Below are 72,089 nucleotides of genomic sequence, written 5' to 3'. Positions count from 1 at the left end.
ATTTTTCATAATGAAATTCCGACTTACCATTCAAAGGTTATAGAGCTGATTCGTTTTCCTGACTTTTCGTATTTTATGACTAGTGTTTTAGAAAATTCCTTTAAGATGTTAATTAAATACAAGTCATTTGTGAGAGTCCGATACCGACTACCACGTCTAATCACGTCTCTTTTTCTGAAATTTAGCAAATTCGAAATTTATTGCATTAACACTGACTTGATATATCAGGATTTTTACAGTCATCTCCGTTTCAGTCACAGGCACTGAGATTCTGCTAACATCGTTAATACGTAAGTATTGCACATATATATATATATATATTTTTAAAATCTGGAAAACATCCTCTCCACAAGTATATCACTTGAAATTTAACAAGGAAATTGACCTTTTTACTCCGCATCAAAACTATGATTTTTTTAAGTTGCAATTCTTTTAGGTCCGAAAAGGCAATCCATAGGCCTAAAAATAAATATAAAATGATATTTCTTAGATCAAAACATTTCTTCGATTCTCGTATATTAGTTAAAAACCTCAGATTTGAGCTACAAAAAAAAAAATTTTTTTTTTTGCCTCAAAAAGTGGGAAAAATTGCTAAATGAATGCGTGTAAGCGCTATTAAGCATCACCTCCTACATCAAAAAGCCACCACACGGTCTTTTACAGGTAGTCCGCGCAGACTATTTAAAATTTGAACCAGTGGTGCGCATGAACCCAAAACCTTGTATAAAAGTTCGTTCGTTCGTTGTAGTGGAACTGGGCGTCTGAGGCCTTACGGCCCTTTTCCCATTCATCTTGAAGTTAAACTTAGAAACATACATGACAAAATTAAAGTTTGGGGAGCAAATGGAGTTCTTGAGAAAAGAAAAATGGCACTTTACCATTATTAGGCAATGACAAAATTATAAGTAATAAAAATGTACATGAAAAAGGCTAGAAAAGGCTTTATTCTGTTATACAGTATACGTTCTAGAATTTTACCAAAAATACACAGTAGGCTGATTGGTCTAAAGCTCTCGGGTAAGGTTAGGTTTTTATTTGCTTTGGAAATCAGAATAATGGTTGCATTCTTCCAGTTTGGGGGAAAATAATTTAAGTGCAGACAGGCATTGTAAATATCTGTTAAGGTGGAGATGTAAGTATCTGGTAAAAGTTTAACCATTTTATTCTTAATATTGTCATCACCTGGTGCCTTCTCTGATTTTAGTTTCTTGATAATATTTTGTACTTCATAATTATTGGTGGGTTCAATAGGGGTGACTAGGGAGTTAGAGACTAGGAAGTCCGAGACAGTGGTATTGACAATATTATGTGTGCCGATATCATAGTCATCATTAACCCCTTGGGGACGGGTGATTCAGAAAAGCATTCGTACAAAATCAGAATCAAGTTGTAATTAAATAAAAAGCGGTAACTTAAATGTAGTCGTTGCTAATTTGACAGACTTACTTTGCTTTTTCTTTAATTATTGTTAGTTTAATCATATATGTAATCAATGTTAATTCAAAGTACAACTAAATAGTTTTATTTTGAACAAAGTAATGGTGAATTAAATAAATCAAACAATTATAACTCCGCCCACAAATAAACTGCTAAAGAATTACTTTGATTACCAGTTTCATGCTGTCACGTATTTGTGACAGTCGGCGCGAAAGGGTTAAAGGAGAATTGTTTAGCCATATGTGTGGCAAAAGCTTCTGCCTTGTCAGTGTTAGTACATGCAAAGCCATTATCTGTCTTAATTGGTTTGCTAATTACTTTTTATAAAAGTAATTGAGAGAAATTTATCTTATATATTTGAGATAGTGGTTGACAAGTGAATAAGGCAAACCAATAATATTCATAAATAAAACAAATTTTTAGTCATATAATTGTAACCACTTTCTTAATTTAACTAGATTTTGTATTAAATGACTCGTTGTGAAAGTGGATATCTTTCATAGTGATCTGATCGAATTAATAAAAAACCGTGTGGAAGCTTGCAGTTAAAAGAGGCGTTGTATTAAGCAGTGCTACCACTTTCTTAATTTAACTAGATTTTGCATTAAATGCATGGGTGAAAGCGAGACGGAAAAGAGGAAAAGCTGGTATTGATGCTGGTCGATTTTCCCAATGTTTTGAACTTTCGATTGCAAAAGGTTATGTCATGAAAAAGCGATGCGGCGAGACATCATGATGACAATGCGGTCAACTGGTTTTTGACGTCATCAACATTTGATTGAAAATTTCCGGACGGAACGGTGACGTTGCCCGAGGTGTCGAAGAGGAAGTGGATGTCTTGATTTTGCTGACTGCATTTGACCATTTTTCCTTCGAGTGAGTCGTACCTATTTCATTCTCTTGCAATTATGTCTGATTTTACTAATTCTGAATTGATTTGAGAGTTTGAGTAGTTGCAAATTATGTAAAGGTTTCTGCCTGCAAATTGTAGTCATCAATTTACGCAACCATACCGATTAAGCTGATAATTCAACTACACTACAATGGCTACTTATCATCATCATGGACGTGGCGGTAAACGGCTGACTGAAAGACATGCACGTGACTCAACGACGGATGAGGAATGCACGGATTTTGAAACCAAAATGGCTAAAGAGTTTGCAGACTTGGAAAGGAGAATTAAAGAAGATGAAATGAAAAATAAAGAACTACTTGAGAAATTAAATAAGTTGGAGCAGTCTCTCATGCCTGTGCCAAATAGGCCTGAAATGCCGATTGCAACAGTTGATGTCACTGCCATGGAAATTTATGAAGGCGGCCAACTTTTGGAACAGACGGGGAAAGCGTCAACCATTGATTCAGAAAGCTCAACCAAAAATAACACAGAACCCCCTCCGAAAAAACGAAAAAAGAAGAAGAAAACGCAAACCAACGTCAAAAAAACGGAAGATAATCTAATCATGACTACAACAAGCTGCCATTCTTCACCGACAGATACCGCCACTTTCTCACCACTACCAGATTCTTGCTTAACTCCACCCATGGAGGATTCAAATGAAGCTGCAGCTCCACCCACAACTCCAGTAAAAGTGCTAACAACCAAGCATATTAAAGTCTTAATTCGTGGACTCCCAGCTGAACTAAACACAGAAGATATCTCTCATGAATTGGGGAAAGCAGGCATCTCAATCCAAAAAGTAATACAGTTTAAGAGAAAAGTGGGCGAGGCCTATCGGCCCCTCCCACTTTTTCTCACAATTCTTATAGAAACAGAAAATAACCAACAAATCTTCTCCGTCACCAGCATATGTGATGTCCCGGTCAAAATTGAAAGGTTCCGCGGCGGGAGAGGCCCTATTCAGTGCTTTAACTGCCAAAATTTTGGCCACACTCAAAAAATATGTAATTCACCTCCAAGATGTGTTAAATGTGCCGCAGAACATCGATCTTACGAGTGCCACAAGGACATCAACACTCCACCTATGTGCTGCAATTGCGGGGAAACCCACACTGCCAACTACACGGGGTGTAAAGCCCGTCCCCCCAGGAGGGGCCCTCGTGCCATTCCATTCACAACTACAGGACAAGCTCACAGATTGGTAACGATCATCAAAGAACTTCATGATCTTTTAAAAAACAAAGAAGTGTTCCAGCTATTACAATCGATCATGAGGGAGACCACTCCTGGTGATATCTCTTGCCTTAGTTAGAACTCTTATTTTAATCACAGAACTCTAATTTCGTATTTCCACACTGCTTATTTAACAAATATAGAATGTTTTCAGTTTATTCAATTTCGAGTTGCATACATCAGATGGTGCCACTAAAGTTTGGCAAAACCAAAGATTTATACAGCTCGACTTATGCTTTTATCCATGTATCATCTCGTTCAATAACTTTCAATTGCCTAATTTCCATTTCACCTTTCATCTTTCTATGCATAATATTCATATCAAGCTGCATTTAATTACTATTACACACTTCTCAAATTTGGTTGAATTCATGTTTCTTTTGCAAATAATGATTAACGTATCTATCTCCAATAATGTTTGTAAATAAATACCAACGTATATTTTTCAAATCATGCCTGTATATAATTATCATATTTCTTTGTAATACAAAATGTTTTTAATTTATCAAGCAAAGAGCTTGACTTTTTTTTAAAAAGCTAGCATAAAAAAGTTACACTGCATTTTCAAATCAAGCTATTGCACATTTCACTAATTATGTTTGAATACAATGTTTCTTTTTCATTGATCAAGGTTGCAAATAATGATTAATGTATCTATCTCCAATTATGTCTGTAAATAAGTACCTATGTATATTTTCAAATCATGCCTGTATATAATAACCATCCTTAAATTGATAGTAGTACAAAATGTTTTGATTTATCAAGCAAAACGCTTGACTTTTAGAAATAGCTACCATACTGTTGCTAAAATCAAAATGTCTTTAAATCAATGTATATAATATTTCATGATGTATGGGATAGGGGCCGCTGCGCGGTCCAGGTGCCCAGTTTTTGCGAAATAAATAAAGAAAGAAAAGCTGGTATTAAACCCATTTCAGTTTCAACATGTTTTCGAGAGGGGTTAAACTATTCTTTTTTTCAATTATTCAGCCATATCTACTTTTCTATAAAGAAAGAAGCTGTTTTTTATATTTTACTAAAATTGTAAAAAAATTATGGTAGTTGCAGAAATTTAATGTTTCTTGAAAAAAATGCTACAATGAAATGCCATTCGTACCAGTTTTTGCTCTTTTCCGTCTCGCTATATATTGGCTTTCAGCCCTCATTAAATGACTCGCTGTGAAAGTGGATATCCATCATAGTGATCTGATCGAACTACTTATAAAAAAACAGTGTGGAAGCTTGCAATTATAGGAGGCGTTGTATTAAGCATTGCTACCACTTTCTTAATTTAACTAGATTTTGTATTAAATGACTCGTTGAGACGGTCGATATCCTTCATAGTGGGCTGATCGGACTACCTATAAAAAACCGTGTGGAAGCTTTCAGTTATGGGAGGCGTTGAATTAAGCATATGTACGAATAACTCACTTGCGAGTAATTATAGTTGATTTCATTATTACTTAGGTTTTAAGCTTAGATGATACGATTTTCAAGTTATAACTATTATTACATCTCAGAGTGGTATTAACAGGTGAGAGAAGCTTTAAAGGTGTCATTTTTGTTCGTGGAATGGAATCATTCAATTTTTTTATAAATCAAGTGAAAGATGCAGTGGAGAAATTTTTTTTAAAATATGTAATTTTTTTGCAAATTGTTTTCCCATAGCATACATATTAATTTCAATTATTTCATTCGAAATTGAAAGTTTATTGAAAAATGAATGCTTTATCATATTTTCAGAAATGTTTCAGCTCAAAATTTTGATCAAGTTAAGAGTTTTTCCTTTTTACAGCAGTCGCAAAAAATTTTTTTTTGTTGTGACATGTGAATGTTATAGAATGGAATCTAATTTATTTGTGACTTCTCAAAACCAATTTTTTATTTTTATTTTTTAAAAAATCATATCATAAATTTATTATTCAGCTGATCATATTATAACATATTATTCAGCTAAAGTTTTTCGAATCGAAAATAGTACCAGTTTTTAAGATTTTAACAACTTACAGTTGGTACATTTTGTTAAACGGACGCTTTTCCGTGGGATAACCATTTCCTAACCAATATTCCTCATGATTAATTTCAAATTATAAAAAATTTAACGAAAGAAAAAGCTACCGTTTCACTGTGCTTTAAGCACAAGAGTAACTTCAGATAGTAGGCGTTTCATTCTTTCTTTTTTTATTTCTTTATCTATTATCTGTGACGGTTAAAGCAATGACGCTATCATATCAATAGATTCATACCACGTAAAGCATGTATGAACATTTAAAATTTACAGTAATATAGTAAATTAATTACCTGTAGTAAAGTAAATTGTATCATCATAGTATATGATTTTAAAAAAAATGAATTATGCCTATTTATATATTAAATAAACTAAAATTCCAAATTATGTTTGAGACTTCACATTCCTAGGAGGAAAATAAACCTAAATTGCTATCTATGACACTTTTAATAAAAGTTAGGATTCCGGTGAATAGCATAGTAGTTATAAAAACAACAAGTGTTCCTTAATCTCGCCAAAGGATGAGTAAAAGCATCGTAACAATATTTGCTTTAAAGTATATCCATCTCACCACTAATTATATAAAATAAATTTTTATATATAACAGAAATTCCTAGATGGTGATGTTGAAATCTCCAGCTTGTTTCGGTATCTAGCAATATCGCGAACCAAGAAATTATTAATAATATTTTGGACAGCGATGTGTTTGAGACTTGAGTTGAGTGCCTTATTGCTTAGTTTATCTATCACTAGTTTCCGCAGAGTTAAGTACCTAATTCATACCCTCCAACTGCTACGGAATTTCCGTAGTTTCAGAAATCTTCTTTTCAGACGGTAGCAAAATTAATGTCTTAATATTTTAAAAGAATTAATTTGAGCGTAACTTGTCCACTATTACTTATAAAAGTGCAGGCCATATGGCTAGATTCTTAAGTTCTGATAAAAGTTTTATGAGAGATCCATTTGCTTTAAAAATTTATACTTTGGTTCGCTACCACTAGAAAGAATTATTTTCAAAATCCTCATAAGTTGGAGGGTATGTACCTTGTTAAATTGTTAGAGGTACAAATACTGTTGGCAAACTAGAACGATCTATCCAAAATCGCAATTCGTTGCGCAGTAATTCGAATATATATATATATATAAAGTCCAAATTGTAAAAAAAACGTGGGAAAAATTACAGAACAATATAAAACAAAAATTAATAATAATAAATATCCGAAATAAAGGAGAAAAAAATAATAAAAATCCGGAAAATAAAAGATATAATCTATTCATCACCTCAGACGATTATATCAGTGTGAGCTGATGAAAAGATTATTTCCTTTATTTTCCGGATTGTTACAAATTTTTTTTCCTTTTTTTATTGTTCGGTAATTTTTTTCATGTTTTCTCAACATTTTGAACTTATTTTATGAGTTATATTTACTTGTAGCTTATGCGCATATATATATATATATATATATATATATATATATAAGTGAACGCTCACTTATGCACCAGTGTAAGGGGCCAATTATTGCTCATACTATGATATTATGAGCGTTTTGAGCCAACTAGAAAAGTTCCACTGTGATAATCACCCAATTTAATGTTTCATTATTCATTTGTTGAACACTCTTCAAAAGAATACCTTTGAGATTTTATTCTGCTGAGTACCGATTTATGTTGGAATTCCGAGGAATGAACTTGCTGACTCAGATGCACGATCTGCCTCATTTGCCTTAACACTGTCTGTAGCTTTCTCTGATATGAAACTACATATTCGAAGATTTGCGACATCATAAAGGCGACAACTATGGGACCTCAAAGTTTTCAATAAATTGCATAGCATTAAATCTGATTAAGGCAATTTGCCAGTGCTGGCGTAAAACTAACCCGCCTCCAAATCGGCCACACCTGGTTCCCTCTAAACTGTCCTTACATCTGTAGTATCGCTAAGATATTTTGAGCCCGCTGATTGGATTTCTCGGCATTGTCTTCTGTTATGTCTTTTTGCAGCTCTTCCCCAACATCATTTTTTCGTAGTCTGTTCACAAAATGTAAATCAATCATAAATCAGTTCCAGTGTATTTCCCATACTAATTTAAAGACAAATGTTTAAGTTTTGTACAGAATGTGAAATCAATGGTTTTTTTAAAAATATTACATTCCGTTAAATCAAATTTGCTTTAAATTTTTTTCTTATATTTTTCTTTATTTGTTTAAAACATTTTTATATACGTTCCATTATAATATTTTTTAATGTTTATGTTCTGGATTTCAGGTAACTAAATGCAAGGTAAACAACCATGTTTTGGTAAAACATCAAATTAGTACAATAATATTTATTAAGCATAAATTAAAGCCTTATTAGCTAGCTTTTATATAATAAATATAAGGAATGATTAAGGATATAAGGAATGACCACATTTAGCCCTCAAAACTGCTAGCACCCGCCGTGGCATTGATTCCACAAGGTGCTGATAGGTAGTCTGAGGTATCTGGTACCAAGAGCTCACCAACTGATCCTGCAATTCCCCCACAATAGCGTGGCAACACGAATTTGGTTTTCCAAGAAGGACCACAAATGCTCTATTGATTAAGGTCAGGTGAATTTTGGGACCAAGACATGACTTGAAAGTCACTTGAATGTTCCTCGAACCAATCCATGACGATTCGACCCTTATGACATGGTGCATTATCCTGTTGGTAAGCACCATCCCCCGCAGGAAAAACTGTTGCCATGAATGGGTGAACCTGGTCTGCAATTATGTTCAAGTAGCTCACAGACGTCAGGGATTGTTCTATGAGTATTATGGGTCCTAATGTGCCCCATGAAAACATTGTTCCTGGGCGAGAAACCATGAAAACCTGGACGAGCCCATTGTTATAGATGGAGGTTGGTCATAATGTAATGGCTCTTCGGTGTATATTGTTGTTTAATGTTTAACGTTATGGATATTGTTGCTTGACAATTGGAATTTTTTGAAAATTTTCGTATGCATTTCTCCAGTAGCCCTTTCATACGTACTGTGGTGAACAAATAATTTCCAGCAATTAAATAATAAAAAAATTATTTGCAATCCAATAGAAATCTACTAGAATTAAAAGATAGAATTTTTTGTTAATTTATTCTTTAATTACTCATGGTATTAATTCAAAGAAAAACTCATAATCATTCTCTTTGATTTTGATGGGAATTATGCATCAAAAATTAATAAAATAAACATCTTAAAAGACAAATGTTTTAATAGTGGATATAAGAATTGAGCAAGGCAATTAAACTTCGATTTCAATGTTATTCAATAAATTAGAGTGATATTGCTTTGTATGTTTTATACTGCACTCATATGTTTTCATCTGGTTTTATTCACTTACTATCACAGTAATATCAGTTATAATTGTCCTGCAATTAAAATTTTGAATGCAATTAGACTTTAAACTGTTTTACCGTATTGTTTGGAGCAGCCTGTCCTCATTTGGATCTTGCGCAACGAAACCTTACACTCAATCAATCAATATAGTATAACTAGACATTAAGTAAAAGAAGGTGAGACATTAAAATATGAGAAAAGAAAAAATGATCTTTATAATATTTTTTTTCCAACTATATTTATTAATATTTATTTTGTAATAAAGTTCAATCTTCTTGTAAGTAGTATTACATGTGTCTGGCCACTACCATATCAGAAGGTTCATCAAATATACACCGAAGAGCCATTACATTATGACCACCCTCCATCTTTAACAATGGGCTCACCCAGGTTTTCATGGTTTCTCGCCCAGGAACAATGTTTTCATGGGGCACATTAGGACCCATAATACTCATACAACAATCCCTGACGTCTGTAAGCTACTTGAACATAGTTGCTGACCAGGTTCACCCATTCATGGCAACAGTTTTTCCTGCGGGGGATGGTGTTTACCAACAGGATAATGCACCATGTCATAAGGGTCGAATCGTCATGGATTGCTTCGAGGAACATTCCAGTGACTTTCAAGTCATGTCTTGACTCCCAAATTCACCTGACCTTAATCCAATAGAGCATTTGTGGTCCTACTTGGAAAACCAAATTCGTGCTGCCACGCTACCCCCTCGCAATGTGAGGGAATTGTAGGACCAGTTAGTGAGCGCTTGGTACCAGATACCTCATGCTACCTATCAGCACCTTGTGGAATCAATGCCACGGCGGGAGCTAGCAGTTTTGAGGGCTAAAGGTGGTCCTACATGTTATTAGCAGGGTGGTCATAATGTAATTGCCCTTCGGTGTATCTGACCATTTAAAGTTTACAGGTCCTGTGATTAAGTGAATTGTGTCATCATAGTATATCATTGAAAAAAAAAGACGAATTCTACCTTTTTTATGCACTGAATATTCCAAATTATGTCCGGGATTGCATCCTTAGTTGAAAAAAAAAAAAAACACGAATTGCAATCTATGAAAATTTTAATGAAAGTTTGGGTTGCGATGAGTAGCATGTCAATTTATAATAACTACAAGCGTTCGTTCAAAAGCACCGTAACAGTACTTCTTTAAAATATATTAATCTTATTAATACATTTTGAGCAAGTACTGTTACGGTGCCAGTATAAATTTTGTTAAACGGACGCTTTTCCGCCGGGGAAAAACATTTCTTGGTGAATATTCTGCATGTTTATTCCGCATATTATTAATTTAAAATTTTAAAGAAATTAACGATACAAAGCGCTACCGTTTCATTGCACTTTAGGTACAACAGTAACTCCAGAAAATAGACGTTTCGTTCATCCATTCCTTTTTATAATTAATTAATGGTATATAATGAAGGTCCTGTAACCAATTAGGTGCAAAAGACCAAATAACACTTTTTTTTCCGGCCTATATAAGTGACGAGTTATACCCTCGCTTCCGATAATGCCTCAAAACCAACGAAAACAGATCCCATTGTATTTTTCTTTTGCCATTAACGTTCCTAAAATGCCAGCTTACGGCATAAAATATCTTCTGTGGTAGATGGATCATGGGTTAGAATCAACTGGCCGTCTGGCTTACTGTAGGAAGTTTTCGTGGTATCCATCTCCATGTTACTGAAATATGGGTTAATTTCATCGAAAAAAGTCTTCCACGAAGTCTTCTGGGTTGCGTTTCTAATGCTTGATCCAGGAGTTTCCTTGTCTTCTGGGTTGCGCTCAAATTTACAAGGCTACAGATTGGAACATTGGTTGTCGTAAACTGAGAATTGGGTCGTCTGTTTTGCACCGGTAATGAAGTAAAGTTAAATAAAATAACATGAACCTGAATTTGCTTAGACTTATTACAATGAATCTGCATTTGTTTAGACTTATTTTAATTAGCCTGAATTCGGTTATGTTTATTATAAGGATCATTATTGTCTCATTATTACTGGCTTGAAATAAATTTGGCTTAGTAATAATATGGATAAATAAACATTACTACATATTCTTTTAATTCTATTCATTTGAATAAAAATAGTATTTAAACAGATGTTCTTAGAAACATTAGAGATCCAAGTAATTAATTTATTTATATTAAAATTAAAATCATTTCTTTTATCGTATAAATCAACAAAGCTGATATTTTCATCTTTTATAATTTTATATTGATATCGGAAAATTTTTGATTCATTTGACCATTTTTTATAAGGTACAAGTTTATTGCGATAAAAAAAAGAAATCTTAATTTTCTCATTACAAGAAGTTATGAATATTTGTAATCACCACGAGGAAAAAAAACTGCAAATAAAAAATCTATGATTAGATTTAATAGTGACTATCATGATGCATTATCATCATGTAACCACTATTGCATGTAATCGTATCATACGAGCACAAGTAATCATGATTACTAGAGCCCGGATTTTGATGACCTAAAAAATCTCAATTAATTCCCTTAAAAAGTGCAAAAAATGCCCTTAAAAAGTGCGAAAAATGCCCTTAAAAATGCGAAAATTGCGCTAAAAATGCCTTGTGACATGACTTAAATTAAGTAAAAATATTGAACTAAAACAATGTTTTACTCTTTAAAATTATTATGAATCATTTCAAAAAATATATAGCAATGCAATACTTGTTCTACGTTCATTAAAGTTTGAAACATACGTTTTATATCCTAAAATAACAAAAAAAAGGAAAATATATTGACTCCAAAACATTTTCATTTTGTATAAAAAACTTTAATTAATATAACAACTTCCATCTCATAATATTACTAAATATCAGAATTAAATTGGATTATAAATTTTTTTTTTTGAAATGTAAACGAGCGTTTATTGTCTGAAAGTAAATTTTTATACCTGGAGAAGCTTCTTTCAACGTCTACTGATGTTATTGGTGCGTACTTGAAAAAGACGGTCTCACTTACTTACAATTCTTCTTCAATTTAAAAAGATGTTCACCTGTTAATATCTTAGAGATTTTCTTCGTTGTTTGGAAGTCAGTGTCATAATAAAAAATGATAAAAAAATAATAAAAATTAGAAAAAATTAACAAAGAATTTAAAAAAAGCTTTAAAATGCAAAATACGCCAAAAAATTTAAAGAAAAATGCCCTATAAATCTAAAAAAATGGTCTAAAGGACAAAAAATGTCCAAAAATGCAAAAAATGCAAAAAAATTCAAATGTCATCAAAATCCGGGCCTTAATGATTACATTTAATCATAATTTAACAAGTCAACTAATTGACAAGTATAATATAATTATTATAATAAAATTATTATAATAAAAAATGAATAAATAAATAAAAATTAGTATTAAATAAATAATCCCTAGAGTCTGAAGCGATAAAATATTACCTTCTTGAAAACTTCATTTGCTTCAGAAATAAACAAATATGACATCACAGTCGACATGTTTCAAGCGCTTATAAGATAAGCACCCGTTTTCAAGACTTGCCAGACGTGAAAGTAAAGAAACAAAAATGATTTGAAAAAAAAAAAAACGTTAAGTCGGAAAAAACAAATACGAAATAACTGTCGACATGTCTTGAAATTGGGCGCCTATTTTTGAAGCTCTTGAATTATGTCAAATGTTATTTCATATTTGTTTATTTCTGAAGCGAATGAAGTTTTTAATGAAGATCGACGAGTAGTTTAATCGTTGTCTAATTATTAATCATGAATGCAAGTAATCATAATATTCTATTACATTAGGAACAAATGAAATCATAATTTCGAGTGATCTTGTTTATATTATAAATTCAGTTGTAAATGACTGATTACTTTTTATGACAATACATAAATTTTATATCTGAATCAATTCTATTGCTTGGTTTATTAAATAAAATCTTTTAAACACTGTAAGTGAGATTATGAAATTATATACCTAACGGTACTTTAAAAAATGAATACATTGAATATTGTATAAAATTTATGAAGTTATTAAGTTAACTTTGTAAAATTGTTAATACATTATCATTTCCATTTTTCACAATGTTCTTCGTTACTTTGCCTTAGTTTGTTATTCTTAAGCAAACGCACTTTATAAGAGAATCTTAAATTTACAAAAAACTGAAGTATTTGTTGCTTAAATTTATTGAGATTGTATTTTTTCCCCCGAAAGTAAACAGTTGTAAAACATTTTAATAATAAAACTGATGAAAGCCAAGGTTTACATAACTGAGCAACATCTTAGTTCGATGTTGGTATTTGAGACATCAACATTTTTCTTCAGCGTGAACTCTGTTTATTACATCTAAAAAACATTCCTAAAACAAAAAATAGCACACATGTGAAAAGTATCAAGGAAAAGTCATGTCAAATTTACTTCTTTTTGACAAAAATAATTTCATTTTCTTTTAATAATTTTTTTGTATTTGTAATTATTTTTAGGTGAAAATAACAAAGTGCATATTGCTGTTTGAATTACTATGTAAATAGGCCAAAGTAATTATCATTGTGAAATTTTATTCTCTACACATAATTAGCAATGGACTGATCGAAGTTGATCGTCGGGCTACCAAAGCAAGGGAGCCATCCCCTCTGCAGAGGATCAAAATTGCGATGGCATGTCTTCGAATCACCCTCAGAGTCGTTTCCAAGAGCGTCGCCAATTGCCCATTGTAAAGCAATAGTGCGAAGTAAATAAAGTACCTACCTACTTTATAAAACTTAAAATTAATTAATAAAAAATAATATTACGTGACTTATCTTATTATACCACGTTCTTAGGGCATTTATTGTGGCAAGTTCAAATAGAAAATCCTTATATTAGTGTAAAGAATACCAGTAAAGCAGCTGTGTTTAAATGGTAAGGATAAATATTTTTGATTTAATTTGCAATTAAAAACACATAAGGTATAGATAATGTTCATATGGATACCATGTATTAAGATGTAATAGTTACCTATTTTTAGTCAAATGTATGCATAAATACAACATTTCAATAAATATTTCATTTTATTTTAATTTCTTAGGTCTAAATTATCTAAATATAATTTTTCCATTTGAGATAAATGGTAGGGGAGAGGGGGGCACATGTGAACATGGTATGTTTTACCAATATGATCTGAAATAAAAAATCTCGAAAAATTTTCAATTGATGGCAGTACTAGTTTTTCCTCTCTGCAAAACTTTCAGAACAATGAGACATTTTGTTGTTCTATTCTGACAATTTCTTTGTATCAGCAGGTGTTGTATATATTATAATCACTCGCTTCTTCAAGTGAAAGCATAGTGTAAATCAACTAATAAACTAAAATTAACTATTGCAGACCATTATATGAACATTCAGGTAAGTTTATGACAGTTATTTTTTTTTTTACTCAATTAAAAATTCTTTATTTTTCAAGTTAGGTTTAAGAAGGATGATGGGGCACTTGTGAACAAAACATCTGGGCAGATATGAACAATTCACATGTGCCCCTACATAGTATCAAGATTTTAATCCTCATAATATTATAAGTTTAAAAAATATGCATGTATTTAAAATTATTATGATTTAATTTTTCATAATTAATTTATAAAAATTTTTTCTTTTAAAATATTTTTTTTTATTAAATGGTTGATCGCGCATCACGCTTATTAACTGATACACCTGAGAATTGCTAGAATTGCTAAAGCTACAAATAAAAATTTAGATAGAATTGCTAAAGCTACAAATAAAAATATAGAAAAAATGAAAAAAAATCATAACAGAGTATTAGAGAAGAAAGAAAAAGGTTCATTACAACTCCTGAGGAACATGAAGTTGTGAAAAACCCAACAGCGGAAAAATTATTGTACAGCTGAAAAATTATTTTCTTATTGACAGTACTGTTGTACAATTTAAATTCATATAGTTAGCTACAAACCCTTCAGTATAATGCGTATCTATATCTGTTATATTAAATATTTTTCCCTTTGAAATATGATGATTGCTTTGTGTTTTTAATCTTGTTCATATGTGCCCCAGGCATGTTCACATATGCCCCTAATAGGGGCACATGTGAAAAATGAAGAAATAAAAAAATTTGTTCACATGTGCCCCTCTCTCCCCTACATTTTTATGATGTATTCAAGTTGCAAGTTCTGTAAATAAAATAAAATTAAAACAAATGTCATAAGAATGTAGTCATAAACTAAATGATTTTTTCATTGAATTAGTCCATGGTGTGTATGGACAAAATTTTCTATTTCATATATAATTTTTTTTTCTATGAATGAAACAATTTTTCGTGTCTTAATGTATGTAATTCTAGCATATTTCCAAAGAAAATAATACCACATTTTATCAAATTTCTAAGCTTAGCCTAAAATTGTCTAATGGTTCGAATGCTATAGGTTTTACCCTTGGCCAAAGAATACCTAAAGAGGCCTTTTCATTTCAATTCTAACCTTCAGTAAGGATTAGGTTCGAAAAGGGACGAAATATATTGCACCTCCAAACCCCGTTCCTCTGTCTCCCCTACATTTTTTGTGGGGGTGCGCGTGTTAAGTAACCCGAAACTAATCGACTAACCACTGTCGCAGAAGGGGGATTGCAACCTGCGGGGGTCAACTAGCTTTCAAAAGATATCAGAAGAAACTCACTCTTCATCTTATATTATGCTTTTTCTCTTTCTAAGAAAAACTTAAAAAATATTTTTTTTTAACTCTAAAACGACTTTATTTATTTTCAAAATAGTTTTATCATTTTATTTAACATGCACTTTTTCTAATTATATCTTGAATTGTTTATTATTTTGATTTGATTATTTAGAGAACTAATAATAACCAAAGTATTTAAATTTATAAAATTTTACTATGTAGTCATATGAAAGTAATTCATATAAAGTAACTACATTAAAAATAAATTTATATTTTCTCTATAGATCAAATAAAGTTAGTTAATTTTTTTAAAATTGATTTGCTAATTTTTAAAACTTTTTATGTTAAAGTAAAACCTTGAGTTCAAGATTTTATTTTTTTATTACGTATTTAATTTTCTTCTTTCAATTACAATTCAAATACAAATATTTTTCACAATCTTTTTTTAATTTTAATTAATTTTTTTTAAAGATTGTTACACCGTTTTGAAACTAATTAAATTCTACCACTTTAAAAAACTATGTTAACATTTAATCCATTGTTTAAGCAAATATGGTTGCTTACTATGTAAGTTTGATTTAGACTTAAATATTTGAATTTCGCAATTTGAATGAACTAAATTAACCTTCACTAAAAACTCACTTCATTTTAATTATTACTTTTGCTAACTACAATTATTATTGTATAAATAACTCCGAACTGTAATTATGATTCGATCTTAAAAAATAAACACCGGGGTTATTTGTCACAAACAAATTGAAACATCAAAATTGAAAATTATTCGATTTAATTATCACAAAATTTTAAATCATATTAAGACAGATCTAGTTTCCGATTATATCACTTAACTTATTCAAATAATTTAGCTCGGATACATTTAAAACTTCACCCACAAACTCATATTCATTATTTTTACTTACATTATTTCTTCTCAGTTATAGTTACTTTAAAAACTTATCGCCAGAGATATTGTTTAACAATAATACAAAAGAAATTCCTTATTGATCTAAAGCAGTTATTTAGTATAAATTTATTAAACTGCATATTTTGAGAGCTCAGTTTTATATGAAGTTTATTTTAAAGGAATAAAGGAAAATATAACTTATTAAAAAGTGAATATATTTTATTTATCAGCTTTTGCTTGTTAAAAGGTATTTATATTTTATCAAATAATTTTTATCAAGTAATATCTTGTGATTACTTTATATAATAAAGGAACTTCATTTTTAATTAAATTATTATAACCCTAATAACAAAGAATAATGGTAAAAGTGGGTAATGAACGCATTTTATTTGTAAATGTCGTAAATAAAAGGACAAATAAATAACTTACAAAAGTATAACTTATTTCTAAGGAATTCCTTAGAAACTATCTTTGATAAGCTTTATAATTTTCTAAACGTAGAAGTAATATTATAAGAAAATTGATGCAACTCTTTCATTTCAGTTTTGAGGATTCATAAAAAAATACCATTATTTCTGTCGTAAAAATAAATTATAACATTTTCGACTAATAAGCTGAAGTGACAGTTTAAATTTATTTTTTTAATAGATCATTTCGATGGATCATTAAAAACAACAAAATAAAACAATTCTATGTTATTTTACATTTTAGTACATAGATTTGTGAGACTGCTCACTGTAATTAATATAAAGATTTATCAAAATAATCGAAATTAATTTATAAAAAGTACGATAACGAAATTTTTGAAAGAAAAGGCATTTATTGGTTTTGATTAAAACTTACAACATAAAAACAGATTGAGACAAGTTTACTTTACAAAATTTTATCAAATACAAAAATACAGAAAATTATGGTTATCTAGGAGATATATTCATATAGATGGCATGCTGGCTAACCCTGGGAGGTTTTCGTGTTTTTCCTCTTTACGTAATGCTAATGACGGTTAGTTTTCTTATATTTTAATTAACTATAATTACCCTAATTAAAGTTTGCAGTATAGAAATTTCTACTAAAACTCTTCTCCATGAATCGCAAAAAAAAAGGGTCAGGGAAGAGAAATTAAAATAACACATTGATTACATACTTTGTTCTAGCAAAACGTTATGAATAAAAATTACATTATACACTTTTAATATGAATTCGAAAAATTTCTCGTTATTAAATACATAAGATATTGCATAATTACTACTCTTAATATATATTTTTAGAATATTGCGAAAAAAAGTTTTAAAAAGTGTATTAATTAGGAACTACAGATCAGGGAATCAACTAAGGAATCAGGTCTGAAAACATCAAAACCAGTTTGACTGTCTGAAGTAGCAAAGAGTAGCTTAACTCTAAGTATTACAGCTTATTTTTATTTTTTAATTTATCGTGATGAAATTTCGTGGTGTTTATAATAATCACATTTCTCATTCTTTCTATTTCATCCGGCAATCAAACTAGTTTCAATATTTTCAGTGTTGCGTTCCTAAGCATCGATTCATTATATTTTGATACCGTTTGTATTTTTCTCTCGTGAATATTAATTATGACCACTAATGTTCTTTTACTTCCTTTTTTTTTTAAAGAATTTTACAATACATGCGTGTATTTTCATATTTTTCTTCATTTGCTGATTAAAATGAAAATTTCATAATACTTTAGTGTTCTTGTGTATTTACATTAAAGCACTAAAAACAGGGTGTTAATATTATTTATTTCTCCATATTAATTATTTCTAATACTCAATAGATGGCGCTCTGCGCAGCAATGTAAAATCAGTTAGTTTCTACACAGTTTTTCCTCCATAACACTGTAACATCATCAACATCCTTCTTGTTATTAAATATATTTTATGTTAAAGGCGTTTTGTAATGAATGAAACCCCGAGATCTGAAAGATCATATCACCGTATTTAATATTGGCGCACCAACCTGGAGCTAAGAATTTGATTAAAGGTGAGTGCAATTGATTTAAATTATGGATTCATACGATGATTTGAAAAACAAAAGAAAAACAATTCGCTCTTTAACAACTCGAATAATAACAAAGATTGAAAATTTGATGAATGATGATAATGTTGAAACTAAAGAAAAGATCGAAGAATTAATAGATTATAAGGAACAGTTAATTGATAAAAATAAAAGTTTGAAAGCAATAAATAATCGAATTGAACCACTAATTGAAAGTGAGGAAATAGAAAATGAAATTACTGGAATTGAAGAATATTCGGAAAAAATAATAAAGTGGCAATCTCGAATCGCAAGATTTTTGAAAGAAAACAATAAAGAAAGTAGAGGAGGAGAAGAATCATTTAACAGCGCACAATCTAAATTTGTACCAGAAATAAGTAATGCAGTTAAACTCCCAAAACTAACCATAAACAAATTTTACGGAGAAACAACATTATGGCTTGAATTTTGGAATCAATTTGAAATCGCGATCCATGAAAATGAAAGTTTAACTGAGATACAAAAATTTACTTATTTAAAGAGTTTACTGGGTGGAATTGCATTAAATGCTATTAAAGGGTTTGCTTTGACTAAAGAAAATTATACCAAAAGTATAGAATTGTTAAAAGATAGATTTGGGCGGGAAGATTTAGTGATTAATAGTCATATGAATCGTCTATTAAATCTTGATCCCGTAAAAAATTCTAGTGATATTAGAGCATTACGGAATTTATATGATAATTTAGAAGTAAACATTAGATCCTTAGAAAGCTTAAATGTAGTCTCTGGAACATATGGACACTTATTATGCCCTATATTATTAAAGCTAATACCAGAAGATTTAACTTTAGAATACAACCGCAAACGAAAATCAAAATCAGAATTTAATGTTTCGGAATTAATTCAATTTATTAAGGAAGAAATTCAAGTACGCGAATCATCTACATTATTCCATGATAATGCTAAGAAAAATAAACACTACAACTATTATAATCCCAGGGAAGTAATAAATAACAAAAAACAATTCAGATCGAATATTCCCACAGCTTCAGCATTGACTACTCATGTAAAATTTAATTGTGTATTTTGTAAATCAGAACATGATTCATTTATTTGTGAAAAAATGTCGGTTTCTGAAAAAAGAGATAGATTAATGCGCGAAGGTCGTTGCTTTAAATGTTTCCGTAAATCACATTTAAGTTCACAATGTAGGAGTAAAATTAGTCCTTGTAAAAAATGTAATAGTAATTCCATCACGAAATAATTTGTTTTGGAATTCCGAAAACTCAAAACAAAGGTTCGCAAGAAACCGCAGAGAAAAATACAGTTGTAGCCAGTGTTTCTCATGTCGAAGAGGGACAAAAGGGGGAGTTTCAATCAGTGTTTTTACAAACATGTGTTGCGAATTTACATTTGGCAGATAAAACGCAGGAGATAAATATTTTATTTGATTCCGCATCGATGAGGTCATTCATTACTAGAGAATTAGCTCAAAAGCTTAATCTCCCGATAATAAGAAAGGAAAATTTATTAGTTTATACTTTTGGAAGCCGTGAACCGCAAGAAAAAACATTTGATATAGTAAAGGCGAGTATAAGCAATAAAAAATATCCTACTCGAAGGTCAGAGTTCGAATTATTGGTTTCAAGTACCATAACACGTGCTTCTTTCCCACCGCATAATAATAAAATAAAGTTGCTGCTTGAGGATTTTGCGCTTACTGATGTATGCCTTTCGAAAGGAATAAATTCCATTGATATATTAATTGGAGCAGATTATTATTGGAAACTCCACACTGGGTACATAAAGGAGTTGACTAAAGATTTGTTTTATGTCGAAACATTACTCGGCGGAAGCGTAACTGGGATTACTCATTCAGATTTAAAAAATGACTCTATCATTGAAAATTTATGTTATTGTAAGGAAAAATTTAATTGTGAGGAATTAACTAATGAAAATAATTCTTGTGATGATATAAATTTACAGTTACGGAAATTTTGGGATATTGAAAGCTTAGGCATAAATGATAAAATTCAGAATACACCTTTAGAGCAAGAAACTTTAAAACAGTTTGAACAAAATATAAAATTTCAGGATGGCAGATACGTAGTTAAATTACCATTTAAAGATGAGGTAAACATTTCTGACAATTTTAATTTGTCTAAAAGAAGGTTAAGTAGTTTAACATCGCGTTTTAATAAGAATCCTTCTTTGCATGATAATTATGCTAGTATTTTTAAAGAACAATTATCGGAAGGAATAATAGAACCTGTTAATGATAAATCAATAGTTCCAAATATGGTTTATTACTTACCTCATCATCCAGTAATTAGAAATGATAAACAAACTACAAGGTTACGGATAGTTTTTGATGCTTCGGCTAAAGAAAAAAATTGCTACTCTCTAAATGATAACTTATTATCGGGTCCCAATCTAAACCCCAATCTTTTAATTTTACTATTAAAATTTCGCGAGTTTAAGATAGGAATAATTGCTGATTGTGAAAAGGCTTTCCTACAATTGCTAATTGATGAACATGATAGGGACTATCTTAGATTTCTTTGGTCAGAGCAATTCCCTCCCAAGAAAATTGAGGTTTTTCGCAATAGAACCATAACTTTCGGAGTAAAATCATCAACATTTTTACTGGCTGGAACAATAAAGTATCATATCAAAAATTATAAAGAATCTCATCCTTTGGCGTGTAAGGTTTTAAATGAAAATTTGTATGTCGACGATCTTATTACTGGTACAAATACGATTGAAGATGGACTACTATTATCCAGGGACACTAAATTAATATTAAAGGATGCATCAATAAATCTTAGGAAGTGGAAGAGTAATTCTAAGGAGTTATGCCAAAAATGGCAAGACACGAAATTTGAAAAATATCCTAGTGAAGAAACAGTACCTTTAAAGGTTTTAGGATTAATTTGGAATACTTTAAGGGATGAATTTAATTTAGATTTAAGTTCTTTAATTGACTCTTTGGAAAATGTGAAAAATACTAAGAGAAGCGTATTACGCATATCATCGAAATTATTTGATCCAATGGGATATATAACAGCATTCACGATTAGAATTAAAATTCTTCTTCAAGAAATATGGGAACAAGGCTTAGAATGGGATGAGGAATTCGGAGATATTTTAAGACTGAAATGGGAAAAATGGTATAAGGAAGTAAATGTATTAAAGGAACTTTCACTACCAAGATATTATTTTCATGAAGAAGATAGCTGTTCCGAAGTAGGGAATTATAAGATAATTATATTTTGTGACGCAAGTGAGAAGGCGTATGGAGCGATTGCATATATTCGATATGAAAGAAATCAAAATTTTTGCGTAAGCTTTGTTACTTCAAAGGCACGCGTTGCACCATTGAAGAAGTTGAGTCTACCAAGATTAGAACTGATGGCCACTCTTATAGGTTCCAGATTATTGGATACTTTAAGGAAAGTGTTTCAAATAAATAACAACTATATACTATATTCTGACTCAACCATAGCCCTTAGTTGGATTCGAGGAAATGCAAATCAGTGGAAGACATTTATTTCAAACAGAGTAAGTGAGATCCAAACTTTAACAGATCCTTCTAATTGGAAGTACATAAAGGGAAACGATAATCCAGCTGACATCATATCAAGAGGATGCAGTGCTAATGATTTGCTCTCAAGTGCAACTATTTTTAATGGACCAACATGGTTGACATTAAGCGAAGAAAAATGGCCGAAAAACGAAGAAAATTTTAGAAGATCAGATGTAGATGGAGAAAAGAGATCAAAATTTATTGCAGTTAATTATGGAAGTGAAAATAATGTTCACGATTCAATTTTCGATATCCACAAATTTAGTTCTATTAAGAAGGTTTACCGAATAACAGCCTGGATTAGAAGATTTATAACAAATTTGAGAGTGAAGAAAGAAGATAGAATCAAAAATGATTTAACTGCAGAAGAATTAGAAGAAGCTGAAAACCTTTGGTTGAGACACGTACAAGCAAAACTCTACAGTAAGGATATAGATTGCTTAAAGGAAGGACAACATTTACAGAAGTGCTCAAAAATCAGAGACTTAAATCCGTTCATTTCTGACAAAGGGATTCTACTTGTGGGTGGAAGACTACAGCACTCCAATTTGAACTATTATGAAAAACATCCTATACTATTACCATCAAAAACTAAATTTACAGAACTGATAGTGAAGGAAGCACACGAAAAGACCCTACACTCTGGTATTTCAGACACACTAACGCAGGTACGAGAGAAGTTTTGGATTCCGAAAGGTCGGCAATTTATTAAGTCAATAATTGGAAGATGCGTCTTATGTAAGAGATTCAATGTTCGATCAGGAAGAGAAATTATGGCTCCTCTTCCTAAAGACAGAATAGAACAGTCACCTCCATTCTCAGTTACAGGCCTGGATTTTGCTGGACCCTTATTTGTGAAGGACTCTGACAGTAAGTTTTACATCATGCTATGCACCTGTGCAGTTACACGAGCGATACACCTGGAAATTGTTTCCAGTTTAACAACTGAAGCATTTTTACTTGCTTTTCGTCGCTTCATTTCCAGAAGAGGACTGTGTTCTGTAATTTATTCAGACAATGCTCAGACGTTCAAACGAGCAGAGTTTGAATTGAAAAAAATGTGGACTATTTTGAGCAGTTCTGAAGTGAGTGAGTTTTATTCCTCAAAAGGAATAATGTGGAAATTCATCGTTGAAAGAGCACCCTGGTGGGGTGGATTCTACGAGCGAATGGTTCGTTCAATGAAAATCATTCTTCGGAAATTACTGAGGAAAACATCTTTGACTAGTGAAGAACTCGAAACAGTTCTATGTGAAATAGAAGCTGTGATTAACTCGAGGCCTATTACTTACGTGACTACAGATTCTCCAGAAACTTTTCCTCTAACGCCATCCCACATGCTACTTGGAAGACGATTAATAAGTTTACCGTCAGTCAAGTTATCCGGTATTGACTGCATGATTGACAAAAAAATGATAATTAAAAAATTTAAATATCGAGAAAGACTTATAAATCTATTTTGGAAGAAATGGAAAAGGGATTATCTTTTAAATTTAAGAGCTGTCAATTATGTAAATTTGGATAAAGGTAATCAAAATTTTAAGGTAAATGATATTGTTTTGATTCATGATGACAAACTTCCAAGGAGCATGTGGAAACTTGGAAAAATTGTGGAAACATTTCAAGGACGTGATAACAAAATAAGAGCATGTGCTTTGAAAACAGATACGTCAATAATAAAACGTCCTATAAATTTATTATATAATTTAGAAGTGGACAATTAAATTAATATGAACATTCTATTTGAACTTTAAATTCACATTTATTATTATTTGAACATTTTATTTTACAATATTACTTAAGATATTCATTTAACTTACAAATTAAGTTTATCTTAAGATATTATTTGAACTTTTTGATTTAAAGAAAACATGCATACATATATATTTTCTTGTTTAAATGTTTGTTTGTTTAAAATTGAAATATTTTGCATGTGAAAGAATTTGTGTTGTGAAAATTGCTTGATTTATTATTCATGATATGATAATTTAATTTCATCAATTGATATTTACTCAAATTTAAATAATTTCATTTATTTGTTAAAGGTTTGAACTAATGCTCATGAAACATATTATTTTAAGAATTCAATTAATATTATTGCATTATAATCTTTATATAATTAAGAAGGGCTCATATTGTAAAAGGTAAGATTATATTATATTTTAAATATTGGTACCTTACATTTGAGAAAAATAACTTTGATTAATATATGAAATGACTAAATTGTTATGAACTAAGAGTTCATCGGGGGGAAGTGTGTTAATATTATTTATTTCTCCATATTAATTATTTCTAATACTCAATAGATGGCGCTCTGCGCAGCAATGTAAAATCAGTTAGTTTCTACACAGTTTTTCCTCCATAACACTGTAACATCATCAACATCCTTCTTGTTATTAAATATATTTTATGTTAAAGGCGTTTTGTAATGAATGAAACCCCGAGATCTGAAAGATCATATCACCGTATTTAGTACAGGGTTAAGTGCTTGTTCATGTTTGGATGATGCGTGGTCTTGTGTAATAGCTATTTTTTTTTCCTTACCGTGAAAAAACATACTATCCCAGCTATTGGAGTAATTAAAACTATTTACGGAATGAAAAAATTGGAATCTTTTAAATTTTTTTAATGTAAATGTTTTTTTAAACCTACAAATGAGTGTACGATATATTTTTTTTTAAAAAAAAGGAAAACTGCAGTTTTGTGATGCTTTATAGTATATTGGAAGATCTTTACGTCATTTATTCGATTTTAATTAATCTCACTTTATTCAGCAGCTAATTTTTTTAATTCTGAAACATCTCTAAAAAATAAGAAACAAAGTTTAAAAAAAGGGGAATCATGTATTTGAAAAATAAATTCCATTCTCAAAATGAATAAAAACAAGAAAATTATTACTACTAAATAAATAAAATGTATATAGAATGAACGAATTATCAGCAAATATAATTTTCATAATAAATTACAAGCTTATAACTAAAAAGAAAGCTATCGGTTTTTAAAGCGTTCCCCATATCAGTTCTTCAGAAGGACAGAGAGAGAAAAAGATTTTCTTAAGGGAGCAAGACCTCCCACCGAGAAGATTAGTGAACTTGGGGGTGGAAGTTGCCTTCCTCCCTTACTCAAAGGTAGAAAGTGACTTGTGTTTCAAAGGCAATATTACAAAAAGTAATAAAGATTAAAAAAATTAACTTACATTTTCGTGGATAGGAAAGATTGAAAAAATTATTAGTATTTTTTTTTTAATTGATCACTCCGATTCTTGAACAAGAAAAATCGATTCAAAGTACGACAAGCCCGCCATAGACTTTACATGTTAAAAGCAGAATTGAGGAGTCTGCTTGGTGCAACACTTTTCTCCCGGCAACCACGATTCATGACCCTGATTTTCTGCTCTTTTGAGCGCGCCCCGTGACTACGAATTTGAAGGAACAAAATTCGAGTAAGAAGAACTGTGAGTCAGAAATCTCAGGTTCGAAAGAATACCGGAAGCGGGAAAAAAGACGAAAATGATTCAGAAGGGAAATCTTAAAAAGTCTTAAGCTCGGGAAAAAATATTGTTTTTTTTTTCTGAACTGTTTATTTCTTTATTTTTAAGCTTATTTCTGTTATTTAACTTACTTATCAATAATATCAAGGAATAAACTTACTTATCAATTGTAAGTTTAATTTCTACGATCTTTTATCCTCAATACTCAAGTGTTTCTGATTGGATATCAAATATATAGTTGTGTATATAAAACAGATTAAGATAAGGTTTTTAAAAATGTGTATAGAGCGACTGTAGCTGTTTGATAATTTTTTTACCTCCTCTATAAACGGAATGGAACCAAACACTTTCTTAAGAACTTATAAAATAAGGAAATATTCGCCTAAAAAATTCTAACATTCGTATACGAGGGTTGCTATTTATATTTCTGGCCTAATAATGAAAAAGCAAATAAGTAGGATCGAAATTGGTTTTATTGTTTTTCAAAATATTCTCCATGATGATCAATACACTTTTGCTTGCGTTTGAACCAATTTTCAAAGCACTTTTTCCAGTCCGATGGAGGTAACTCCAAAACATGCGTTTTGAATGCATCAACTGCTTCTTCGGGGGTCAAAAATCGTTGTCCACGTAATTTATTTTTGATGTCTGGGAATAAGAAGAAGTCATTGGGTGCCAAATCAAGGCTGTACGGCGGATGACCCATCAGTTCGATCTTTCGCTCCGTCAGAAATGCCTTTGTTTGAGTCGATGTGTGAGAGCTCGCATTGTCATGATGAAGAATGATTCGCCTGTTCTTCTGCTTTTTTCGAATTTCTCCGATGACTTCTGGCAAACAAATGGTCGTGTACCATTCAGAATTGACCGTCCTGCGTTGCTCTAACGCCACTGTTGCCACATGACCGTTAATGCCGAAGAAACAGGCAATCATTTGTTTCGATGTGCTTCTTCCTCGAACAACTTTTGTTGGTTTTGCCTCGTCTTGGAAGACCCATACAGTTGATTGCTGTTTTGTTTCCGACTCATATGCATAGATCCATGATTCGTCACCTGTGTAGATGTTATACACAGCCTTTGATGTACCTTGAACGTATTTTTCCAACATTTCCTTGCACCAATCGACACGAGCCATTTTTTGAGCGTTTGTCAGATTATGCGGGATCCAACGCGCACAAATTTTTTTACGCTCAAATGTTCATGCAATATTTTATTGATGCTGGTCATACTAATGTCCAAAGACGTCTCTATCTCACGGTATGTCACATGACGATCTTGCTTTATCAGTTCACGCACAGCATCGATCTTTTCTGGCACAACAACGGATTTTGGACGACCTGCACGGGATTCGTCCTGGATCGAACATCGACCACGATTAAATTCGTTATACCAATTTTTTACAGTGCTGTAGGATGGCGCTTTATCGCTGAATAAAGAATTAAGTTCATCGAAGCACTCTTGTCTTGACAATCCACGTCGAATGTTATGAAAAATAATGCCACGAAAATGTTCACGATTCAATTCCATTTTTTGAAAGGGAAGAACTTTTCAATTTACTGCCAACAACACAAATGAAGCTATAATGGTAAATCGTCTGCTGAATTTATGTTTAAAAATATCAAACTTTCGATTAAAATCGTCTGCGGTCGCCTAGCAACACTTACTGTTGCCAAGGCCAGAAATATAAATAGCAACCCTCGTAGTCGGCTCAAATTTGAAAATCGAGGCATAACGAAAAACGAGAAATAAATGAAGAGAATTAAATATTCGATTATTGAAAATTTATTTAAGTTTTTAAGTCAGCTAAATTTAATAGCAGAAATATAAATAGCAACCCTCGTAAAATAGATTAACATACTACAATTGAAGTTTGACCATAATTCCACTTGTGTAATAACACCATTCTTACAACGTTATTCATGAAACGAGCTTTCTGACTCTAGCGACCCTAGAACACGTGAATAGGATCTCAATATTGAATTACATCTCTTATTAGATTTTTACGTACGTTTTCTATAGTACGCTTAAACTCTTGAGTTTGCTGACCGGAGAAAAAGCTTTTTTCTCTTAAAGATGTTAAGAATCATAGTTTATAAGTAGCTGCACGTTAAACAAATACTAGATTTGTTAATAATTTTAAAAAATCACAACGTAAATATATTAAGTTATAAATAATAAGTCTATTAATAAATGCAACGCAAAAATATTAAATTATTTAAAATACCAGATTATACTTACACCATTGTCCGCCATTTTATTACAAGTAGCAACTTGGAAAGAATCAGCACAGGTCTCCTTAAAATGTATAATTGTCTTTAGTGAAAAAATATATTTCTTTAAAATATCATAAATACAAATAATTCATTAATATAAAAATATCAGAAAATACCACTTTCTTAATTTGTAATATTTTATGGAAAACCAAAAACTTACCGGAAGAGCATGATGCGGTTTAACTAATTAACTGACCTGTCAAGAATGAATGCACATTATGTGTGTGTATATGTGTATATATATATTGTATATATAATTTAAACTATAGTTGTTTCATCAGCCCTAATTAGTTGGTTAATTGGTTCCAATGTCATCAAAAATCTGCTCCTGATTTCAGTTTTATTATCATTTATCACCATTACTTAAATTGTGTGAACTTGTGTGGACAGTGGCTATCGACACGATCAACCTTCACTTGTGAAAAGGAACCCCGACACAGAATCGAGTTAACATGTCTTATATGCTAGTGAATTGGAATTGTATTTTTGTAATGGTAGACACACTACAATTTCTTCAAAAGTACGTTTTTCAATCTGACGGATTTACAATCCGTGTATTTCTGTGCACACTATATACTTCGCTTTTTCTTTCTTCATTTTCATGCCTATATCCTTGTCAGCATTTCAAAGACCCATAAACGTTTTCACAACAGCATGTTTTATTCGCCGCATACGCTAATAATGGTTCAGATTTTTATAGAGCCTTTAGGGCTAATTCCTGAATTTCTTACAGTTATTTTAAATAAAATGCTTGATAAGGACTCTCCCTGTCAAAGACCTCTCTCTCTGCAATAGAAAGCCTCTGATTCATTGGACATGATTTTAACCCTACACTTAACACTATGTCATTCTGACAAGATTCATAAGTTTCGAAGGGATATCGAGTTCAAACTTCGCCTCAATAATTCTATTTCTGGAAATGTAATTCAAAGATATTTTGAAATATACAGAGAAAGAAAATGGTTCGCATCAACTCCATATCCCTTTATTTTTTCAAGAATTTCAAGAATCAACTGTATGATCCAATTAGGGGCCTTTCATTAAGCATTATTACATTTTTAAACAGAGATACCATCTGGTTGTTTTCCTACCTCTCTTTATATGACTGTGAAAACTTTCTTAGTGGGGCTGGAAATAGGTATTTTAATGAATTATCCAACTTGTTTGGATTTTTTATTCATACCTTTTCCAAACGTATTTCAAAGTTGTGAAGTAAATCCTTCAAATAGATATAATTTAAAAGTTGCTGCTGTGACAGAAATACAAAAGTTGCATTATTTTTATATTCCTATAAATAAGTGCATTATTTATGCAAAATACAATCTTTATTGCACGAATTTTTTTTACCTAATGATAAAATTCAGAAATAAAGTGTAAGAGCTTGAAATGTAGCAGCTGCAACAATTCTTTGTAAAAAGAAATTCCTTTCTTTAGCAAACATGAATCAGGGAAAGAAAATAAATTGCATCTCTTTTTTTAAACAAATATTTCAATTGGTGTAGATCCTTTTACTACATTGGTTACATATCCAATAAAATCTGTTGCTTAAGATGAATATCTTGAAATCTAATGGTCATGTTTACTCTATGATTTTATAAAAACAAAATATCAAATGCCCTAATTTTGATTTCTACGTATTTCTTTTTTTTATCGTACTTAACATAGACCTTCTCAAAATATAGTATTTAAACATACAAAATTAGTTATTACAAATACTCACTGAGTACTCGTCCATAAAGAGCTGCATAACTTCCACAAAATATTCATTCTTAAAAAGAGAAAAATATTTTAGATAAATTGTTGAAGAATAATATTATTTTCTAAAATGTATTCAACGATTAACATTCGCAATATGTTCAAGATAAATTCCAAATATGTAATGAAAGTTCTATAATAAATGCACAATATTAAATGAATATATCTAGAAAGTGAAAAGATAAAGATATTTGATATCTTTTCACTTCAATCATATATATCTTTATATATATATATATTTCGTCTGTTCGTGTGTATGTCACTGAACTCCTCCTAAACGGATGGACCGATTTAAATGAAATTTTCTGTGTACCTTCAGAAGGATTCGAGAATGGTTTGTATCTAATTTTTTTTCATTTTTTGGACAGATTTAACGTATATTTTAAATATATCTTTATTTAATCGTATTCGGATCCAAACTAGACATAGAAACATACTAATTCAAAAATAATATTTAACGCACGTTGCAAAAAGTCATATTAAACTCTAATACTTATGCATGCCCTTAAAAGAAGAGCATCAAATATATTTGCAAGTATGTGAATAAAGGCAATGATATAGCAGTATTTCGAGTTGAAAATACCAATGTGGCTGCTCTTCCAGTGAATAACAACGACGAAATAACGCTGTACCAAATAGGCCGGTACATCAGCTCCAATGAAGCTGTTTGGCGTATCTTTGGTTTCCCAATTAATGAACGGGATCCAACCGTTATTCATTTAGCCGTCCATCTTAAAAACGGTCAGAGCGTATATTTCACGAACGAGACAGCGATTGACCGAGCTATAAATCCACCAAAAACTACACTCGCCAAATTTTTTGAATTGGGTAATCGTACGGATGCTTTTGGCGTCTTTGCACGGACATTACTCTACTCAGAAGTACCACCCTATTTCACATGGGTTCAAAAAAATGGACACCCCACAAGCAAGGCACACCGGTTGATGCATGTCCCGGTTTATTCAAATCAAAAGCCTTGGGGAGAATATTTACAGTCAATCCAAAGACTGAGTGCTTTTATTTTCGACTGTTGTTGGTTAATTACACCGGCTCATTGTCATTTCAAGATATATGTAAAGTCGATGGAAATCAGCATCCAACGTATAAAGATGCATGCTTTACACTCGGCTTGCTGGAAGAAGACAACCAGTGGGAATGTATGCTTGCTGAAGCAGCATTGAACTGTACTGCAAAGCAAAATCGTCTACTATTTGCTATAGTATTAGCCACATGTTTCCCGGTCCGTACAGAAACGTTATGAGAATATCACAAAGATTCGATGACTGATGATACACGGTATCAATATCGCACACGTTGCAACGATCTAACGATAGCATTCAGCGATGATATGTACAATGAAGCACTGATTGTTATTGAGGATCTTTGCATTATTATTGCCAAATTGCCACTCAGTCATTTCGGTATGCTTTCGCCAAATCGAAGTGCATCTGATTTATTAAACACTGACATGAATCGTGAACTTCAATACAATACGATAAAAATGGCAGAATGAGAAACAAAGGAGCATTTATGACCGCATTATGCTCGCAGTTTCAGCAGGACAGTGCGGATTTTTTTCCTGATGCACCAGGTGGAACTGGCAGAACATTAATTACTTCGCTAATTCTCGATGAAATACGATCAAATAATGACATCGCGTTGGCCGTTGCATCATCTGGCATTGCGGCAATTTTATTGGACGGAGGCAGAACAGATCATTCAGTATTTAAGCTGCCACTAAATATTCAAAACAACCCAGATGCAGTGTGCAAGATAAAAAATATTTCTTCTATGGCCACAGTGTTAAAACACAGTAAAATTATCATCTGGGATGATTGCACTATGGAACACAAAAATCGCTTGAGGCGCTGAACAGGACATTGAAAGATATAAAAAAATAATGACAAATTATTTGGTGGCACTCTATTACTCCTTTCAGGTGATTTCAGACAAATACATTTCACGTCATTCCGCGTTTAATGTACGCTGATGAGATCAATGCTTTCTTGAGATCATCTCCACTTTGGCGTAATGTTGAAAAAGTTCTACTAAAAGTAAATATGCGCGTCCAAATGCTTCAAGATCCATCTGCTGAAGCATTCTCAAAACAATTGTTAGATATCGGTGATGGAAAGGTTACAAAGGATGAGACTGGATGCTTAAATTACCGGACGATTTCTGCACAATCATTGATTCACAAGATGCTCTCATTAGCCTAATATTTCCCGATGTACACACGCAATGCATTCATCATGAGTGGCTGGCAGAAAAGGTGATTTTAGCAGCAAAAAATGTGGACGTCAACGAATTGAATCTGTAGATGCAACAGTTATTGCCAGGTAACTTGGTGACATGCAAATCCGTTGATGCAGTTTGCGATCCCATTGAAGCTGCAAATTTTCCAACAGAGTTTTTAAACTCATTGGATTTACCTAGCATATCACCGCATAATTTAGTACTCAAAGTTGGATCTCCGGTTATTTTGCTTCGTAATTTGAACCCACCTTGGATGTGCAACGGCACGCGATTAGTCATTAAAATATTAATGAACAACGTCATCGAAGTAATTATTTTAAATGACAAATTCCGGGATGAAAGTATATTACTTCCACGAATCCCTATTATGTGTCAATCCCTATTATGCCCCCTATTATGCCTATTATGCCCCCACAGATGTGCCAATTCAATTTCGCATTCAGTTCCACATTCGATTGGCATTCGCAATGATAAGGCCAGACAATGTCTGTATGCGTCTTAGATTTGAACACACCATGTTTTTCGCACAGATACGTGGCCATACACTCGAGTGGGCAAACCATCCAGTTTATTTGTGTTAGCTAAAGATGGAATGACAAAAAATATTGTAAACTCCATTGCACTAAGAGATTAATATTGTTGACTAATATTTTCAGAATTCGTTGTATATATAATTTATAAGAAAAAGTTGCAATAAATTAAAAAAAATATTATTTGGTGTGTTGTTACTTTCACATTCCGTCATCGTTCTCAGCGCTCCATGCCTCTTCCACTCATATACCACATACGCACACATTTACCATAAATAAGATACTAGGAGGCTTTGCCCCCTGCTCGCTGGCGCGCGCCAACCCCCGGAACTGCTTTCGCAGTTCATTTCGGATTGCTTCGCAATGCTCGCTTTGCTCGCTCATTGGATACGTTCTTAACGTCTAGCTTTTGTATACTTTTTTGAACACTGAAGTTCTGAAAACTTTTCACTGTAGAGAATTCTAAACCTGTGCATTTCAATATGAATTTGAAATTGAAAACAGTTCACATATTTTTCTTAATCACACTATTCCAAATTTCAGTTGTTGAGAAAAGTAACTGTTGTAAGTTTTGTTTTAAAGTCTTTCCCACCAGAGGGCTAAAACCATGTGTTGTAAAACAATATGTAATAGTATTGAACACCGGATGTAAAGCATCGGCTTTGACGAAGATAATTTTGTGAGAATTTTCTTGATAATTCGGTGAGAATTCACCCGATTAGACATATGATATTCACTACATGCTCTTGCGCACCAAAGCCTATCAATTAAAACGTAATAGCGTTTTATATAATATAGATTAGCCACATGATGCTCACTACGTGCTCTTGCGCGCCGAATCCTGTCAATTAAAAATGAAAACTGTTGCCAACGCGAGAAAAGAAATATCATCGGTTTTATTGATACATACGTAATAGCGTTTTATATAATACTAGGAGGCTTCGCCCCCTGCTCGCTGGCGCTCACCAACTCCCGGATCTGCTATCGCAGTTCATTTCGGATTGCTTCGCAATCCGATGCTCGCTTTGCTCGCTCATTGGATACGTTCTTAACGTCTAGCTTTTGTATACTTTTTTGAACACTGAAGTTCCGAAAACTTTTCACTGCAGAAAATTCTAAACCTGTGCATTTCAATATTAATTTGAAATTGCAAACAGTTCACATATTTTTCTTAATCATACTATTCTAAATTTCAGTTGTTGAGAAAAGTAACTGTTGTAAGTTTTAAAGTCTTTCCCACCAGAGGGATAAAACCACGTGTTGTAAAACAATATGTAATAGTACTGAATGTCGGATGTAAAGCATCGGCTTCGATGAAGATAATTTTGTAAGAATTGTTTTGATAATTCGGTGAGAATTCACCCGATTAGACATATGATGCACACTACGTGCTCTTGCGCGCCGAAGCCTATCAACTAAAACGTATTAGCGTTTTATATAATATAGATTGGCCATATGATGCTCACTACGTGCTCTTGCGCGCCGAAGCCTATCAATTAAAAAAGAAAACTGCTGCCAACGCGAGAAAAGAAATATCATCGGTTTTATTGATACATACGTACGTATTGGCGTTTTATATAATATAGATAAGATATATTTTCATACTCTAGAAATAATTCATATGGCAAAACATCGTTTGCCGGGTCAGCTAGTATATATATATATATATATATATATATATATATATATATATATATATATATATATATATATATATATATATATATATATATATATATATATATATATATATATATATATATATATATATATATATATATATATATATATATAAACTAAACTCAGCGGCGCAACAGCCCATAGAGGGCCAAGGCTTACTGTACGCATCTCAGCTTTCTTGACCTTTGGGCTCTGGGGTGCAAGAGCAGATGTTCCGGTTTGGTGGTCAGCCGAAAGCGAAACCCCCAGTGTTTAGTTCCCAAGCATGATTGGTACTCATTTATCGACCCACTGAAGGGATGAAAGGCTGAGTCAACCTTGCGCAGCCCGAGAATCGAACCAGGGACCTGTGGCACGACAAGGAGAAGCGCTACCGCTCAGCCATCGGGCGTCATATATATAGATAAGATATATATATATATATATATATATATATATATATATATATATATATATATATATATATATATATATATATATATATATATATATAAAAACTAAACTCAGCGGCGCAACAGCCCATAGAGGGCCAAGGCTTACTGTACGCATCTCAGCTTTCTTGACCTTTGGGCTCTGGGGTGCAGGAGCAGATGTTCCGGTTTGGTGGTCAGCCGAAAGCGAAACATATATATAGATTAATTTCTAACGAAACAAGTTATTTCATTTCAGATTGAAATAACTAATCAACTCTTAAATTACTATCCACTTGGATTTCTTAGGACAATGTTTAACTTCCAATAAATTCCCTATGTTCTTTTCAATTAATTTGATGGAGGAAGTTATTTCTAGACTTGTTCCGGGGTAAAAATATTTTGTATACATATGTATCAATTCAAACCAAATGATGTTTATGTATATTTTGACTAATCTTCTTTCAAAACAGCATTTTGGGCACCTTGCTGCAGCAGCAGCTGCCGGTTAACTTTCTTGAAGAAAGTATATAAAAGCCTGGGTATAATAAACGGTACGGTGTATCAGAATTTTGTTTTGAATATGTTTAGGTATAAATGGATTTTAAGTATTTTTTACGGTCAAAACTACCGGCACTCTGAGTCATTGTAATTTTTACCTTAATTTGATTCGGATCCTTGTTTTCAGTAAGTTTCTTAAATTGACATGACACTTTTCAAATTGTTACGTTCTCGTTATAAGGAAAATGTTAGATACATGAGTATGACTGCTAAAAGAGAAGATAGCAAAACAGAAATGTGGTATGGAATGAAAGCTCTGTCTAATATGCTATCAAAACTTTCAGCAAACTCAGAGCCTGACTAAGGCATGGGCGTACGGGGCAGTTGCCCCGGGCCCCACATATGAGGGGCCCCCAAATAAAATAGAAAGTTTATTTTAGGTTTCCTTCTTTAATGAACTTTTTTTAAACAAAATATCAGTACAGTGTAAAATCCGTCATTTTTATGTTAGCTTCTTCATTAATCTATCGTATGAACACAAAAATGAATTTTTTCGTTAATCCATCGCTTTCTAGCGCGGAATTTAAGTAAATTTCGCCATTACGATGGACAAATTTGGCCAATCAAAAGACTGTATTCTTACATATCGCAAAATGGGATATGTTTACGAAAATACAGGATTCTGATTGGCGTTATTGAGCCATCGTAATTGCAAAAATTTAACTGAATTCCGCCCTAATGTCAGCAAGGATATAAATTTTTCGCAGCTAGATGACAAAATTTACAATTAGAAAACTGCATTCGGCAAGATGGACATAGAATCGTCAGAAAATCACTAAAATGGGCAGAACGATATTTCGTCAGACCATTGGTGGAGGGGGGGACTTAATAGCTTTTTTAAGATTTTAGTTAATTTTCTTGCTTATATGTGTAGAATGAGGTGAAAATTTAAATACCTCCATAAAGTTCGGTTCTTCATTACTGAAAAAGTGAAGCAGAGGGGGGAACCCAAAGAAGTTTTTGCCCCGAGCCCCAATTAGGCTAAGTCGGGCCCTGAGCAAACTCCGGTAACTAATGCAATGCCAATAGTAATCGTTGTATTACCGACACTCTTAAAAATGCCTGATCAAATAACGGTAAAAAGTAGCGGCACTCAGACTGCCGGTATTTTTGACCGTAAAAAATAAAAATCGATTGTTACCGGAACATGTTACGGATCAAAAAATCTGATATAACGCGATTTTCACTGTGATAATTTCAATACAATCATTAAATCACTCTAATAAACTATATATTACATGATAATATTTTACGGCAAAAATGGTTTTTTCGGTAAAATGAATTTTACGGATGATGCTCTAAAACTACAGGTTCTATTTACCGTATTAGGTATTTTTTTACAGTGTAGGTGTTTTGGTTATCACAAAATGTATGAATTGTTGTAAATATGACACTTTTTTACCATACCTGTCGTTCTGCATCCCAGGCACAGTAATCATTATATCCTTCTTCTAAATCTGACCATTCTTCTTTGGCGAAAGCTGCCAACATCTTTATAAACTTTTTCATTTTCTTAAAAACAAATATGGTTAAGCTCTAAATTATTACTTAGTAGTACAGTGAACCGGAAGATAAAAGATAATCACCCTTATTAATTTACATGCTAGTAGTTTTTTTCATTCTAAAAACTAGTAGTAACTTTGAGATAGATTATACATGTAGTAAGATTGTTTTATTGGTAGTCGATTAGTCTTAATTAAATTACGAAATTAGATAAAAAAAATTCTTTTATAAATAAACATTATTTTCTTTTCCAATGTATTTAGATCCGGAAAATATGGTCCCATTAGTTTGATTTGAAGAGTGCGTATAAATGTTGTGAACACGTAATTCTCCTTGTCTCGGAAACTTAAGTGAATCAAAACATATTTGTTCACAATAATAAGAATCCTTCTCCAAATGAAATAACTAATCCTTTTTTTCCCTTAAAAAAACTTTTATTAATTTTTCACTGTTTTATTACTTTTCATTAAAATAGCGGGGTATCCAAAAACTGGGAAATGGGGTGAATATCGTTTAATCAGGAAAATGGCCAAAGTTTTGACCCCTCAATTTAAATTTTAATATTTGTGTATTTCCACATATCTCGAGAATGTTTTAAGCGAATCAAAAAAATTTGAACAGAATTATGGAATTTATTTCCTTCAATTCAAAATGTAATTTGTAATAGTTATTTATATTTATTATTTTATATAATGATCGTTGAAACATATTTGAATTCATAAAAATATTTTAAATCATTTTAAAGAACGTAATTTTTTATGTCAAAATCCCAAAATTTGACAGGAATCGGTCGAATATTTGTTGAGAAGTCCAATAATTAAAAATTCGGTTTTCTCAGAAACTATTCAAATGATTTGGTTCACATTTTCCATTTTGTAACATAAAACTACTTTTTCCACCTAAAAATTTGTATACCTTACAATTCAAAAATTTTTGAACATTAATAAATAAAATAATAAAAAAATAATAAATATTTACTAAAATTTTTGTTTTGCACAGAATTATCTTTGAATAAACAAATTTTATTATTGTTTGTAGCAATTTTTTGAGCTTCTTAAAAAATCAAGGAGATATGGCGAAAGTATAAGAATAAATTAATTAAATATAAGAATAAGAAAAAAACGTGAACAAAGCATAAACGAAAGTGCATAAATTGACATAGAATAGTTTCAGTTCCATAAACAAAGATCTTCCTCATTGTGTAAAATCTTTCTCTGTGTTTAGACTTTAAGGAAGTTTTTTGTTTATACAACTGAAACTATTATACGTCAGTTTATGTATTTTCATTTGTGCTTCCACGTTGTTTTTTTGTATAAGGGATCAAAACGTAAGACTGCGCTCTTGACCGAACTATTTGGCCACATTTCCCAGATTGCAGCTATCCTCTTTACTTTTGAGATCAGGAACCCGAATCCATGAAGAAAAAAAAAGGAATGCAGATTCTGAAAAAGGACATTTTTGTGTTTGATTTCGTAACTTAAAATATCGTCTGTACTAATTAGTTAGCATATTTGAGATCCGATCATTAAAACAGAAGTTATTCAGGGTGAGTTTTTTTCCTTTTCTTTTCCCCGCGCACTATATACGCTAGAGTTTTCCGATCTAAGACTTTGTTCCTGCATGATTATTTTCTACGCCGAGATTGCACAGACTGTTACAGCCACGCAAAATTAAAGTCGAAAACGGTAAAAGCAATCATAATCACAAATGCTACCGTTCTAAATTACTACAAGGAGGTCATAATGTGACTTTTAATGTCTATCATGTGATAACACATGAAAGCCTCATTGACTACTTATTGTGACTTTTGCCAGTTCGCAAGTCACAAGCGTACGTTACTGTGACTAAAGCCACTGAGAAGTCTTTTTGCAACTTTGTTGTAATTTTGATCCGTTGAAAGTCACGAGGAAACTATTCCACGACTTGTCTTATTATAGTAAATTTCTTACGACTTTTCTTATTCTGTTCTTTTATTCACTTCTTAGCGAATTTATTTTATTGATGTCACGTTACTCGTGTCACTAAAGTTAGATCAAATAGTTAAAAGTCATGTAAGCAGTTTTTTGCTACAAATGTTTAAAAATTAACTATGTGAATCAAATAAAGTAACAAATGGTCACAACAAGATACACTCATGGTTGTGATCCGTTTAAATAGTTTCGATATCTTCAATATATAACTACGAAGGGAAAAAATATTTCCGTACAATAGAGCCATTAAATGTGAATATACCCTCTGCTTAATTTAACGAAATTTATTTCATTATTCTTAAGATTATTGTTATTTCGAAGAAAAATTTTGAATGTAATTTTCTTCTGTTTTTAAAATAGGTGACTATGCTTATATTTTCTTTAAAAATCATGTTAAAAATTTCAAGTTTTACGTAACTTTTATTGCAACAATCTCGATAAAATTTGTCTCTTTTAAAAATATTACTGCCGAGGTAAGCCCCGAGTAAAAGGGGGCTACTGGGATTGCCTCCCCTTGTTTGGGCTAACTCGACACGTGATATTTAAAAAAATAGCGGGCAGTAAAAAACACAAATAAATAAAAGAAATTATATAAAAACCCTTTACTGCACTTCCCATCGTGACATAAAAATAAAAGAGGAAAAAAAGGTGAAAAATAAGAAGCAATATACATTGCAACGCTTTAGTAAATCTTGCCTAAAAGGAAGTCAGGCCTTTAACATTCAAGGCTGCTTAGATCGCCTTTTTTTTCTTCTTTTGACCTCAAGATGGAAAGTTCTTCATAACTGATTTGCTGGCAGTTTCAATGTCTTGTGTTTGTTCAACAAACGTTCGATTATTTTCTTTCTCCTCTGTATAGTTTCAACGATGCCAAACATCTATACCAAGATCTTAAACGTATATAAATCAAGGCTTGAAGTCTAAAAAAAGTTACTTTATCCTTTTCTGTTGATGTCGCATTCTAAAGTCACCTAGATGTCAACATGAGACCACAATGAGACCTTTAATTGTCGCAGGTATTTCATCCTGCTATGAAAACGGGACATATTCACGCCAACAGGATATCAGGGTGAAAACTGTGACATATTCAAGTCACAACAAGATGTCAGTGGGAAAACTATGACATATTCAGGTCTCAACAGGATGTCAGTGTAAAAACTGTGACATATTCAAGTCATAACAGGATGTCAGTGTGAAAACTGTGACATATTCACGTCTCAACAGGATGTCAGTGTGAAAACTGTGACATGTTCACGTCTCAACAAGATGTCAGTGTGAAAACTGTGACACATTCAAGTTTCAACAGGATCACCATGTGACAGATTCTTATCTGAACAGGATCCTTGTGCGAGACTATATCCTCATCTCAAATGAATCACTAAGACTATTGCATGTTTGTTGCAATTTGGTAACGTTGCTACCCTGAGTATGAGCCATGAATTAAAATTTTGTAGTTGTGAAATATAATGTTTGCATTGATATGAGTTAAAATTTTTTAAATATGTCAACAAGTTCGAATTTACCAAGGGAACCTCAAAATATTAAGATTAAAGACATAAAAAGTTGTAAATTTCTCTAAATTTGTTTTCATACTCTAACAACTATAAAAAAAATAATCTTACCTCTTCTGGTACCTTATCTAAGCATGTATCAAACTCATCAAGTGCAGCTTTATCTGCAATTAAATTGTTTTCAGTTAAGGAACAAAAATGTCATTTTTAAAAATGAGCCACTTTCTAGTGTTCAATATTATATGGAATAAAAAAAAAGACTTACAAAAGTTTAAGATATTCGTTGCTAAACTTGATATTTAAATAAGAGTTTGTTCCTTTGGTTTGGCTTAATAGAAAGAAATTCAGGTGATAACTGAAGCTTAGCTAAAGTTCGGGTGACTTAGCTAAACTTTTGGCAGTTACAGAACTGCATTGGCTAAATTATTTATTCATTTTTTATTTTTTTAATTTGTAAACGAGGAAATTTCACAAGAATTAGAACGATCAGAATTGGAGTAGAATCAGAATGATCAGAATTTAGTTAGACTCAGAAAGATAGTTCTTTCGAGGATGGTGGGTGAGTAAATAGAATATCACTTTTATTTTTGTTAGAAGTGGACACGAGTAAATTTGAAAAAGTCCGCATACTGTAACTGTAGTTAATACATTACATATTTAAATTCAGCAATATTACTTTCCTTCTTTTTGGGGACAAGAAAAAAAATAACATTATTGTAAATGTCAAAATAATCTTTAGTTTTTAATCCTAATTATTCTCTTCCAAAAAGATTCAAACAAAAATAATCAGTCTTTTATAATTTAATAATTTTTTATTTCCTCTGAATGTAATAAATATATATATATATATATATATATATATATATATATATATATATATATATATATATATATATATATATATATATATATATATATATATATATATATATATATATATATATATATATATATATATATATATATATATATATATATATAACAAAATAAATAAATACAAAAAAGCACGAAGAAAGTTAAGAAAAACAATAAGTATCATTTATTGCGCTTAAGCTGCAAGTAAACAGAACTCATTAGATAGGTTCAAAATGAAGATAAAACAAAGGAAAATTACAGACATATGGAAAAAAAAGGGAGGGGGAGAAAAAAAATAAACTGGAGAAAAAAGAAGAAAAAAAAGGATACTAATTTTTAAAAAAATCCGGAAAATAAAAGATATAATCTCTTTCATCAGCCCACACGATTATATCCGCAAAAAAGAGTGCGTTCTTATATCGTATCAATATAGCCAAAGCAAAATATATTAATACAATAGTGTGAGAAGCACTCAAAAATTTTTTTTACAAAAATTACAACGAATAAAATAGAACACAAAAAGTAAAAATAACACGTAAAAACAGAAAATAAAATAAAATAAAAAGAAAAAACAGAATAAAACATAGATAAAATATAAGTTTCATCTATAAAGCGAGTAGCGAATTTAAATGTACTTACATGAACGGGAAATTTTTAAAAAATGATTTAAAAAATAGTTTCGTAACAAGATTGCCAGATTGCAAAATATGAAAACAAAAGCGCAAACTGAGCGTTACTAGAGGAGTTTTGTTTTAAAGTGCCAACTAGAGGAGTGTGGGCTAATGAAAAGATTATATCTTTTATTTTCCGGATTTTTTAAAAATTTGTATCCTTTTTCTTTTTTTCCTCCAGTTATTTTTTATTATTTCCTTCTCCCCTTTTTTTTCTTCATATGTCTGTAATTTTCCTTTGTTTTATCTTTATTTTGAACCTATATATATATATATATATATATATATATATATATATATATATATATATATATATATATATATATATATATATATATATATATATATATATATATATATATATATATATATATATATATATATTGGTCATTCTCACGAAAACTGTCATTTTTCAGTTCATAAAATCCCAAAAAAGTAAAGTGAATAAAAAGCTCTGAAACTTTTTATATTAATAGAAATATGTAATGGCATTATAAAGAAAGTATATATCCTATAAATTATACTTAATATTTAAATTTATTACTTTTTTAAATAATTAATTTATAATTAATTAATTTATAATAATTAATAAATTAATTTAATAAATAAATTAATTAATTTAATAAATCAGTTTATTAATTTTTTAATTTATCTTTCAAATTAATTAATAAGTAAATTAATTATTTTCACTATTTAAAAAGTGAGGGAATGACACTAATAGTGAGGGAATGACACTAATAGTGAGGGAATGATATTTTATTTTAATACATGTTTTTATCTAAGTTCCATCTACCTAACGTTTCAAAATGATAACATACTAAGTATATCTAATATTTATTATAATTTAGTCTTATATATTTAATAGTTTTTACAGGTTTGGGAAATAAAATTGGCTGGCACGATTGAACAAAAAAAAATTTGATAATATACTCTTCGTGAATCATTCCCTCACTTCAGTGTCATTTCCTCACTTTATACACTAGTGAGGGAATGACGAATTCAATAAAATTTAAAAATAACAGTTAAGCCTATTTAATTTCTGAAGTCAATCACATACAATTATATTCATACAAGAAAGGAACATATAATTATCCACTTTCTCTATGAAGTTGTATTTTATTTTACTCTAAAAAATGACATGAGGGAATGACAAATGTAAAAATTTTTACCTGGTTTGATTCATTAAAATTTATTCCACAGCAAAGCTTCTTTAAGTTGAAGATGGAAACATACTGCAATTTTGTTCTATGATGCCAGTTGTTAACTTCTGAAGTTTTTATTAAAATATTTTTATTCTAAGAAGATTGCAGGTGATAAGAACATTGTTGTGAGGGAATGACGCGAAACACTGGGGACAAAGTTTAAAATAGTGCTGTGTTAATATTTTTATCAGAAATTAAATTGAAAATTGATTTTCTGAATTCTACATTTCAGTATTCTGATATAAAAAACACGAATTTGTAAAAAAAAATTTCTTATTTCAGAAGCAATTTTTTTCTTTTTTTAAATCAGCAGTGGGGACAAGTGAGGGAATGACATATTGGTATATTTTAATTACCTAAAATAAATAAAAATTGATAATTTTATTTTTATTCTTTTGTTAGCTTGCATTCTGAAGGACACTTTCCCTGAATTTTCTTTTCGTAAGGTGTAAAACAAACATAAACTATACTGGGGACATGAAAATGATTGTTTTTGTGAGAATGACCCATATATATATATAATATATTAATGGTGGAGGACTAATGTTCGCTTCACCGATGAGTCCAGATTCAGTCTACAACCTGATTCTGGACGGTTATTAATATGGAGGGAACCTGGAACCCGATACCATCCCAGCAACATTATCGAAAGGGACCATTATGCTGGTGGAGGACTCATGGTTTGGGCAGGAATCATTCAAGATACCCGCATACCCGAAGTTTTCTCCTTAAATTCATTTAAAAATCATTTCTTTTTCGTACTAGATTACTTGTAGCTTACTGTTTAACTTGTTTAAATTTTTACTCGTTACTTTTCAAAACAACATTCCCATACATGTTGATATGTATAATCAAACATAGCATATTTTTTAAGCATAATATTACAAGCTATTATTCAAAAGTGAAATACTAATTAACTAATAATTTTAAAACTTATCCAACTAAGCAAACATAAGAGTTAAGCATAAAAAATATATATTTTCTTGGAAGTTGATACAATGAAGTAGTTTTTATTTAATTTTATAACCGTCGTTAAGATCATTTTGGGTTCACGACTACTTATGTTAAACTCCTTAGTGTTGTAATTTTGAACCCAATCCAGAAGACAAGGGAATTTCTGGATCAAGTAATGGGAGAAATTTGTCTTCATTTTGAACTTCTTGATGGAACTAATACGCATTTGCGTAACATGGAGAGGAAAAACCACGAAAACCTCCCTCGGGACTGCAAGGGAGCTCTAACCCATCATCTGTCTACCACTGAGGATATTTTACGACGACACTATGGTCGATGCAAACCGGGTGCGGAATTCGTATCGACCAGCCATTGCTGGGATTTGAACTGGGTTCACCTCATTGAAAGGCGAACGCTCTATCCCCTGAGCCTAATCTGTGTCTTATTAAAACAATCAATCTTTCCTAGGAAGACAAAGATGATGAAAGCAGTTGGCGAACCAATAAGGGAGCACTTTGGTGCATCCAATTTGTGTCCACTAGCTTGAGAAGACATGACAAAAGAAGAACAGAAATGTGTAACCGAATATAATCCTACTGCATTTTGATAATTAAGTTAGGAAATTTCGGAAAAAAATTGATAAACATTTAACTTGCTGAAAGTTATAAGGGAAGGAAATGAAATCTATTAAATCTATATATGTACTTCCTAATGAACAGTTACTTAGGAAAATAGTATTTTTTTTTCTGAAAATCCATTATACTGAAAAGCTGCAATAATTACAGTTGTTAATTAAATACAGTTGTAATTAAAGGTGCAATTATAATTGCGTTTAAGATTTAAACACAAAAAAATTCTCACCCTTTTCACTGCATTTAATCCATGTATGACAAGCTGGAAAGTGTCCTGCCTCATACAAGTCGTCTGACCTTGAGCCATTTATAATAGTCAAGACAACAACAGTTAATATTAAATTGATTTTCATGTTAACAATGATTATTTACTGCTTAATTTTAATATCGATACTCAGCTATTAATACTCAACTCATATGAAGTAGCTTTAAATACGTAAAAATTAGCTGTTTAAACAATAAAACGTGATCAGAATACATTTTGTGGGTTGAATAGGTAGGTTTTGTTAAAAACAATTTAAAATTCGTTGGATGCGGATCTCTATTTCCCTATTCTTTGTTTCGAATTTTGGATTTCGTAGAAAAATCTGAAAAAGGAACAATATTACTATTGAGACATCTTTTTGATTACAACTGAAACGAAATCTATTATAATTTATTTTGATATTATAAGTTTTATTACATATAAAGAAATATTTTTGTTAATTTATTTCATTTTTTACAATTCATTACAATACAACACACACATTCATTTTCAAGCTTTTTTTTTTACGGAAACAATATTGTTCTTTGTGCATGCATTGCTAAATATTTTTTCGATCGTGATTTTTATCATATTTTCCTTTTTTTCTGTTTAAGGGACGGATAGATTGTTACGCTTTTGTTACGTTTATTTTTTTTTTCGTATTGAAAAAAATAATTGTGGAAGGAAAAGAAAATTATAATGTTATGAAACTTGAATATATTTGTTGAGTTTAATTCGTTTTTATTAGTTTGTGAAACAAAAAACTAGTTGAGTTGACAAAAGTGGCAAGATCAAGTTGAAAAAATTCGTCATACCTCATTTATAAAATTAATAAATTTTCCTATAAGTTTTCATAATAATTTACTGCGATAGAACAGCATTTTAAATTGTTGATGAAGCGGCAATGCTTTTTGTAGTATACATACCAAAGTCACACTTTTTGATGGTTTTCTATTGATGGACCAACATAATCTTGATGGTAACCAACGTAAGTAACCATCACCCCAATGTAGGAATTCGTTCTGATTTATGATGGGCCAACATAAAAAAATATCAAATGGTTTTGATGGTATATTCCTACTAAATCAACAAGAATTTCTATTAAGCAATCATGGAAATGCATTATTGTACCATTATGAATTTGAATATTGTACCATCATGAATTTCCATAGTATAGTAGTAATGAAATGCTGGAATGATCATGAACAACCGTCATTCCAATGTAGGACTTTGGACTGATTTATGATGATCCAAATTCCTGAGAACCAGCAAGAATTCTCTTTAAACCACCATGGAAATGTATAGTTGGAACCATCATGGACTATCACGGATCATCATAGATTGTTGGTTCGTGTGAATCAAACTTCTCTTGGTGGTCAACCATCATAGTATTAAAGAAGCATTTTCCATGGGGAATAGAAATTAAGATGCTATGCAAAATTCATCCTGACCCGTGTGGTTGCGATCCCTGTCGTAATAGCAGGAGAGAAATACTTGATTAAGGTATGTTAATCAAGGATTGAAATAAAATGTTTTTATACTAAACCTTTCCAGTAAGAGGAAGAGCGTACATAGCTATACATACTACTATATATAGAGTGATAAATCTACTATAACCATATTACTATTTGTTGTTTAGTGATAAACTGGAAGATGTCAAATAAAGCACTATTGCACTGAAACAGCTTTCTTGAACACGTTCACGCCGGGAAAAGTGAAAATACTGGTACGGAAAAAGAGAAAATACTGGTAAAGAACTATTTCAATATTAGATAATGTTCGGGAGGAGTTAATCTATTCTGAACAATAACAATTCACTGTAAGAAAATTGATCACGGCGAAGAAGCAATTCAATATAAAAATTGCATCCGTTAAAAACAATTGGTAGTTATGGATTTTTATTATTCTTGGAAAAAAATAAAAAATGAAATTTATTGTTACCATTTTTTACTCCGGTCCGCTGCCAAAATGAGACAATCTAGCGTGACCCACCGGTGGGTCACCCCGGCGTGAACGTGTAAATAGAAAAAAGGTAACAATCCATCAATAAACAAACTCCAGAGAATGGTTATTCGTAAAAAGCATTTTAAAAGTTGTTATTAAGACAATTAAAATCTTAAACCCTCGAATGCAAGCATATCTTCTTGAAGGTGGGAGTCTCCGGGGAAAACGAAGTATCGGGACGAAGACTCGGACGTTGCAACAACCTCGATGTTTGCTTGCTTTATTTAGAAAAACTGGGCATCTGGGCTGCGCAGTACTTGCAACGGCAATATATATATATATATATATATATATATATATATATATATATATATATATATATATATATATATATATATATATATATATATATATATATATATATATATATATATATATATATATATATATATATATATATATATATATATATATATTCACGACTCTCTTACACATCCAAAAAATTTCCTTGTATATTAACACCAAAATTTTATTGCAATTACTAATTAAACATCGTATATAAACTTCAATTTATTTACACCAAGTAAGGTTATTAAAGACAGGAAAAGTTTTCGGTACACTACAAATGCTTGATTATCCTCTTTTTTTTTGTCGAAGAGTAGTTGCCTCTATTGACTGTCCTTGCATTATGCTGACAATATTAAAATGATTCGAATGATAGAATAGAAGTGGATGAAAGTTAAGATTCTGTGCAAAATTCACCCTGTGACATACAGTTGCAACCCCCCTCGTAATAGCAGGAGGGAAACCCCTGGATAGGGTATAGGGGATAATGTAAGATTGCTTCGATTGCAAGCCAAAAATCACTTAAAAATACTGCCAATACTATAATTGCAACTTGACAGCACGTCACGTAAAAATATACCTTTCTTTTCTTATATGGATAGACCGCGCATGCTCGAGAACTCAAAACTGCGGGGGGGGGGGGGACTTAGATCTTACTTTTAGTTAGTGATATCAATGTAAAATGTAGATATTGATGCTTATTGATGTTCATTCAACAAACTAACAAATTCCGAACTTTTCCTTTTTTCACAAAAATATTCATTCCAAGCATATACATTCATTTCATTCTTTTCAAAAACTTTTACACAGTTATAAGTTAAATGTTTTAGAACTAAACCTTTCTAAAAAAAGGAAGAGCTTAGATTGATCTTCCTTTCTCTAGATGTTTTATTGCTGATAAACAATTGGCATGATAGCTGTGATAAATAGCCTTAAAGTCAGTTCGATTTCAATTATTTCGAGATTTAAAATCATGTATTCAAAGATGAAGAAATATATTTATAAGCTCTTGTTGTAAAAGTGACACAGATTTTAATTTTTAACTCATACATGTTTGCATATTCAGGTTTTAGGTATTTTGGGGTATTGTTTAAAATTTTTACAGAGATAAGTATCGAGAGGTATTTTTTTAATCCTAAAATCATAATATGTTTAGAGCAACGTATGCCAACATTGTAAATCTAAAAAGAAAGTGCTTTTATAACTTATGTTTGTCTGCGCATTTATCACACATATTTACTTCAGTACATAAACTATGAGGTTAGTAAACTTTAAGCTAGTATTGGATTTCCCCCATAATTTTGTCTGCCTATTTTATCTGTTAAATTAAAAAAAAAGAACTATTTGTTACGAAACTGTTTTGATGGCAACACACTTCGAAATAATGAGAGATACATTTTTTTGTTTTCAATATTGCATGTGAATAATTTAACGTAGAGGAAGGAAATATATTATAAAATTGTCCAAAATTATTTGCTATCGGTAAGAAAAAATGAGAGTTCGCGGGTTCGAACCCCGTCGGCCGAATACTCCCCGTTTAATAAATAGTGACTGATACACGTTAAATCTGTCGAGTCGCAAAGTCCTCCATGTTCCCATAACAAATCCATACCTCTGGGGGTACTGGATTGGAGATTGAGCGTTCTCTGATTCAGTTCAAAATTACGATTTGTGCATGAATGAATGGTTGTATGAATGGGTCCGCATCATAAACGGGTTTGACGTATGGTGTGGCAGAAGTCGAGTTCTTGGCCATAGATGGCGTCACTGAAAAAAAGAGAACAATGGCACCCCTCTGCCTAAACAGGCTTACAAAAGCAAGCAAGCAAGAAAAAACGAAGTGTGAATGGAATTTAGAAATGGATTAAAGCAATAGATTTTCGTATTTTCAATATTACCTATGAACTACTCGGCCAATTGCTAATAAACCAACCAATTAATAATTTCAAACTGCAGAAAAAAGCATTATAAATAGGGGTGTTTTCTTTCTTGAGTTTCCAAAGTGCATTCTGACAAGCGGACAGTTTTTTCACTTTTATATAAAAAGAAATCATTAATATTTTAAACTAAAGTAAGATTATTAAGTAAGATTTTATTTTACAACAAAGCCGACCCAATCGTGAGTTTACGATTATCAATGTTCAACTGCGTAGCCTAATTAAATAAAAATTATTATTATTATTATTTTGTTGTTAATTTTGTGTTACGGTCAAAATGAGAGCAATGGTGTTTCTAAGGAGATTTTATTATATAATTTTTAATTAAAGGTTTTATAAAATAACTAATATAATTAAAGGTTAATAATATAATTAAAGGTTTTTATTTCGGTTCTTCAAGTGATGTACCGCAATTGTTTTTAGACAATGCTTGCTTTAAAAATGAAAAAATTTTACGATTTTACTTTCATACTCTGAATTATAAATGCTAAAAGATTTAACTAATTTTCAAAATGTAAATTAACACGCAGTTGTATAGTTTTCAAAATCAAAATCTACACGTAATTTTAAACACTATGTAAGATATATTCCTCGTGTTTCATCAATGTAATTTAATGTACTTTCGCAAGACCAACTTGAAATTTTGATAAATTTATGAATTTGCATTTTTAAAAGCCAAAGGGAAGTTTTTATTGTTAAGAAGTCTCTTTTAGTTAAGAAAACTGAAAGGGAAAATACATAGAAAAAATTTATAGAAAGTTAAAATTGTTCAGCTTCACAATAGAAAAAAAAACATTATACAATGAAAAAAGAGTACTTTGCCAAGAAAAATAAGTATTTAAAAAGTATCATAAATACTCATTTTTACTTCAAAACAAATTATTTTACAATATTTAAAAAAAAATTAAATTGCATGTTTTACGAGAGAAAGCTTGAAGTCAATTTCCTAAAAACCATCTTTTGAAAAGAATCTGCATAAATATATGCATGAAGTTAAACATATTTTCCTATCATTAATTCCTAGTTATAGGTTATAAAGGATTAAAAAACATTTTCAAGTATTGTCTCGATTTATCACGCAGTTCCTAACAATGATAGCAGCTATTTAAACAGTGCGCCGTGCTTTTATTATAAAGAATTTAATACAATTGAAAAGAAGAAACATTATTATTGTTCCATTAAAAATTATTTTTAGGAAACAAACATCACTGATATAACTTTTTAAAAAGTTCAAAGCAATTGTAACAGTGCCTAATGCTAAATCTATTAGAAGAATACATTTTTAAACGTCTCTACAAAATAGAATTAGATAAACTTTTTGAACAATTTTGGGGATTTGTGGCTAAAGTTGCCCTTTGGACCAACTGCTCAAATTTCAGAACTTTAAAATTCTTGAGTTAGAAGAGAGACACACAGACGCACACAAAAATTCTTCCTTTTTTTAATTAAGAAAGTTTTTTCAGACAACTGCTTAAACAGTAGTGTATAAAAAACTTTTCTCTTAGGACAGGAAATATTTAACTTCAATAAGTTGATTGCAAATATTTTGAAATGAAAGTCATTTTTTCAATTAAATTTAAGAGTACTTAAATTAAATTTAAAAGTTTCATAAATTTCCAGACACTCTTTGCTAAATGAAAGTTTAAAATCAGAACGGGTATGCCTCTTACATGTCCCACTAAGAAATCTATTTTTAAAAAAAATTGATTTAACTATTCCCTGTATGAGTTATGTTACACTAGTATACTCAAAATAGCAGTTTATCCAATATTTTTAAATTCATTTATATTTTTTACATCATAAATAATAAAGACTTATTTTAATATCAAAGCAACTATGCGTTCATTTTCGGACACTTAATTTTGCAATAATGAATTATTAAAAGTCAGAATAAAAACGATATTTTTATTCTGATATGATTTATTGATTTATCAGAGTGGTTTGGCACACATATTACTTTAATTATTAGAAATTAATTACTTTTACAGAAAAGAAACCAATGTGAATGGTAGAGGAGGAGATTGTATTTCAGATAAAAAAAGAAAGGTTTTCGGTCTTCTTTGAAAAATCTTTTTTGTTCCTGTTGCGGAAGGAAATAGATTTGAATGAATCGAAATGTATGTAGAGTTATTGCTGAAAGATGATAAAAATTATGAGATACTTGAATAAAGAAGAAAAAAAACTACATTGCAAAAAAAACTGTACTTAAAAAAATTAAGTCAATTAATGCAAATGACTTAGATAGAAAAGAAAAAGGAAAGGTTTTGCTCTTCTATGAAAAACCTATTTAGTTCATGTCACGAAAGGAAATAGATTTGTATGAATCGAAATGTATGCAAAGTTATTTTGCTGAAATGATTATAAAGATTATGAGATACTTAAATGAAAAAGAAAGAAAACTATATTACAAAAAAAAAACTTTACTTAAAAAAAATAAGTCAATTAATGCAAATGAATTAGATAATAAAAGAAAAAGGAGGGGTTTTGCTCTTCTATGAAAAACCTATTTAGTTCATATCACGGAAGGAAATAGATTTGAATGAATCGAAATGTAGAGTTGTTGCTGAAAGATGATAAAGATTATGAGATACTTAAATGAAAAAGAAAAAAAACTACATTGCAAAAAAACAAAATGTACTTAAAAAAATTAAGTCAATTAATGCAAATGACTTAGATAGAAAAGAAAAAGGAAGGGTTTTGCTCTTCTATGAAAAACCTATTTAGTTCATGTCACGAAAGGAAATAGATTTGTATGAATCGAAATGTATGCAAAGTTATTTTGCTGAAATGATTATAAAGATTATGAGATACTTAAATGAAAAAGAAAGAAAACTATATTACAAAAAAAAAAACTTTACTTAAAAAAAATAAGTCAATTAATGCAAATGAATTAGATAATAAAAGAAAAAGGAGGGGTTTTGCTCTTCTATGAAAAACCTATTTAGTTCATATCACGGAAGGAAATAGATTTGAATGAATCGAAATGTAGAGTTGTTGCTGAAAGATGATAAAGATTATGAGATACTTAAATGAAAAAGAAAAAAAACTACATTGCAAAAAACAAAATGTACTTAAAAAAATTAAGTCAATTAATGCAAATGACTTAGATAGAAAAGAAAAAGGAAGGGTTTTGCTCTTCTATGAAAAACCTATTTAGTTCATGTCACGAAAGGAAATAGATTTGTATGAATCGAAATGTATGCAAAGTTATTTTGCTGAAATGATTATAAAGATTATGAGATACTCAAATGAAAAAGAAAGAAAACTATATTACAAAAAAAAATCTTTACTTAAAAAAAATAAGTCAATTAATGCAAATGAATTAGATAATAAAAGAAAAAGGAGGGGTTTTGCTCTTCTATGAAAAACCTATTTAGTTCATATCACGGAAGGAAATAGATTTGAATGAATCGAAATGTAGAGTTGTTGCTGAAAGATGATAAAGATTATGAGATACTTAAATGAAAAAGAAAAAAAAACTACATTGCAAAAAACAAAATGTACTTAAAAAAATTAAGTCAATTAATGCAAATGACTTAGATAAGAAAAGAAAAAGAAAGGATTTTGTTCTTCTATGAAAAACCTATTTAGTTTATGTCACAGACGGAAATAGATCTGTATGAATCGAAATGTATGTAGAGTTGTTGCTGAAAGATGATAAAGATTATGAGATACTTAAATGAAAAAGAAAGAAAACTATATTGCAAAAAAAAAAACTGTACTTAAAAAAAAATAAGTCAATTAATGCAAATGACTTAGATAAGAAAAGAGAAAGGAAGGATTTTGCTCTTCTATGAAAAACCTATTTATTTCATGTCACGGAAGGAAATAGATTTGTATGAATCGAAATGTATGCAAAGTTATTTTGGCTGTAAAGATTATAAATATTATAAGATACTTAAATGAAAAAGAAAGAAAAATATATTGCAAAAAAAAAACTTTACTTAAAAAAAAAATAAGTCAATTAATGCAAATGAATTAGATAATAAAAGAAGAAGAAAGGGTTTTTCTCTTCTATGAAAATCCTATTTAGTTCATGTCACGGACGGAAATAGATTTGTATGAATCGAAAAGTATGTAGAGTTGTTGCTGAAAGATGATAAAGATTATGAGATACTTAAATGAAAACGAAAAAAAAAACTATATTGCAAAAAAAAACTGTACTTAAAAAAATTAAGTCAATTAATGCAAATGACTTAGATAAGAAAAGAAAAAGAAAGGGTTTTGCTCTTCTATGAAAAACCTATTTAGTTCATGTCACAGACGGAAATAGATCTGTATGAATCGAAATGTATGTAGAGTTGTTGCTGAAAGATGATAAAGATTATGAGATACTTAAATGAAAAAGAAAGAAAACTATATTGCAAAAAAAAAAAAAACTGTACTTAAAAAAAATAAGTCAATTAATGCAAATGACTTAGATAAGAAAAGAGAAAGGAAGGATTTTGCTCTTCTATGAAAAACGTATTTATTTCATGTCACGGAAGGAAATAGATTTGTATGAATCGAAATGTATGCAAAGTTATTTTGGCTGTAAAGATTATAAAGATTATAAGATACTTAAATGAAAAAGAAAGAAAAATATATTGCAAAAAAAAACTGTACTTAAAAAAAAATAAGTCAATTAATGCAAATGAATTAGATAAGAAAAGAAAAAGAAAGGGTTTTGCTCTTCGATGAAAAACCTATTTAGTTCATGTCACGGAAGGAAATAGATTTGTATGAATCGAAATGTATGTAGAGTTGTTGCTGAAGGATGATAAAGATTATGAGATACTTAAATGAAAACGAAAAAAAAAACTATATTGCAAAAAAAAAACTGTACTTAAAAAAATTAAGTCAATTAATGCAAATGATTTAGATAAGAAAAGAAAAAGAAAGGGTTTTGCTCTTCTATGAAAAACCTATTACCTATTTATTATCTTCTATGAAAAACCTATTTAGTTCATGTCACGGAAGGAAATAGATTTGTATGAATCGAAATGTATGAAAAGTTATTTTGCTAAAATGATCGTAAAGATTGTGAGATACTTGAATGACAAAGAAGAAAACTTTATTGCAGAAAAAAAACAGTCCTGTACTTAAAAAAAAAAAAAAATTATGTCAACTGAGGGATATTCATGATTAGATAGATATGATACCGCTGAAGGGATGTTAAAGATTAGGAACAACAAAAATGAAGAAGGAAAAAACTGTATTACATGAGTAGCAAATAAAAAAAAAATACTATTTTGTTCTCAAAAACTAAAATAAGCTAATTTTTTCTGCCACAGAATACAAAAGTTAAACTGGTTGGAATTGAAAAATAAGTAACGTTGTTTGGTGAAAAAAGTGTCTACGATTGCAAGAATACCTTAATTGATAAGGAAGAGAAACACATTGCAAATAAACCTTTCATAAACCCTATGTTGTCCTTCTCAGAAAAAGCAATCGGCTTGTATGAATCAAATGGATAGATATTTTTGAAATAAAAAAAGATAGCGAGAACTTTAATCATAAAAAACTGCATTACTGGTAATACAATAAAAAAATAGTTTCATTCTGCAAAAAAAAAAGAAAAAAAAATTGCCTGTGCCAGAAAAATTATTGAAAATTTAACATTAAATAACAATAAAAAAATTTAACAATAAACTAAAAAAACAATAAAAATATTCACTTATAAATTTAAAAAAAAAATTCATGGGGTACGATTATAGATCCACCTCCTCATGGTGTACCCCGGAAACGTTTCGACGGCTAAGAGATCTATAACTGCAACTTCATCAGTTGCTTCTCCCCTGAGATTTTTGACCAGTTTATTGCTTCATTAAAATGCTGCTGACTTCGCCTTGCTTAAAAGGCTTGATTTGCAACAATCTTTCAGGAAATATTAGATTTACATTTTCCCATGACAGGAAGCAAATTTTCAGGTGAAAACTTCTGGTCGTCCAATTCTCTGATTATCAATTATGTTTATTACCGAAGTATAGACAAATCACCTGTTAATTTTAACAAACATAAAATAATATCTATGATCTCAATTTTACACCATAAAATAAATGGACAATATTGATGATAAGTATGAAATTTTTGTATTTTAAAAATAAAAAGGCGGATCATTTCTTCTGAATCTATTCTTTATACATTCCTCTATCAGAAGATCTCTCCATAATCTCCTAATTTCTGAAAAGCCATTCTGATTGAAGATTTTAATGTCCACTCCAGGCAGTGGGGCTACACTGATCTCAATCCTGCAAGTTAAAAGGCACAGAACCTCTGGACTGTGGTCGTATTTCAGAAAAGAAAACTGGCTAAAATTTCATACTTCATATACATTTTCTTAAAATTATCAATAAAAGGTTTTTGAAGACACTGATTAAAAATCTGAATTTAGAATTTATAAATGGCTGTGTTTAAATGCTAACAAATTGCCTAATTAACCATTTGATATTATTTAAAAAAAAGAGTAATTTTATTTTTTCTGTAGATTTTTTTCCGTACATTAGTTCATTAATCAAGTTATGTTTAATTTCGGAAGGAGTTTCATCACCAAAACTACGCCACTATGTTGATATCAACTCATTCAATATCATTTTTCCATTTCTTTATGATAAAAAACGTGGATAAAGAGGTAGGTGTTGAAAGACACATACCTCGATCTAAAGCTCCTCAATAGTGAGAGTGAAGCTGCCCGCCATTATGCAGCAAACATGTTCGCTAGTTACGTAGTGTTAACATTAGCGTTTGAATTTGAAGCCCATTTAGATACTTAAAATTGTTGATATGGGTAATTGTCCAGGAATGAATTGAACGAACGGTTTAAAAAAAGAACTTTCCATTGTTAAGATTTCAATCAGATCTCGAAAGGAAGAAGAAATGGGTAATAAAATGCAAGAGATTTAACTGTGAGCCTGAACTCGGAGCTCGATTATGTGAGGAAATTACTCTTATTTATAACTTAAATTTATTTACTTATATATGCAGTGTATAAGTGACCTGAAGTTGATAGAATTTGTTTTCTGAATGCTTGTTTTCGCCTGTTTCCTTAAAAATAAATGAGTGAGTGATTTTTCTGGGTAACTTGAATTGTTTAGTTCTAACTATGTATCAAATATAAGAATTTTCAATGCAAATTGCATTTATTAAGTAAATATTTATTTGAGATATGACCTTTATATAGTATTTAATAATTTATTTAACAATTTTGAGTGTTTGTGCGGTATAAAACCCAGTAAATAAAGGCAAGATATTGGCTAAATAAATATTCGCCAAGCTTATCTCAAAATCGCCAAGTTTTGTATACTCGACCTTTTGTGTAAATAAATATTATTTATATGTTACATTGGAATGTTATAAATTAAAGCGAAATTGGATAATAATCATCATTTTTATTTTAAGAAATTACTGGTAGCTTTGTATTTATGAAATAAATATTCCGTGGTTCAAAGAATAACATGGAAACTAGATAGGGAAAAGTGGGAAGGGCCTAAAGGTTTTGCCCTCTCTTTTCTTGTACTGCACTTTTTTGAGATATCAATGTCCAATTTTCCTAATTCTGAGGAAATACATATCATCTGTTTTGTAGTCTACGGAGAACTTTTAGATTCTTAACTAGAGGAGCTTTTTCAATAGTGGAAGGCTATTCGTCTTTGCAGGAATTTTCGCTGTGGTCTCAGGAAGGGTCGAGGGGGGGGGGTAGTCTCCGGCTGTTTAAGTGATTTAGAAGAAGAGCAGTTTCTAGTCTGAATAGATAGGTTTTCAGTGTTTTTCTTGTCTTGAATTTGCTTTTTCTTCTTCTTTTTTCCCTTCTTAAGGGGAGGCTCTATGTTGTTGCTAGTCAGAGGCTCTGTATCAGGAGCAGAACCTTCGTCACTCGGTTCCATATTCTGAACAGTCTCTTCGAGAGTCGGATTTTTCTAAGTCTTTGTCTTTCAGTTCAGTGATAGGCTCCGGATCTTTTTTAGCATTATTCACGGGTGTATTTCCGCTGTTGGCAATCTGATGTAATTTTCTAAGAAAATCTGGATTTATTGTCATTCTGTATTTCCCAGGAGTCGAAAAATCTGATGATATGGATTCGTCGACGGGTGAAGTAGCCTGAAAGCCGCCGAGAGGTGAAACATTTCCTCCGCGAGCTGATCGATGACAGGGCACGTTTCTCCTGTGATATACTTGAATCGTACATGATGATGATATGGAGCATCCTTTCCTTTATTTAATAAAACAGGGCACCTACCTGAATCAGAGATGCCAACTGCTCCAGACACGCCAAAATAATTTAAAAAAACAGTAAATAACTACAAAGTAAATTTTTCAAATATTTGAGTATTTTTGCTTGCTTTTTAAAAGGCATAGCATGACATAAGCACTGCGGAAACTAATACTTGGTGCACCGGAGTACCTGGCCAAAAAGGCCACCTCCGTAAATTATATGATTACAAACTGAATCAAAGGCCATTGATATTAAAATTATTTGGGTTAGTAAACTTAATGTTAGTAGTTAAATAATATTGTGGAAAAGAAGATAGAACGGGCATAACGCAGACAGGTAATAATATAAACAATAAAAAAAATTAAATTATTTATTATAAATCATTATTTATTTTTTATTTATAATTATTGACAAATAAGCAGTTAGTGTTTAGCATTGTTAGTAGTTGTATTAGTAAATTGAATCCGAATGAGCCGCAGTAATTCCGGGAAGGATTAGGCCAATCCAATAAGGTGGAAAAGGGTAATGATGATAGAGGAGATGAGGAGCCAGTCAGGGGGATAGAAAAATCAGCAATACGACTCAAACGATGTCTTGGAGATTATTATAGTAGTGGAGAATTGCCTTAGGTCGTCTCCTGCACTTAGGGTCATCTGGGTCATAGTTAGAGGAAGACCATATAAGGTGGTTGGAGTGTCCAGTGCTCTTAAGAAAACACATAAGAGAACTATTTTTTTATAAGTCAAGAAGGCTAGCCGTACAGGTGTCATTACGGATATTTTTTATTCCTGAAATACCAGGGTGAATTTGTGATATTGCGGAGGGTTTTGTTATAAGCACTCTGTAAGAGTATAAGATTTGTCTTTGCAGCCCCCCCCCCCGAAGGCGGTTGCTGCATATGTTAATAGGGGGGTGAGAAGCATTTTAAGAAACCTGTTATTAGTGCTGAGGGGAGAGTTCTTTTTTAGAATAGGATAAAGTGCATATTTTGCAGCTATGAATTTACTCTTAATGTTTTTAAAATGATACTTGAATGTCAGGGTTTTATACATAATGACACTTAAGTACGTGGCCTTCGTTTCCCATTTGAAAGAGAAGTTGTTATCAATGATAACATCCTTCTTGTAGGTCCTTTTTCTGGTGAATAGCACCGCCTGAGTTTTGTCGATATTGAGGGCAAGTTTCCAGTTTTGGAAGTAGTCAATGATGGTGAGGAGATGGTAAATAATATTCCTGTTGATATCGCTGATATACTTGCTTTGTGTGGCAATGGCTGTATCGTCAGCGTACAGTGCAGTCAGAATACCAGGATCTCTAGGGATATCATTAATAAAAATTAAAAGTAGGAGAGGTCTTAGTTTGCTCCCCTGGGCAATACCGCTATTAATGGGTCTTAAGGTTGAGAAAAAGGTGCTGCAGTTGGCCATGAACTTTTTGTGTGTTAGGTAGGATCGTTTAACTACAATAAGTGGTCTAGGGAAATTGTATTTAATTAATTTATAGATAAGTGAATCGATCCATACCTTGTCGAAGGCTTTTGCCAACTCGAGAAAGACGGCACCTGTGTGTTTGTTGTGTAGCAGGGGTGAAAGCGAGACGGAAAAGAGGAAAGGCTGGTAGTAAAACCATTTCAGTTATTCTTAGTTTTGAGGAGGAGTTTATTTACTCTTTTTTTAAATTTTTCAACAATATCTACTTCATCTTGGAAAAGAAGCAGTTTTATATATATGCCAGAATTATAAAAGAAATCTTGATAGTTACAGATATTTCATTTTTTTCGAAAAAAATGCTGGAATGAAATGTTTTACGTACCAGGTTTTTCTCTTTTCCGTCTTGCTATATAAGGGCTTTCACCCATGTTGTGTAGCCATCCCAAAGAACTTATACGCTTCGCGTAAAGAAGGGAAACTTCCTATACTATCAATGTTAAGTCGTAAGGATCTTTCCCCCAACTTGGGCGCTGAAGGTGTAATGCAGGAAAGCCACCGTTAAGAGCGATTGAAAAACGGGCGCAGATCATTTGATTTTCACCCAATGCACTCATATTTTCTCCGTTAATTATAATCGGATTCGATTTTACTTTTAAATATTTTTCAGTTCACAAATTTAGCAGAATTATAATTTATTTTAAAGTAGTAAATATTTATTTAACTAAAGTAATTTATATTAAAAAACAATAATTCATTAAAATTTATTTCCCTTTGAAAAAAAAAACTTTTTCGCTTTGTTAATTTTTCCATGTGTGTATATGTATAAGAAATGTGCTATATATAAATAAAAATTTTCAATTATATATATACTTAGAGTTTTAAAAAAATAAACAAGACACTTGTTGCAGTATTTGTTTTATCTTTATTAAACTTATCTAAAAATATTCATTTTGGTTATATATTTTAAGAATATACTTTTCAATAAAAAAAAATTTCCCAAATAAAATTGTATACATTTTATACAATAAATAAATATTAGAGCAAGTTTATGAAATAAATGGCCCTGGCACAAAAATATTTTAGACCTATAATGTGTCATAATGCTTAAAAACAAACTAAAAAACTTCACATACAAAAGATAAATCATTTTTAAGATACAGTCCCTGGCCAAATTATTCGACGCACTTTAAGATTCTATGTAAAATTATAATTATCAGGCAATACTATACAGCTTTATTGTTTTTACGTAGCTGAAACCGGTTTCCACTTCTTTACGTTAGTGTATCAGTTGGTTAACAATGAAATTAAATACGTTAAAAATAAATACAAATAGGAGGTGAATGAAAAATCTCCTGAATAAAAATCTATTTGTATGTTTAATTATAAAAGTATTAACATGTATATTAATACTTTTATAATTAAATACATTATATTAATAAATTAACGCGTATGCTTAATTATAAAAGTATAGTATATAAACTCGTGCAAATCATGTCATTATTAAAAAACTACAATGCGTCTATTAATTTGACCTAATTATTATAATATAGTACCTGATGCAATAAATAATCTGTATTTTTATTACATTTTGTCGAATTTATATTACATATCGCCTAATTTAACCAATTGATACACAAACGTAAACAAGTACAAATCGGTTTCAGTAGCGTAAATACAATAAAGCTGTGTAGTATCACCTGAGTAATTAAGATTTTACATAGAATCTTATAGTGCGTTTAATAATTTGGCCAGGGACTGTATAATGCAATAATTTTAACTAATTTTGATTACCACAAAAACTCAAATAAAGTACTTTTAAACTATGCAAGGTTTAAAAAAAATTGATACGCTAAACAGTTGTAATCCTCATATAATAAAATAAGAAAAATAGTTTTCGGTAGACTTCTTAAGTTTTCCTGGTGATAAACTACTCCAATTATTGGTGTTTGATAAGCAATCACCATTTGTAGAAAAAAAATGCATACTCTAAAAAAAAAATTTTTTTTTTAAATATATAAGGTAATGTTTTTAGTCTTAAATTCTTTTTAATGCAATTTTTCAAAAAAGTACGATTCTCTAGGGCCCCCTGAGAAAATGGGATCCCCGGGCATTGCCCTGTGTGCCTATAAGTAAAGACGGTACTGTTTACTGGACATTTAGAGCTAACAGATAAATAAAATATATATATCTACTATAAACCACTCTATAAATATTATATGAATAAAAAGTAACACTTTTTACACTTAACACTATTTAAATAATTTCATGTATGTAATGAACTTTCAAAAATTTAAAATGTCAGATTTATAGATCTTTTTCACATTTTTTGAAAAACAAATTTTTACTTAGTTATATACATAAATTTCATTTGTAAATATTTAATTCCGACCAAAAAAGATAAACGCACTTATGGAATTATAAAGAATTTAAAAACCGAATGAAATTAAATTAAAGTCGGACACTATAAATTAGTCACACATTTAGTTACGATTCTAAGTCAGTCTTATCTAATAGGTTCATATAATCAATCATTGAAAAATAATTTACCGAAATCTTCGAAAATGCTTAACTATTTACTTACATTTCGATATTTTGAGGAAAGCGAAACAATTTCAAATTTGGATAATACGTTCTATTTACATTGCAGTAAGCACATCTATCATAATTCTTTGCTTTGCGCACAGAAGAATCACTGAAAAATATTGAAAGAAAAAAAGAGGATTACAATCTTTATGAAAAATGAAAACAAGGAGAAAAATATCAACAGAAGATAGGTTATACAAAGCGCACTTACTTGTGAGGGATAATTGTCAAATTAACGTCCGCCATTGAATGATTTCTCATGTGCTTCTCTCTCCAAACTCTCCTTCCAAAACTAAGGATGATATTGCGCATGCGCTGCACTGCGCCCCTGGAGACAAACTTCTCCGCCGTACACGAATCGCTGGCATTGTGCCAAATTTTGTTACGACTTTCGCGAGTTTCCCATCTTTACACTTATACAATCTTTGGACATCCTTCGTGTATGTATTCAATGAGCCTGATGAGTTGGTGTTGTGTGGAATGTTAAGACAAGTTTCTAGAGACTGCATTCTAACTATAGAACCCAGGTATGCACATGCGCATTGCTTGAAAGTTGTTTTGAAAATTCCCTGCTTATTCCCTACTCATCTATCATTACGGAACACAGTAGGATGATCATTTCTGCCCATTTATATTATTTGAAGGGACTAAAAACTAATTTTTTTTTATTTTATATTCAAAAGTTGATTTGCCGGAAAAAGAAAACACAGAACAGTTTTTTCTTTTATTGTTTTTAATATCAATTATTTCCTTAATCATTTTCTTTTATGATTAATATTTTTACTTCTTCAAGCTTTATTTTCTTTAAACTATTCTTCACTAATTTTCGTTAATTTTTGTTGTTTGAGATAGGTAGGTATTTATCTCGCTTTACAGCTACACAATGGACTACTGGTGACGGTCTGGAAAACAATCCTGACGATGATTGAAGAGAGGTCATCACAATTTTGTCCCTCTGCAAGAGAATGACTCCTTGCTTAGCGGTCACCTGCACGCGAAGTCGAGCATTTTACTCTAGAACAGTTTCACTCGGGCCGATACCGCGAACCCTCGGTTCCTACGCAGGTTAGTCATAGTCGCAACCCATTCACCAACTGAACGTAGCCAGTTATGCTTGACTTAAGAGTTCTACTGAAAAGTCCGTGTCTTTACGATGTGTCATTGAAGTATACACGTATGAAAAAGAATGAAGGGTCGTTTTAACTGCTTTAGATTCTCACGCCTCTGATTGCTGCCGAATGAGAACTTGGTTGGTGAAATATATTCTCCAACGAAGTGCTCATCAATCGAGTTCTTGTTCTCTCTCGATGGTGGTCGGAGGTGTTTAAATCGTTTAAAATGTGAATGGTTTGGTGCCCTTCTGAGCCAAGAGGCTGATTTTGGGTACCTTCGATAACAGACATGTGTCCATGAACCAGAACGCCTGTTGTATTTAAGAACCATTATGATTTAACAGACCTGTGTGTTCATTCTCTAAGAACCAGCAGTCATAATGTGGGTACCTTCATAAACCAAGAGTTCTTTCTTCCATTTACCAATAGGTTAAATGTTAAATGAGGGGAATCTCATCAACCTACATTCTTGTTTGTATACTCTGACTGAAAGGTCTAGTATGTTGCGTGTGGAGACCCTGGACCTTTAAATAGTCAAAATGAAAATAAAACGAGAGTAAACTCTTTATATTATAACCAGATGTTAGTAGCGTGTGGTAAACTTTCAATACATTATAATGTTAGTTGGTATAGGTACTATCCCATATTGAAATCTTCATCCGTATGTTAATTTTCAACCTCTGCTTATAAGTAAGAAATGTAAGTTTCGTTTGAGACTCCGAATTAATCAACGAGCTAGACCCTTATCAGTAGCGTGCCAGCTGCTGATAAGGAAAACTTTATTTTCCTCTATTATTTAATAAAAGGGCAAATATAATGCGTTTCGCCCCTTTCTGAAGTTTAGACATTCACAAAAATTAAGTCAGTTTAAATTAGTAAACTTGGAGAAAAAAAAAACTTTTTTTTTCAACTTTGAAGCGATTTTCGAAGTAAAAAACCTTTTTACCTCGGAAATTTAATAGAAGAAAGAACGATGTGCTTTGTCTCTTCAGAAATTTAGCCATTCGTGAAAATAATGCCAAGTTAAATTGATAACTTAAAAAAAAAAAAAAAAAAGAAAAAAAAAAAAAAGAAAAAAAAAAACATTTGTTTCTCTATTTTAAAGTGTGTGCAAGTGTGTTTAGCCCTTTTTGAAATTTAGAATTCGTGAGAATGAGGTCATGTTAAATCAATAACTTTAGAAAAAAAGAAACATTTCTTTTTCTACTTTAAAATTATTTTAGAAATCAAAATTTTCATTTTACTGTAAATTTAAGTTGAAGGGGCGAATTCGTGAAAATAAATTTAAGTTAAGTAAATAATTTCAGAAAAAAAAAGAACTTTTTTCAATTTTTGAGGGAGCTAATAGTATGCTTTGCCCCTTATGAAATTTAGACATTCGTGAGAATAAAGCCACATTAAATTGGTAAATCTTTAAAAAGCCTTTTTTTTTTGAAAAAAAAACTTTAAAGCTATAATTTTATTTTCCTCTGAAATTTAATTGAAGGGCGGTGAATAATATGCTTTTCCCCTTCTGAAATTTAGCCTTTCGTGAAAATAAAATTAAGTTAAATTAGTAATTTTAGAAAAAAAAACAAACAGTTTTTTCCAAATATACTTTGTTTTCTTAAGACAAAGACTTTCTTTTTTTTACGTATGATTACTTTCTATATAACGAAAAAAAAGTGATTTATTTAACTTGAATCAATAAAACATGTTTTAATGATACAACTTTTTATTTGTTTGTAAAATGGCAAAACTAATTGTATTCAGGATGCAACCTTAATGGCTCGAGAGACGTACCTTATGCTAATTAAATAAAAAGTTACAAAATCGCTTTTCTGAATAATTGGTTGGCAGATTTAGAAACATGTATATGTATATTCTCCAATTATGTTTGAAAGTTTTGGAACAACATATTCCATTTGAACTTAAGGCCAATAAACCAAACTCAACTCTTTATAACTATGACCCTAAAATTATTAGTGCTTATGGTATCATGACTCACAAGTTTTTAAAAAGATCTCATTGCTAGTAAAATTAAACATAAAGTAAAGGTCATTGAAAGTTGGAAAAAAAATTTAAAAAAAAAAAAAACTTTTTTTTGATACATTTTTTAAATGGAAGTTTACTTGGTATTTTTAATTCTTATTCTTAGTTGAATAATTGCACAATCAATTTAAATTATAATTTCAACATCAAATCCTCAATTTTGATTTTATCAGTTTTTTTGTTTCAAAATGTTTAAAATAAGTAAAATTTTGGTTCTAAAAAAATGTAGAACAGAATTTTAAGTTTGCTTTAATTACTTAGTCATTTCTTAATTTTAGATAATTTGGTTAAATAAAAGTGATAAAAAGTTGGAGAATAAAACTTCTGAGTAAAAAGTTTATTACAAATTAATTCTTAATGGAATTTGTTTTCTTGGTTGGAGTCACAAAATATACAAATTGCATTTTAAAATGTAAAGCAAGCAATATGTTTTTAAAGTATCATAAAGTAAATGGTATAGTGGAGAAAAAAAAATATATATTAAAATTTTGCTCCTTCCACCAATTGTACTGTCACCATACACAAATACACATTTTAAATTTACAAACCAAATTATAGAAATTTGGTTTTAAATTATTGTGTTCACTTACAAAATTTGATCTTGCTTAAGGTAATAAGTTACATTATTTTATGCAATTACAATTTAAAATGTCACTAAATTTTTATTTTTAATGTTTTTCCATTACTGGTTATTGATTTTTAAACTTAATTGTATAGACCTAATGTAAAAAATTTTAACATTAAGTTAATTATGAGATGAATTCTACTTAATTGTCATAAGCAAAAGTTAATGTTTTGAAAAAAAAATCTCCCTTATATTTAATTGCTAAAAAATTTAATATTAGTTTTATTGGTTTGCTATTCATTTCAAAACTTAAATGTAGTTGTTTTTATTTTGCTATTATATATATTTAAATTTATGAAGTTAAAATACTCAAATACATTACCAGACAAAGGAAAAAGTAAATGTAATAATTAAAACATAATTTAGAATATTGTGAATAATAAGAGAAATACAAATATGAACTAAGAAAAAATATTTATTTAAATTATACAAAATAGAAAACTACCAGCAGTTTAACAACACAGACTATTAATAAATGTTACACAGAGCAATGTTTACAATTTACAAAAATTTGTATCTAAAAAAAGGACTAATTAATTTAAGGATCATTAGAATTACTTTATAACTAACAGAGACTTTATATTAGAAATTGACACTGTTTTGAATAACTGCTTCATGACATACTTCTAATGGCTGAAAACTGATCTTGCATTAATTACACAGATTGACACCAAATTATGACATCATGAAGTTACCTAGTAGAACTGTAGAATATGTTACACAATCAGGCTTTAAATTAAGAGATTACATGCATATGTATAATAAAAAAAAAAGAAAGAAACTCATTTAAAACAATTTACCTAAAAAAAAGGTACCCTCTTCTCTAATCTTTGCTACTAACTCATAAAAAAAAGCCTAGCTGCAGCAATTAAATTTTTATCTGAAATTTACATTAATAAAATACGCCACACATATTTATTTAATAACATAAATGCAACCAACTAGTAACTTTATATTTGATTAAAATTGGCTCAGTTTTAGGCTTTAAGTACATAATTTTATACACATAAAATCAAACCTTGTTAAAAATTGCATATAAGGATTAACAAATTTTCCAAAAACAAGACTCTTGACCATAAGCTGATAACTCTTTTGCTTTTCTAAGTGTTCAGAAATTTTTTTTAACAAATTACTACACAGCAATTCTTTTTTAAAGATAAACTAAAATAGAAGGGAAAAAAATGATTTCTGTTGAAAATAAAAAGCATTCTTTATTTCCTATTATTTCACCAGAAGTCTAAAATATAAAAATTAAGGACAAAATTTTCTCAAAACTTAAGGATGCTGATTCTCTATTGGAAATAATTTGTGCAATACTAACAGGAATTCACACATAAACGATTTACTAGTTTCTGATCTTATGTGAAGAAACTTCAGAATTTTTTTTCTTCTTAATGTTAAAAATCATTTAGTCATAACAAGATACGAGGATTCTCTTGTGTAAAACAGTTGATTATGATGTAAGGGAAGAGTAGAGAGATTTTTTTTAAAAGCATATTCCTCCCACACTGAATTATTTTATGCCATCAAATCAAGGGTAATCGTCTCTTAATACCATACTTGATGTGCTATAAAGACTTAAGTCATTCATTTTGTTATATATGTTGTCAGCAAAGTATGAAATGCCTAGACATCGTGCATTATGGCAGATGTTTTTAGGCACTGTATGAAAGATGAGAATTATTACATATTACAAAAATTCAAAACGTTAGGATGCTGAACAAGTATGAAAATTCACATACTGACTTCTTCCCCAAAAATTTTGAAGTAGAGAAAAGCAGAGAGAACACTTCAACCATGTGTGTTTATAATATCATATGATTACTTCTACAAGAGTTTGTTTGATAGGATAATCCAAAAACATCACATGAAAACAACTCTGTTCAACTAGAAAGCTATATAATAATAACGATAAGCAATATTAAGGTCAGGATTTATAAAATTGTGAAAAACTGATGAAGTGGTTAAAAAATATTCATGAATCGCAATAATTAAATGTGATATTTTTGCCCTTTTTATCTTAGTAACATGTTTTTTTTTATTTTTTATAAATTTACTCCTTTATTGTTACACATGAAAAATATAGCATCTAGATCAACACATAAAAATGCAGAATCAGAAGCCTGTTCTACATATTTGAAAGAAATACTATGCCGAAAATGATGTATATCCAAAATCTAAAAATAAGCAATACTTAGAAAATCTAAAAATAAGCAAAATTATTAAAAAATCGATACAATATCCATTACACACAGCTTACAATGGATGCAATTACAATATTTTGCTCAACTAGTTATTTCAGTTAGCATGATATACAAACAATTTTGGTTAAATATATTTGATGTTAACACACAAGTTTTAGCTTTTATTAAAAACAAGTTCCATAATTTCTTGAGGGTGGTTAATGGCAACAGCTTACAAAGAACAGAAATTAAAATATTAGAATCTTGCTCTTAGGATGGGTTTATTAAGTAGTATTTAGAGATATTATTACATTTTTGAAATCAAACTACAAGAATTTTTAAAATAAATAAAAATAACATGGATAAAAATTTAAGTTTCAAGAAAGCAAATATGATTTAAAGGATAAGTGAAACTTGAACATTGCTGTTTGTCACTTCAATACAAACAAATAGTACATTATAATTGCCTACACAAATAAAATAAAGTTTATACTGGTTTCCCTTTATATGTTGATAGAAAAAAAAACTACTTATATTATTAACTGCAATGACTTCACATAATTCATTTCGGCATAATTAGAGATAAAGCAATATCCTGGGACTCTTGCACAGTAGGATTTGAAATAGCATTATTACGCTTAACTCTTTTACTTTTAACTGAAAATAGTCGCCGCTGTGGTGCAATTTTTCTTTTCCTTGTTGGAGGCAAAGGATTGAGAGGAGTGGTAGAATTATGATGAGCCAACAACTTTACTTGAGCTGATTTATATGTGTCGTTTAAAATTTTAACTTCTGATGCATCTTTGATACCGTAAATCATATCACTAAATTTTTTTTATCAAATCCTCTTTTGCTTCAATTAATGATATGTTCACTGTACCACTTTCCTTTAAAAGTTCTGTAACTATAACATTTTCTTCAAAATCTTTATCAGCTTTATCTGTATCAATACATAAACTAGTTGCTTCTACACCCACTTTATCAATGCATTGTTTTGACTGCAAGTACCTGCATGTCAAATGAATATGCTTGCACATATTACTTTTAATACTTGCATCTATACATGTGCAAGTATATGCATGTAAACAGGAATCACATTCATTACAGCGTAGTCGACAGGTACAGCTTTTATTGTTCTTTTTTACCATATAAGTTGTCGCAGGGTCATTTGAAGAAAGAACAATGAAGGAATCATTTATTTCACTAACAAAATCAAGAGATAATGCAAGGCTAGTTTGATGCCTCAGACGCAAGTCACTCAACTTTGGAACTAGCTTGCCTTTATGTAAAATAACTAGTCTATCAAATAGTTTATCTCTGATAAATTTCATAATCTGAATAACAGATTTGTCTAAACGTTTCACCTTTTTACCCTTGAAATAAATATATTTCAGTGTCCGGTGCATACTTTCAAGATGCATGTTGGTATTGATTCCAAGGTTTGTTCGATAACAGTAAGCCCAGCACGCTGAATTTTGTCCATAAAACTGAAAAAAGTAGTCTCCCAAACTGCTTTAGTTCATCATTTAAAGAAAACATATCTTTAGTTTTTGTAAGCAGAACTTCAAATGTGTTTACATTAATTTCGTACATCAAAGTTTTTAGAATTTTGTACACAAAAACACGTAGATCTTGGTTTTTTATTTTGTTAAGATTGTTTCTCCAGGCATTATCAACATGCCAGGCACAATAAAGTCTGTTAGTAGGGACAGTGTGAAATGTTGATAGCCAGGCATTATAATAAGTTTCAGCCATATCAGACATAAAAATTGCAGTTGAGATATCCCCTACAACATCTTTAATCTCACTAAAAAACTCAGCACATGTATCTTGATTGACTTTACTTGAAATCATGAAGGCGCATGGAAGTCCTTGCCGCATGTCATCGAGGACTAGCAATGTTGTCAGTTGAAAATCATAAGCATTTGTGCCATGGGTGCTATCGATACATATGCATTCAGGAGCATATTTAGTTAGCATTTCTCTCTGTGCTTCAGTCATAATAATAAGCACAAAATCATCACTTTGCAAATTTTGATGCTTTGGACAATCATACTCTTGAAATTTATAAAACAAAACATCTTTATTATCTTTGTGATTCACCCAAAGATCAATGCTTGCAGCATCACTTTTCAGACCACAAGCTTCAACCTCAAATTCCATTTGAATATTATGCAGGTCTTTATTTGTTAACAAATGAACTCGTCTAATTCCAGAAGAAGGGATATTGTCTCTAACGTCATCTAAAATTTTATTAAATGAAATCCCTGTTGCAATTTTAGCAGCAAAGAAACTTCTTTCTTCCTCAGTTAATGACAAATGTCCAATTTCATTTGTATGGCCAATATGCGTTTTGATATATTTTACGAGACACCCATCTGCGGAACTATTCACAGTGAAGCCAGCAGGGCAATAGCCATTTATTTTTCTACTGCCTTGCGTTTTTAAGTGTCTCAGTCCTTTACCTTTACATTTATAGTAACCAGATCTGTTACAGATGAAGAACTGTTTTTCCACACCAGCAGTAGTATGGGCAACACCACGCTCTTTAACATAGCTAACAGCATGATCATTCTCCAGTTTAGCTTTCCATGTTACAAAGTCATTTTCACTTTCAAATTGAAGAGTTTCTTCTTCAATATCAATGTCGTGATCTGCTTCAAAATGTATTTTTAAATCCTTCTTTGATCCCTTAAAATGACACATGGGGCAATCATCAGATTTTGTATCAATAATTCCATGAGCAGTTTTTTCGTGAAGGCGTAGATTGTAAATATCATTATATTGCTTTGAACACACATTACAAGGAAATTGAAAAACTTTACCTTGTTTTGATGAAGGACACAGAGATTGAATTTCAGCCGGATGAAATTTAAGCACATGTTTTCGTAAAGTTTTTCTATTTTTAAACATTTTTCTGCAAGAACTACATTCGAGACTGCTTGTGGCTCGATCTGGATCCTGATCAACATCCTCAGCAACATTTTGTCTGTCCGTATCCAAAAAATCATCGTCCGTTTTATGTTCCATGTCGTCAGCATCAGTATGAGAAACCATAGGTTTGTCCATATCCAAAAAATCATTATCCGAATTCCGTTCCAAGTCGTCAACAGTATTAATGCAAGTTGGCCCTAAAAAGGGCCGTTTTTTATAAAAATCATCGGACATAATAACACAGCAATTTAAGCGAGACAGCAGAGGCAAGCAAAAATGGCGATCAAAACAACATTCGAAAAATCCCACTCGCAGTGAAGAAAGTGCATATTTCCCTATTTTTTCCCTAAGTACCAAAGTTAGAAAGCAGGCCCTAGACAATTCTAATGTTAAGCACTATAAAGTGGTGAATTATGTAAGCCTATGAATTATTTAGAAATAGTGGTGGATAAAAATCTACTATATTGAATTTATTAAACCAAGAATCACAATTGATAAACTAAAACTACCACTTTAAAATATATATTTGCTGTCCGGTGCAAGTTGGCATCTCTTGAGTGATATAGAAAATGGAGCACAAAGTTCCAGCTCTCTCTTTCTATTTAAGATTCATTGTGGTAGCATTTTTGCTATTGAAATTACGATTTAAGCTGGGTGTATTTTAACCATGCATTTTTACTTGTCTTTCATTCAACACATTTTATTTAACTTATATTAACAGGATATATGTCACCTTGTTTTATAATTAGCTTTCTTAAATTAACATAAAAGCATTAAACCCGTATATTTTGTTACCTCCGTAAATTAGCAGAAAATCTTAATTATTTATATAAAATATTTTTTAGTGTTAATCCTCATTTCGTACAAAATTGCACTTTTATACATGGGTGCATAGATATGCGAGACAAAAAGACACGTAAAGGAGGAGTGATGGACTTGAATATGAAATCCGAAGATACATTTTAGCAAGGGAAGCTTGGGAAATTACACAAATATTTTCATTCTTAAAAAGTTCCAGATAATTATTTTTCTTATAAATATGAAATAAGTAAAAATGATGCGTTATTATAAGTTATTTCAAGTTAAAATGAATTGTTATAATATAGTCTGCTTAGTCTTTAAATTCAATTTCTAAAACACACCGTCACGAATCTCATTTAGAAAATGTAAATTGTGTGAATTAAGCCATACTACGAGGAAGTAGGCGTTACTTTTGCGCATATCCTAACATCTTTAAAAATATATGCGTACATTGTTGCTTTGATGAATGTCCGAAGCACTTGCGATATCCGATTTGATTTTATATTATTCGATAATATTTCAATAGTTATTAGATATGTACACCGAAGAGCCATTACATTATGACCATCCTCCATCTATAACAATGGACTCGCCCTGGTTTTCATGGTTTCTCGCCCATGTCTAGGAACAATGTTTTCATGGGGCACATTAGGACCCATTATCCTCATAGACGTCTGTAAGCTACTTGAACATAGTTGCAGACCAGGTTCACCCATTCATGACAACAGTTTTTCCTGCGGGGGATGGTGTTTACCAACAGGATAATGCTCCATGTAATAAGGGTCGATTCGTCGTGGATTAGTTCGAGGAACATTCCAGTGACTTTCAAGTCATGTCTTGGCCCCCAAATTCACCTGACCTTAATCCAATAGAGCATTTGTGGTCCTACTTGGAAAACCAAATTCGTGCTGCCACGCTACCCCCTCGCAATGAGAGGGAATTGCAAATCATTTGGTGAGCGCTTGGTACCAGATATCTCAGACTACCTATCAGCACCTTGTGGAATCAATGCCACGGCGGGTGCTAGCAGTTTTGAGGGATAAAAGTGGTCCTACATGTTATTAGCAGCATATGGTCATAATGTAATGGCTCTTCGGTGTATATGATATTTCAATAGTTATTAGATATACAGGGTCTTTATAATTAAAGTTCCACTTTGAAATGGCTATAAAAATAAAACTACCCGACCAAATGTCATCAAACTTGGTAAATGTCTATAAAAGGTCATGGGATTTTAGTTCCCGCAACAAAACAAAAAAATTCAAACATTCACCACCAGCGGAGAATGGCGCTGTATGCAATAGTGTTAAACAAATGTGAAATATGTAAATTTGTTTTACGCGACTTTTACCGTAAATTTGCCGTAAACCTTGCGATGTTATTGGACCTCGGCGTTTTCCTCTTACAGTACGGAACTTTTGTAAAGCCCTCCGTT

General features: G+C 30.8%; 1 protein-coding gene across 1 annotated transcript; it reads right to left on the bottom strand.

The window, feature by feature from the left end:
• Nucleotides 1-12,545: 12,545 nt before the first annotated feature.
• Nucleotides 12,546-44,687, bottom strand: LOC107452410 (uncharacterized). Its single transcript, XM_087163504.1, has 6 exons — nucleotides 44,524-44,687; nucleotides 40,092-40,144; nucleotides 36,404-36,508; nucleotides 29,525-29,572; nucleotides 27,770-27,826; nucleotides 12,546-13,261 (listed from the first exon to the last, which is right to left on the bottom strand). Exons 1-6 carry the CDS (start codon nucleotides 44,645-44,647, stop codon nucleotides 13,211-13,213), a joined length of 438 nt encoding a protein of 145 aa, XP_087019630.1. The 5' UTR covers nucleotides 44,648-44,687; the 3' UTR covers nucleotides 12,546-13,210.
• Between the last annotated feature and the right edge of the window lie 27,402 nt (nucleotides 44,688-72,089).

Source organism: Parasteatoda tepidariorum, chromosome 5 (assembly GCF_982258835.1).
Source record: "Parasteatoda tepidariorum strain Cologne lab strain chromosome 5, Ptep-v5.0, whole genome shotgun sequence".
In the NCBI taxonomy this organism is placed as follows: domain Eukaryota; kingdom Metazoa; phylum Arthropoda; class Arachnida; order Araneae; family Theridiidae; genus Parasteatoda; species Parasteatoda tepidariorum.
This window is presented reverse-complemented; position numbering and strand designations above follow the sequence as displayed.

Excerpts from the sequence above, each read along its gene's own strand:
- LOC107452410 (XM_087163504.1), bottom strand. The coding sequence starts at position 44,647 with ATGAAAATCAATTTAATATTAACTGTTGTTGTCTTGACTATTATAAAT. Across the intron at positions 36,509-40,091 it reads TAGATAAGGTACCAGAAGAG|AAAATGAAAAAGTTTATAAA; the intron begins GTAAGATTATTT and ends TTTGTTTTTAAG. Across the intron at positions 13,262-27,769 it reads ATAAAATGGCGGACAATGGT|GAATGTTTTTTAGATGTAAT; the intron begins GTAAGTATAATC and ends TTTTTGTTTTAG.